The sequence below is a fragment of the Scyliorhinus torazame genome, chromosome 4 (genome assembly GCF_047496885.1).
Source record: "Scyliorhinus torazame isolate Kashiwa2021f chromosome 4, sScyTor2.1, whole genome shotgun sequence".
NCBI classification, from domain to species: domain Eukaryota; kingdom Metazoa; phylum Chordata; class Chondrichthyes; order Carcharhiniformes; family Scyliorhinidae; genus Scyliorhinus; species Scyliorhinus torazame.
The window spans coordinates 66,781,632-66,853,720 of NC_092710.1; the positions used below are offsets into that span (position 1 = coordinate 66,781,632).

Sequence of the window (72,089 nt, forward strand, 5' to 3'; positions counted from 1 at the left end):
AATGCTATCCCCCAGCTCGGCTTGACCCGGGTGTTCACCACTTTGGACATAGTCCTCGTAAAGCCCCTCCAGAATGCCTCCAGCGCCGGGCTCGTCCAGACCATATGGGCGTGATTTGCTGGGCTCCACAAGCGCCTCACACACCTGTCCTCCACCCCAAAAATCCTACTCATCCTCGCCCCTGTCATATGCGCCCTATGGACAACCTTGAACTGTATTAGGCTGAACCTGGCGCAAGAGGAGAAAGAATTAACTCTACTCAGGGCATCAGCCCATAGATCTTCATCCAGCTCCTCCCCCAGCTCCTCCTCCCACTTACCCTTCAACTCCTCCACCGAGGCCTCCTCCACCTCCTGCAGTTCCTGATAGATCGTCGAGACCTTGCCTTCTCCAACCCGTACGCCCGAAATCACTCAGTCCTGAATCCTTCGTGCTGGGAGCAGCAGAAATTCCCTCACCTGCCGTCTCACAAACACCCTCACTTGCATGTACCTAAAAGCATTCCTGTGAGATAACCCAAATTTCTCCTCTAGTGCCCCAAGGCTCGCAAATGTCCCATTGATGAATAGGTCCCCCATTCTTTTAATCCCTGCCCGATGCCAGCTCAGAAATCCCCCATCCACCCTACCCAGAACAAACCTGTGGTTCTCTCGTATCGGGGACCAGACCGAGGCCCCCAGCTCGTCCCTATGTCGCCTCCACTGCTCCAGATCTTCAGAGTCGCCGCCGCCACCGGACTCGTGGTGTACCTTGTCGGCGGAAGCGGCAACGGTGCCGTCACCAGCGTCCCCAGACTCGTACCCACACAAGACGCCATCTCTAGCCTCTATACGCCGCCCCCTCTCCCTCCATTACCCACTTACGGATCATCGCCACATTAGCTGCCCAATAATAGCCACATAGATTCGGCAGTGCCAGCACCCCCCCCCCTCCCCCCCACACTGTCCCTGCTACGCTCCAAAAACACCCTCTTCACCCTCGGGATCTTATTCACCCAAACAAATCCCATAATACTCCTGCTTACCCGTTTAAAAAAAGCCTTGGGGATTAGGATGGGCAGGCACCGGAACACAAACAGGACCCTCGGGAGGACCGTCATCTTCACCGACTGCACCCTACCCGCCAGGGAGAGTGGCTGCATATCCCATCTCTTGAAATCCTCCTCCATCTGTTCCACCAACCATGTCAAATTGTGCTTGTGCAGGGCCCCCCAGCTCGTAGCTCCCTGGATCCCCAGGTATCGGAAGCTTCTCTCCGCCCTCTTCAGCGGTAGCTCGTCTATCCCCCTTCCCTGGTCCCCCGCATGCACCACAAAGAGCTCACTCTTCCCCAATTGAGCTTATAGTGCGGGAAGTCTCCAAACTCCCGAAGGATCCGCATAACTTCCGCCATCCCTCCACTCGGTGTGCAACATATATCAACAGGTCATCAGGATATAACGACACCCGGTGTTCCCCCCTCCCCCCCCCCTTACTAATCCCCTCCAGTTCCTCGACTCCCTCAGTGCCATGGCGAGCGGCTCAATTGCCAGTGCAAACAACAAGGGGGATAAGGGACACCCCTGTCTCGCCCTGCAGTACAACCTAAAGTACTCCGACCTCCGTCGGTTCGTAGCCACACTCGCCACTGGGGGCCTATAAAACAGCCTGGCCCATCTTATGAACACTTCCCGAACCCAAACCGCCCAAGCACTTCCCAGAGATACTCCCACTCCACCCGATCTAAGGCCTTCTCCGCGTCCATAGCTGCCACTACCTCCGCTTCCCCCTCCACCGAGGGCATCATGATCACATTTAAGAGCCTCCGCGCATTCGTGTTCAACTGCCTGCCCCTCACAAACCCCATCTGGTCCTCATGGATCACCCCTGGGACACAGTCCTCAATCCTCGTAGCCAGCACCTTCGCCAACAACTTAGCGTCTACATTGAGGAGTAAAATCGGCCTATACGATCCACATTGCAATGGATCCTTATCCCGCTTTAAAATCAACAATATCAGCGCCCGGGACATTGTCAGGGGCAGGGTCCCCTCCTCCCTCGCCTCATTAAAAGTTCTCACCAGCAACGGGCCCAGCAGGTCCACATACTTTCTGTAAAATTCAACAGGGAACCCGTCCGGCCCCAGTGCCTTCCCCGCCTGCCTGCTCCCCAATCCTTTAACCAGCTCCTCCAGCCCAATCAGCACCCCCAAACCAGCCACCTGCTCCTCCCCCAACTTCAGGAACCTCAATTGGTCCACGAATTGCCGCATCCAGCCCCCCCCCCCCCCACCCGCCGGGGCTCAGACCTATCCAGATCCCCATAGAAGTCCCTAAATGCCTCGTTTATTCTCACCGCAATCCGCGTCTTAGACCATAAGACATAGGAGCGGAAGTAAGGCCATGCGGCCCATCGAGTCCACTCCACCATTCAATCATGGCTGATTTCAACTCCATTTACCCCTCTATCTCTCTCACCAATCTCCCTCGCTGCCTCCCTCTTACGAAGCTCGCCTTCTCCCCATACTCATATTCCACCCCCTGCATTTTCATCCACTGCGCCTCTGCTTTTCCCGTGGTCAATAGATTAAATTCCATTTGGAGGTTTCGTCGCTCCCTAAGCAGCCCCTCCTCGGGGGCCTCTGCATCGCTCCTGTCCACCCTTAATATCTCCCCCATCAATCTCTCCCTCTCCCTCGACTCTCTCTTCTTGCTTTGGGCCCTAATGGAAATTAGCTCTCCCCTAACCACCGCCTTCAGAGCCTCCCAGACTACCCCCAACTGCACCTCCCCATTGTTGTTGGCGTCCATGTATCTTTGAATACACCCCCGGAACCGCCCGCACACCTCCTCATTTGCCAACAGTCCCATATTTAGGTGCCACAACAGGCGCTGGTCCCTCTCTTCCCCCAACTCCAGCTCCACCCAATGTGGGGCGTGATCCAAGATGGCTATAGCTGAATATTCCGTTACCTCCACTTTCGGGATTAGTGCCCGACTCATGAGAAAGAAATCTATCCGGGAATAGGCTTTATGGACGTGGGATAAAAAAGAACATTCTCTGGCCACCGGCCTGGCAACCTCCACGGATCCACTCCCCCCCACCTGGTCCATAAACCCCCGAAGCACCTTGGCCGCAGCCGGCCTCTTACCCGTCCTGGACCTGGAACGGTCCAGTGCTGGGTCCAGCACCGTGTTGAAGTCCCCCCCCCCCCCCCCCCCCCCCATGATCAAGCTCCCTGCCTCCAGATCCAGGATCCGACCCAACATACATTTCATAAATCCGGCATCATTCCAATTCGGGGCATATACGTTCACCAGTACCACCCGCGTCTCCTGCAACCAACCACTCACCATCACGTATCGACCTCCATTATCCACAACAATATTCATCGCCTCAAACGACACCCGCTTCCCCACCAGTATCGCAACCCCTCTGTACTTCGCATCCAGCCCCGAGTGAAAGGCCTGCCCTACCCATCCCTTTCTCAGCCTGACCTGATCTGCCATCTTCAAGGGTGTCTCCTGGAGCATGACCACGTCTGCCTTCAATCCCTTTAAGCGGAACACCCGGGCCCTCTTGACCGGCCCATTCAGGCCCCCTCACATTCCATGTTATCAGCCGGATCAGGGGGCTATTTGCCCCCCCCCTGCCTACTAGCCATCCCCTTTTTTAGGCGAGCCACGTGCCCGCGCCTCCCGTCCCCCAGGTGGCGGACCCCCGCCCCGACTCCCTCTTCTACCTCCAGCTCCCCTCTGGCCAATACAGCAGCAACCCAGTTCACTCCCCACTCCCAGCCAGATCACCATCCAGCCATTTCGCTCCCCCCATTACACTCCCGTAAGTCAGCTGACTCCAGCCACTCCCACCATTCCAACGTCCCCCCAGTGTGGGAATCCCCCCACCTCCCCCTGTCGATCAATGTGCGCTCTCCTCCAGCACCGCCCTTCCCCCCAGGCCCCGCCCCTCCCTTCCTTAGCGTGGGAAAAAGCCCGCGCTTCCCATCCGAGCCGGCCCCGCCACCTATGGCGCAGCTCGTTTTTCTGCGACCTCGCCCCAGCTCCCCAACCCCGGGCTTCCAACCCCCCTTTATCAGCGGGGACCTGCTCCTACAGTACCGGCAGCCACACTCTCACAGCCCCCACAGCATATCCACTCACCCCTTCCTATTTCCTCTCTTCCCAACCTGAAACCAGAAGAACACTCCCAAAATACAGTAAACACCCCCCCCCCCCCCGCAACAAACCCTCTGGTCGAGTCCACCTTTTCAGCCTGAATAAAGGTCCACGCCTCATCTGGCGTCTCAAAATAATGGTGACGGTCCTGAAACATGACCCACAATCGCGTTGGCTGCAGCATTCCAAACTTTATCCCATTCCGATCGAGACCCGCTTTGGCCCAATTAAAACCAGCCCTCTTCTTGTCTAGGCGATGGCAAGGAGGTGAAAGGTGGGCATCAGCAGCCCATACAGGAAACCCCTCCATATAACGTGAAAGATGGCATTTCCTCGAGGCAGCTGGGGTTGTGGAGTTTCGGCTCCCGTACGAGGTTTCGGGGTTTGGGGCTAATTTGGAATTCCATCTGAGTGCGGCTCCAGTTCCTATTGAATCGGAGTTAACTTCCCCAAACTCTAGGGGGCTGGGAGGTATGGAACCCAACCATGCCCTACAAAGAAAGCATGAAGGGGGGGGGGGGGGGGGGGGGTGGAGATAGGAAAAGACAAAAAGGTGGGGGGGGGGGGGTCCAAGGGCAACAGCCAGACCCAAACAAAAAACAATGGGGAATGAAAAAGAGGAAACCACAACCACCACTGTAAATAATGGAAGAGAAAGAGCAAAATGTATAGTTGAATCCAAACGATGTGTAAATATTTCTCTTTCCTCTCTCTTACTGTTCCTTATTTACCCTTTTTTGTAGACCACAAAAAACTCAATAAAAACATTTTTTTCAAACTTCACCAACCCTTAATTCAAATTCCCACAATTTCCTATGTGAAAGAATTAACCCCTTCTTGTCAAATCTTCAAAGAACAAGTCAGACAAAAAAATCATCCAGTCAATGTTTAATTGATTCAGTAACATAATCTTTCTTTGAATAATATTTCTTTGAAAAAGTTGCAGACACGGATACCCAGCAACATTAATAACATAATTAATAGGTAAATAGTACAATGAATAAGAGATTGTCAGCTCATCCTATCACCACCAGGAAACATTCACTCGATCACTGATTATCAAATTATAGTTCAGTTCAATTTAGTATCAAAGATTACTGCAGATTGAGATTTACTTAGTATCACCTATTCAGGAATCTAATTAATCCATTCAGTATTCTGTCTATCCAATGCAGTTGCTTAAAGGATAGGTTTTGTCCTGTTATTTTGCCCGAAACGGGGGATAGTAAATAGGCCGTGCTTTTTGCACTCGGCCCAATTCTCTTTTCCATTGTCTGTTGTTTTCACCGATGAGGTGCTCATCGATGGCGCCCTCTGTCTATTCAAGGGGATACAACAGATCCCAACCGCTTTACTCCAAGAAGATATGGGGAGCTCCCCAGTGTCTGCATGAACATTTATCCCTCAATTTGCTGCTATTCGAAATCGGCAACCTCACAAAAACCTTTCAAGTCCCATGTCAAGTGTTTAAAGCATCAGTTTTACAGCTGATTGACAAGTTTCTTTTCCATACATTTCCCAGCTGTGGGTATCATTGGTAAAGTCACTATAATTGTCGACTCAAATTGCTCTGAGATATTGCTGTTGTGCAGTTCTTGAATCATTGATCGAACTGTTCGATAAAACTAAGCAGAATACTAGGATACTTCAAAGGAATCACATTGGAGGGCGCCTGGAGCCAGATACAGAACAGATCAGATTAATGATCACTGACAATTTATTTTTAAAATCCAGTTTCTATTAAACCGAATTAAAATTCTCAAACTGCCATTTGAACTCCTGTTCTCTGGATTATCAACATAACCTCTGGATTTAGTGCAGCAACATAACCAATACACTTCCCTCCCACAGTCCAAAGATGTTCAGGTTAAGAGGATTGGCCATGCTAAATTGCCCTTCGTGTCCAAAAAGGTTAAGTGGGGGTTACTGGGTTACGGGTATAGGGTAGATACGTGGGCTTGAATGGGGTGCTCTTTGTGGAAGCCGGTGCAGACTCGATGGGCTGAATGGCCTCCTTCTGCACTGTAAATTCTATGACCCTATAACTGAAATCCATTCCATTAAATGGCCATTTATCTCATTGCAATTTGTGCGTTGTGTTAATTGAGTCTCAGTCACAACATCGCAAACATATATGAAAACTGTCATGAAATGTGTTGTTTTCTTCATGTTACTTGATAGTTTCACTATATCTGTATTAATTCCTCATTACAGTATGGTGATTAATTTGACATTGGAGTTGTAATTTTTACATTAAATATAGTCTTATCCCTCTGCCCTTGATCTGTCAGTCTGTGGCCCCAGTCAATATCTAAAAAGAGGCATCTTTCTTGTGTGAACTTGTTCCAATCAGGTCATTGCCGATTACAAATTATTGGTTCTCATTCCTTGATTTTGGAAGTCTGATGAATACAGTGAAACTTCACCATTTATTATATCAGAGTGAGAAGAGAATAACAAATCGCATAAGATAGGGAATGTAAAATAAAGCAGGAAATAATGTAATGTGCAGCAGGTCCACCAGTATCTGGAAAAGAGCATCATTACAACAGAGTTATATCATAAAGTACCTGACCCAGAACATCAAACTATTTTCTCTCTGATTAAATGCTAAAGATCGTGCTTTGTGTTTAGTCCATGCATTAGGCCCACAGAGGTTCAGACTGTGGATCCTGACATGGATGCTGTCCATTTAGTGAAGTATAGTTAACAAAGGGTAACTCAACATCCGGTTGAGTCAGGCTTGGGGTAGGGGGGGCTAATCACACCTCAGAGGGGAGGGGTATGGAGTGTGGAGAAGGGTCGTCCAGGATGTGAGGGGGGAGTGGGGTGTTGAACAGTCCCATGACTGGTTTGGGGAAGTCCTGTTAGCGGGAGGGTGGGTGAGGGGAGTGTAGAGATCAACAGGGCTGAAAGGTGGTCAGTGGAAGGGTGTGGGGGGGAGGAGTCCTGTGGGGTAGGAGGAGAAAGTTGTGAGTATCCCATGTTGGGGAGAGAAGGTCAATTCAAGAGTTACAAAACAGCAAGAAGTAGTTTGAATTCTTCAAAATGTTTCTGGGTAACTATCGATGTAACGCAGTCGGAACCATCAAACATCTGTGATTTAAGTCACATTTTCAGATAGTTCCCAATGTAGGGAAATTGCCCATCAGAAATCTGAACTTTGCAGGCAATTGTCATGCCATCCTTACCTGAAACCTGGGTGGAAGACACTGTTCTGTTTCCTTACTTCAGGAAGACGGAAAACCATTAATACTTACAGTATGATTTCCCAGTTACGCAATCTGTTGGAACCTCCCAAACAGAATACTTTTCCTGCATCACTCCATGCAGTGGGTGTTTGTCCCTATTGGACGATGGAATCTATCCCAGTTGAACAGACCCTGTCCCCATTCTGAACCCCACAGGTTAACTTCCCAGCAGGGTATTAGTCATTGATACTGAGCAGCAACCCTGGGTACTTTACCCTCAAACCCAGGAATACTGTGTAATTGTCAATGCCCCACTGAAGCCTAGACTGATCCCCACCCTGGGTCCTTCCTCTTTGTACATTTCCCCAGTGACCCATTGGGGAACATTCAGCCCCTGATCTCCTGCAGATGCAGCACTGTGGGGCCCGGTGGCGGAGTCTCGTGACCCTGTTGCTGGGTCTCTGATGTCACAATGGGAGATGACACTCACTCAGCTCGAGGTAGAAACTGGGAAACGGCCAATAGGATTTCAACCTGGAGCCCGGCCGGTTAAAGGGGAGGGACAGGAAATCAGACAGAAATCTTCAGATAATGAGAGCATTCAGTCCAGGCCTGGATCCCTGCAGCGACTTCAGCTGATTTTTTCCATGTGAACTGAACTGATTATCCTCCAGCCTGAAACGAATTAAAGATTGAACAGGAAATAAGCAAATTGAACACCAGTGTAAATAACAGGAAAGTGGAGTTTATCAGACAAATCTCTTGGTCGCTGGATTACCGGAAACCAGACAAACGACTGACAATGCGCTTCAGGATGTCGGACACATGGACCTACGTGGAAATTGCCCCAGGGTTCAAACTTCCATTGGGAAATTCCCCTGCTGCCAGTGACCCTATGTTAATGTCTCTGGCTCCGAATTAGATTTGGAAACTTGGAAACGATCCGCAGGGCTCCCCGAGATAATTGCCCAGGAAATGTTAGACAAAGTGAAACCTTCTAATACCTGGGTAACTCCACAACAGAGTCCCCCAATCACCTCCACTGATCACATACCGTCCCTCCATCTGACCCCCCTCCCAATTCATCTCAACTACCCCACAACCACTCCACCAACTTGACTACCTCCTGAACCCCTCCAACATACTCTTTGACCAAATCTGACCAAACCCTGACCTGACAATGTTGCTGACCGAACCCCATAACCCCGACTTAACCCCATTACCCACTAAGTTCGATGACCCAACTACCCTCCCCAACCCGACGAGACGCCTCCCCAATTAACTTTCCAGATCCCGATCAGACCTGAATGGCACCCCAACCTCTTGGCTATCCCCCAAATCCCTTCCTGATCCCTTAATGAACTACATGACCCAGCTATTACTTCCTTGACACTCCCAATTAACCATTTATTCACACACTTCACTCACCTACCTACCCAACCATCTACACATTTACTAATATTAATAAAAATTCCAGACCTTTAACCTCATCAGAGACACCTTGTGCTGTAAATTGGGTGTGTTCCCTATCATCCTCGACTCGACTCTGCTCTGATGGAGCTCCTTAGGGTCACTGTGCTGAAGATTCCGCACAAATATGCAGCACTTTCAGGTTAGGAGAATCTGTGCACACAGCTGCTATTCACTTATAATTGCTGCTGCTTGGAAGATTCAGGCCAATTTATATTTCAAAATCCCCTTCGTATCTTAATTCTTACACCAGAAATTAACACAAACACTCACTTTATCCCCGCCAGACTCCTGCAGGTCATTATGAAGTGGCGGAGAGCAGGGACAGATTGGTCTGTGAAGGCATTTGCCTGTAGGTTCAGATCCGTCAGTGACTGGTTTGTACTGAGAGCATAGTCGATATCCTCAGCACAAGTATCTGTGAGAGCGTTATTATACAGACTGGGGATGAGAGAGATAAAAAACAGCAGAGTAAATCCCAGTATTTTAAAGAATTTCATCAACAGCGATAATAATGTACAGTAAGAGACATTCAGAATGCACAATTCAGGACTGGTGTTGTGATGGGGGTGAAGATATTGGCTGTGATTTTGACATAAGCTATGAAGTCCTGACATCAGGTGTGCATGTGGGTGGTGTGAGCAGCATCGGCAGAGCTCTGAACATAATATTGTCAGAGTCAAACATTTAATCGTCTGGCAGGCTGGGGGAGCCATGCACTAGGATGCCATGTGCAGGGGAAGTCCCAGCTTCCCAGTTAAGACAATGCTGTCACCATCAATTTTAAAGGCAGTCAGCAGCACTTTCAAACACTCTGGAGGGACAAGCAAGGGAGCTCTGCTTACTGAATGTAGAGCTAAAATGGGCAAAAGGCAGACCAAACACTGTTCCTAGTCACTGATGCCTCCCATGCTGCTCAGGCGCAGAGGGATGTTCTGTTTCCTCAGGAGGGGAGGCGATATCCTATCAAACCAAAAAAGTGTGGATGGAAATTGTTGAGGAAGTAAGCATGTGTGGGACTGTGTTTATGATGCTACAAAAGAATCAATGCCCTTATGACAAGCTGAGTGCAGCACACAATATTCAACGTACAGCCTTCCATCTCTGTGGAGGCATGATGGACAGTCAGGCTTGCAGCAGCATAGGGTAGTGCCTGTCTTTGATGTGTGTGTAACCATGAAAATTTGGGTGCTTGTGGAAAAGACCAAACAATGTCAGGGAACGAGTCAATGTGGATTGTGGCATTGGATCTTTCCTTCCTTACACCAATGGAAGATGAAGTGCTGGAGCAGGGTGGACTGAAGGCGGAACGAATGCTTTGTGGAGCTGGGAAAGTGAATGGCCTAATGACTGGCCACAGGAGAACCTCTGGTGACCACAAATCTTTGAACGGGATTATCTGCGCCACCCATGGCGTTTATCGTGGCAGTGGAGGTGGCTTAATGTTGGGTGGTGGCGGGATCTTCTGGTCCCGCTATGGTCAATGGGAGTTTGCATTGAATGCAACCCCATCGTTGGGAAACCTGCAGTGGGGGTTCACCAGCAGTGGGACTGGAAGGTCCAACCACTGGAGCGGCTGGAAAATTCCAGCCATCGTGCTTTTGTATCCATCACTGGTCACACAGAACAGTCTGAAGGATATAGATTGAGTTGGAATAAGAACAGAATAACTAGGAGCAGGAGTAGGCCATTCAGGCCCTCGAGCCTGCTCGATAAAATTTGATAAGATCCTGGTTGACCTGATTGTGCCCTGAACTACACTTACCTGTCGCCTCCCCAGAACCCTTGATTCCTGGTTAATCACAAATCTATCTTAACTCGGCCTTGAATATATTCATTGATTCTGCCTTCACCAGTCTCTCGGGAACAGAATTCCACAGAGTATCGACCCCCTCATCTTAGTCCCCTGATTGTGGACAGACAACACACATGAGCTTACACACCCATTCTTCTGGGCTTCAGATAACAAAAGCTCAGTCTATTTGATCTTTCTCCACAGGACAATCCCTCTATCTCAAAGATTAATAAAGTGAACCTTTCCTTCGTTAACCATGAATGGTTCATTCTTCCCAGAGAATTTTATTTTTCATTGGAATATATCTTTGTTGAGACTTATGAAATGCCTCCTTAAATGTCTGCCACTGTTTCTCTAGTGAACAAACGTTTGTGCTATTTACCAGGTACACTTTAGCCAACTCTGTCCTCATACCCTTTTAATTACCTTTATTTAAGTTTAAGACACGAGACTTCAACCAAGGCATCTCACCCTTAATACTGAAGGAAAACTTCTAACATTTACAATCACTGCTGCCTGGAGGCACCTTTGAAATGATGTCTTTAACTAATCTTGACTCATTGCACATTACAAGGTTTAAAATAACCTGTTCCATGGTTGGCACTTGGACATACGACTCTAAGAAACTGTCTTCTATACATTCTAACCGAACAGGGTCGGACCCAGTCAGCTGAGTGGTCGATGGACCAGTCGGTGAGCTTCTTAAATGAGAAATTTACCCAACAACGGAAGGAGAGTGCAGAGGACCTGGCTCAGGCGGTGGACTTGATCAAGGCAGTGGTTGACCGTGTGGGGACGAAATTGGCGGCTTAGGGGCAGGCGATCCAGAGGTTGGAGGAGCAGGTGGGGGAGCAGGAGGAACAGTTCACCTCAATGGCAGCAGAGATTGGGATGCTGCGTGACCAGCAGAAGAGGCTGCTGGAGAAGGTAGAAGACCTGGAAAATTCCTCTCGGAGACAGAACATTCAGATTGTGGGTATGCCGGACGGACTCGAAGGATCGGATGCTGGTGCGTATGTGGGGAAGATGTTGGAGAAGCTGTTTGGGGAAGGTGTGTTTGATCGACCGTTAGAGGCCGATCGGGCCCACAGGGCACTAATGCGCAAACTCCAAGGGGGGCGAGCTGCCTCGGACGATCGTGGTACGATTACATCGGTTCCTGGTGCAGCCATCTGGGACGGCCACTTCCAACTAGGTACAGAGCAACTCGCAAAGACTGATGGGTAAAATGGACAAGCCACGAATCAGGCAGGTAGAGAGCCTGAAATGCATATTTGTCAGCAAAGTCCAGACGGCATCAAAACTCCGTCCCATTAGCCTGTTAATCAGGCCGATTAGCAGGTGATGACTCACCTCCCCCATAACAAAGGACTGGTACTCCAGCAACTTAGGACAGTCCCAGACATTTCGGCGCCACTCCCTGTCCAAGGGAAATGCAAACAACGGGGGAAATGACCGCTTGGGGCACGTCCAGCCATCCAGATCCCTGCCCATTTATTGGCTAAAGAATTGAACAGAGTGATCAGGGATCACCCAATTAGTAAAGCCCAAATCGAAGGACCGCCCAAAAGAGCGCAAAAGACTCCCAAGTATAAAAAGAAGAGTTCGCGATATGTTCGCTCTCATTTGGCCTTGGTACATCGGTCACGGCTATCGCCAACTGCAGCAACACCAGAAGCAAGTTCGAGTTCAACGCCCACTACCAGACGGATGAGCCCAGCTGAGCAGCAGTTACCACTTTGAACCCAAGAGATCCAGAATTGAACAGCAGCCACTATTTCCTGACCGAAGCTGGGTGCCCGAAGTTAAGTACAGGTTGTAGATTAAGTTGATAGATTAACTAATAGGCGTAGTTGACTAGTAGTGTTTATGTTGCATGTCTAATTGTATGTAAATAAAGTACTCTTGACCTTGAACTAACTAACTAGTGTTTGGCTCTTTGGTCGATAGTCGGTTGAAACTTGTGGTGGTATCATTTGATACCTGGCGACTCTAAGAATTCGGACATAGACAATAAAGAAAGAAGGATTGCCCTAATTGGAACAGAGCCACAGAAAAGACCAAGTAGTAGAGAAAACGCAGAACAGTTATTGGCAACTCTGGCGGGATTTGACCCAGAAGTGACCGTGACACTCCGAGCGAACCCACCAAAGCATTTGAATTAGAATCCAAATTGGCAAAGTAAAAGAAACCACAAGCGAAACCAGTATCGATCAAACCTCCAGAATTCGGAAATGTGTAATTTGCATGCGTACTAACAAAGGGATACAAGGTAAACTCGATAGATTTTGTTGCGTGAAACTTTCGGGAGTTGCGTAAACTGGAAAATAGCTTAAGCCGTACCCGTGTTTGCACCACCGCTTTATTCCCCCTTGTTCCAAATTTCCAGTTAGAGACTGAAGTATTTGTCGGGATGGCCATAAAGGCAATGCCTTATGCATCCACAAGAGCCCGAGGTCGCAGCGACCAATAGATCAAAACAGTGTCCCGTATGAGAAGAAGAGATCAGGAAGTACATAAAGGGGAAAGGATGGTCATTCTGGTCTGAACTTTGCGCGAATGAAGAGACAGGTCCTGGCAGCATAGGACAGACTTGGTGGGACAGCCTGACCGAGATCCATAAAAAGAGTTTGACTAAGGTTCGTAAGCCGATGGCAATCGTGTCCTGTCTGGCACAATTGCGAGGCACAGAAGAGGCAAGCAGCTAGATGAGAAGGAGAAAAGTATAGAGGGAGATTTAAGTGAATGCGAGAGATTAAATGTACAGCTCCGGGAGCAGTTAGCAGCGAAGGACAAGGAAATGGATGATGTTAAGAGGGCACATCAATCCCGTCTCGCCCAATATTAAGGGTGGACAGGAGCTATGCAGAGGCCCCCGAGGAGGGACTATTTAGGGAGCGACGGAACCTCCAGACGGAATTCAACTTGCTGACTACTGGGAAAACAGAGGCGCAGTGGAGGAAAGCGCAGGGGGCAGCATATGAGTATGGGGAGGAGGCGAGTCGGATGCTGGCACATCAGCTTCGGAAGAGGGAGCCAGAGGGAGATTGGTGGAGTTAGGGATAAAGGGGGGGGGGGGGGACGGTGTGGAATGTGGTGGGAATAAACGAGGCATTCGGGACTTCAATGAGGAGCTGTATAGGCCTGAGCCCCTGACAGGGGAGGGGGGGATGTGCCAATTACTAGATCGGCTGAGGTTCCTGAGGTGGAGGAGGAGCAGGTGGTTGGGCTGGGGGCACCGATTGGGCTGGAGGAGCTGGTTATGGGACTAGGGAGCATGCAGGCAGGGAAGGCCCCGGGGCCGGATGGGTTCCTGGTAGAATTTTAGAGGAAGTACGTGGCCCTGTTGAGCACGTTGCTAATGAGGACTTTTAATGAGGCGAGGGAGGGGTGACCTTGCCCCCGATGATGTCCAGAGCGCTGATCTCTTTGATCTTGAAGCAGGGCAAGGACCCTTTACAGTGTGGATCGTACAGGCCGACCTCGCTCCTCAATGTCGACGCGAAGTTGCTAGCGAAGGTTTTGGCCACGAGAATTGAGGACTGTGTCCCTGGGGTGATTCATGAGGACCAGACGGGATTTGTGAAGGGTAAGCTGAACACCAATGTGCGGAGGCTCCTTAATGTAATTATGATGCCTTCGGTGGAGAGGGAAGCGGAGGTAGTGGCGGCTATGGACGTGGAGAAGGCCTTCGATAGGGTGGAGTGGGAGTATCTTTGGGAGGTGTTGCGGAGGTTTGGGTTCTGGGAGGGGTTCATCAGTTGGGTTAGGCTACTATATAAAGCCCCGGTGGCGAGTGTGGCTACGAACTGGCGGAGGTCGGAGTGCTTTCGGCTGTACTGGGGGATGAGGCAGGGGTGTCCGCTGTCCCCCTTGTTGTTTGCACTGGCAATAGAGCCGCTGGCCATGGCATTGAGAGAGTCCAGGAACTGGAAGGTATTGGTTCGGGGGGGGGGGGGGGGGGGAGAAACACCGGGTGTCGTTGTATGTCGATGACCTGTTATTGTATGTTGCGGACCCAGTGGAGGGGATGGCGGAGGTCATGCGGATCCTTAGGGAGTTTGGTGACTTTTCGGGGTGTAAACTTAACGCAAGCTCTTTGTGGTGCACCCAGGAGACCAGGGAAGGGGGGTAGACAAGCTTCCGCTGAAGAGGGCGGAAAGGAGCTTTCGGTACCTGGGGATCCAGGTAGCTAGGAGTTGGGGGCTCTGCACAAGTTCAACTTGACGCGGTTGATGGAGCAGATGGAGGAGGATTTTAAAAGATGGGATATGTTCCCACTCTCACTGGCGGGTAGGGTGCAGTCGGTTAAAACGACGGTCCATCTGAGGTTTCTCTTTGTATTTCAGTGCCTTCCCATTCTGATCCCCAAGGCCTTCTTTAAACGGGTAAGCAGGAGCATCATGGGATTCGTGTGGGCGAATAAGACCCCGAGGGTAAAAAGGGTTTTCCTGAAGCGTAGCAGGGACAGAGGAGGACTGGCGTTGCTGAATCTATGTGGCTACTACTGGGCAGCCAATGTGGCGATGATCCGTAAGTGGGCGATGGAAGGGGAGGGGGTGGCGTGGAAGAGGCTAGAGATGGCGTCCTGTGTGGGCGCGAGTCTGAGGGCGCTGGTGACGGTACCGTTGCCACTCCTGCCGACAAGGTACACCATGAGTCCGGTGGTGGCGGCGACTCTGAAGATTTGGGGGCAGTGGAGGCATCATAGGGGTGAGCTGGGGGCCTCGGTTTGATCCCCGCTTCAAGAGAACCATCCGTTCGTCCCGGGAAGGATGGATGGAGGGTTTCTGAGCTGGCATCGGCGGGGATTAAAATAATTGGGGACCTGTTCATTGATGGGACGTTTGCGGGCCTCGGGGCACTGGTGGAGAAATTTGGGTAACCCCCGGGAAACCCTTTTAGGTATATGCAGGTGAGGGCGTTTGTGAAATGGCAGGTGAGAGAATTCCCGCTGCTTCCAGCACGCAGGATTCAGGACAGGGTGATCTCGGGAATATGGGTTGGAGAAGGCAAGGTATTGGCGATTTACCAGGAGCTGCAAGAAGAGGAGGAGACCTCGGTGGAGGAGCTAAAGGGCAAATGGGAAGAGGAGCTCGGGGAGGAGATAGATGAGGGTCTGTGGGCTGATGCCCTGAGTAGGGTTAATTCTTCCTCCTCTTGCGCAAGGCTCAGCCTGATACAGTTTAACGTTGTTCACAGAACGCATATGACAGGGCCGAGGTTGAGTAGGTTCTTTGGGGTGGAGGACAGATGTGTTAGGTGCTCGGGAGCCCAGCAAATCATGCCCATATGTTCTGGACGTGCCTGGAGCTGGATGGGTTTTGGAGGGGCTTTACGAGGACTATGTCCAAGTGGTGAACGCCCGGGTCAAACCGAGCTGGGGGGTAGCATTTATTTGGGGTATCGGACGAGCGGGAGTGCAGGAGGCGAAAAGGCCGGTATTTTAGACTTTCCGTCCCTGGTAGCCCGGCGGAGGATTTTGCTACTGTGGAAGGATGCGAAGCCCCCTAGCGTGGAAGCCTGGATTAATGACATGGCAGGGTTCATCAAGCTGGAGAGGATAGAGTTTGCCTTGCGAGGGTCTGTGCTAGGGTTCTTCAGGCGGTGGCAACCGTTCCTAGATTTTCTCACGGAGCGTTAGGAGGAGGTCAGCAGCAGCAACAACCCAGGGAGGGGAGGGGGGCGGGGTAGGGGGGGGTTCTTCTGGGGTGGCGTTTCGGTTAGGGTAGGGTGTTCCCTATTTGTGTTTTTATTGTTATATGGGGGTTATTGTAGTTTTTGGAAACTCTATGTATAATTCTTGCGGGTGGTGTTCTTATGCTCTATGGGGTTTGTTGAAAATCTGTTGAAAATTTGAATAACAATATTTTCAAAAAAATAAAAAATCCTGTCTCGCCCACCTGAGGAGCTTCCAAATCCAATATGATAAAGCCTACCAGAACAAACAGCGTGCTGTACTGGTAAGAGAAGAGACAGAGAATCAGGTACAGCAGCTAAAGAAACAATGTGAGGACCTAAAAGCAGCCCTCCGAGCACTCCACAGTTCCACCACGGAACAGAGGCAGTGTTCGATGGACCATGCCAAATGCAGGCAGCAAATTGCAAGGTCGCAATCCCTGCTATGAGTTCAAAATGGGTTTAGAGACACCTTTGGCCCACAGCTAGACCAGGAAGACGGCGTCGATTGGCAGGAACTCAGCAAAACGGCCCAACGGTACGTAAGCGAGACCGAGAATCAAAGTAGAGCTCCCCAGGCCCCGAAGAGAAAAGCACCCACACCACCGACTGCACAGGCAGCACCCAACCCAATGAACCCCATCACCACAGCGCAGGGTGACCACGGGAGACCAACCCGATTTTGTGTACACCACCCCATTATCGATCACGAGACGCCCCTGAGAAGATAGATACTTTCCACCCCACGTCGGACCCACGTCACTTTTTCGAGTGAGCAAAACAACAAACCCTTATGTATGGTTTAGACGAGCTGGAGCTCATAGTTATGTGCTTAGAGCCCTCAGTTAGTTCAGCCCTTCCCGACCCACAAAATGTAGGAGGAGGTAGCCTCCAAGAAATGAAAACGGCCATTTTAGAGCCATAGGGTATAACAGAGGAGATCCGGTTGACGGACTCAACCGGTGCAGGCAGAAAAACGGAGAGCATCCCACAGCGTTTGCTGGACGCCTTTGGATCCATTTCACTGCGGTATTCAGTGAGTTAGCCCGTGCCCATCTATCAGCAGACAATACGGCCAAATGGACCAGTACGTTAGTGTCCCACGCCACAGAGGCAGGACAGAAGGCTTGCGCCAATTATGACTCCTCAGACCCAGCACACAATGAAGTGTGGGTTCTGAAACGATTGTCCAGAGCTTGAGAACAGTCGATGCAGAAAAAGACAGAACATGAGACATTGGATGCCACAATGAACCCAGTAAGGGCACACCAAGACCCCGCATGGGTAAATGAAGGCAGAGGTACAGCGCAGCACCCCAAAACACAGGAATGCTATAATTGCGGACACAAAGGACATTATGCTTGAGAATGCAATGCCCCCCGCGAAGCAGAAAAAGAATCAGCACCCAAACGCCCCCCACCCGCAGAAACAATACCTGACCCAGTCACCGCGTTAGCGCCCAACCAGATAATTCGGCCAGGAGTGGCACTGATTGACGGTGTTCAGACTCCCCAACTTGGGTCTGCGATACCCTTTGGGCTAAGTCCGGAAGACCTTTAGTCACAGGCACAGTCCGGGGACACCCCGTAGAGTTCCTTTGGGACACAGGAGGGTCCCGAACCACGTTAAACTCCTCCATCATGTTCCAGAAAGAGATTTGGCCCACTACGGATATCATTACCCTTAGTAGCTTTACAGGTCACCTCCAGCAGGGACACATCACAGCCCCTGTGGACGTACAGCTCGGTAATATTGGGACAAAACATTCGGTTGTTTCAGTAGACTTGCCCCAGGCAGTAGAACACATTCTAGGTATCGATTGCATGAGTACACACGACCTCTCATTCGACCCAGTTAACTGATGCATTTGGAAAATGACTAGAGCAGCACGAGCCCCCGCCACCCTCAAAGTAGGAGATTATGCCCATAGAATCAGCTCAGTAGGAGAGTACTGGTTTGATCCACAAACCATTACCACAGACAAAGCAGTTAGAGAGGTTTTTAAAATACGTAAGACAGCATTTGCCGAGCACAAGCACGACTGCGGTAAAATCCCAGGTGTTGTAAACATTACAGTTCCCGATCCCAAGCCCCAGAAACAGTACGGCTTTCCCCAGCAAGCCGAGGGAGAGATAGCCAAAGAAATTCAAAGCTTATTGAAACAAGGTGTGATTCGACCCGTTGCATCGACAAATAATGCCCCGATTTGGCCAGTAAGGAAACTCGATGGATCATGGCGACTGACCATCGACTACAGAGAATTGAACAAAGTGATTCCCCTAGCAGCCCCCTCCGTTGCCACAAGTCCCGAAACCATGTTGTGACAGGGACTCCAGTCGAAATTTTTTTCGGTATTAGACATCTGTAATGGCTTTTGGTCCATTCCACTGGACAAAGCATGCCAGTATAAATTTGCGTTCACCTTCCTGGGACAGCAGTACACGTGGACGTGCCTTCCACAAGGCTTCCGCAACTCCCCCTCCGTTTTTCACAGACAAATGGCAAACGGATTATCTAAATTTTCCCACCCTGAATGCCTTGTTCAGTATGTGGACGACTTGCTCCTACAGATTTGCTTCTTTCTGAATTATTGGAACTCCTTACAACGATTGGATGCAAAATTAATCCCAAGAAAGCCCAAATTCTTTAGGGAAAGGTGACTTATTTAGGTACAGTCATCACGCATGGGAAGCGTGAAATAGAACTCAAAACGGATTGATTCCATCGTAATTTTCCCTTGCCCCAAAATGTTACAGCCCTCCGGTCATTTTTAGGACTGTTTGGTTACTATCAGAACCATATCGATGGATTCTCCACAAAGGCATCCCCACTCTCCGATTTACTAAATAAACAGGCAGCATGGAAATGGCTTCCACAGCACACAGATGCCGTGGATGCATTGAAATGCGCCCTGAGCACAGCCCCCGCTTTGCAAGCCGCCGATCCCCACACCCCGGTACGCAATAGAGGTAGCGACCACAGGTCGCACCCTTTCGGTCGTACTCCTGCAGGAAAGGCACGATCATCTGGGACCCGTGGCCTATGCCTCACGAGTCTTAGACCCGGTCAACAAGGATTTTAGGCCTGCGAGAGGCACCTATTAGCAGCTTTCTGGGCGGTACATTACTTCTTGTACATAACCGGACTCAACCCAGTCACTATTTTGACCGAGCACACCCCGACACAGCTTTTATTGGACGGCAGACTAAAAGATGGCACAGTAAGCCAAATTCGAGCAGTGCAATGGACCCTACTCCTACAGGGTCACAACATCACAGTAAAACGGACCAAAACGCACATGTTTCTGGCCGATAACTTGCATTATTCACATGAGTGTGAGATCATAGCCCCAAAACACACCACAGGACCCTTTGTTCCAAAGTCGGGACCAAGAAAGACAGGTATCGGACCCCAGCCCACAGACAAAAGCCCTGAGAATTTATGTAGACGGATCCTCCACAGTCCTTGAGGGGGGGGGGGAGGATAACAGGCTGTGCCTTTTATGTAGAGGATGTGCAGGGACGCGCTTTAGAAGAGATAGCTTTAAAGTTGCCTGGACACTTAGGTTCGCAGGCAGCTGAGTTAGCGGCTGTTGCTTACATCGTCCAGCACCCTGATTCATTCCCGACCCCTGCAGACATATATTCGGACAGTTTGTACGTCTGCAACAGCCTAACGGAATTCCTACCCCTGTGGGAATCAAGAGGATTTATTTCCGTGGACTGAAAACCTCTACCCTCAGCCCCACGACTAAAACATATCCTTCAGACAGCTAAAGGCAGAGAATATGGCATCATCAAAGTAAGAAGTCACCATCGCTCCTCCCCATCCGGTAATGTGAAAGCCGACACCCTAGCAAAGGCAGGCTCACGGCATGGCCACTTTTGGCAACCCCCCCCCCGCCCCCCCCCCCCCCCCCCGCCCCCCCAGAGTGCCCCAGGACATGCAGTTCAGGTCTCACAGACCAACATCCAAGACCTAGCCCAGGCACAAAAAGAAGACGAAGCATTAAAGCAGATTTAAAAGGAAACTCCCCAGCCCCTTATGAAAAATTTAGAAATTCTTTGACGGTCCACGAGGGAATCGTTTTAAAAGTTGGAGCTTATGTAGTCCCCACCCAGGACAGGAACAAAATAATTTGCAAGTTCCATGATGGACATGGACATCAAGGGATTGAATCTACCCTTGACCACCTCCGACCCCTCTGCTGGTGGCCCAAGTTGAAAACCGACGTGTCTACTACGTCGAAAACTGTTTAATTTGTGCTCAAAACAACCCCGATAGGTATGCAAGAAAAGCCCAGCTCCTACACACGCGCCTGTAAATGGCCCGTGGACAAACCTCCAGTTGGATTATATTGGCCCCCTCCCCCCTGCAGAAATGGTTACAAGTATGTGTTAGTCGTGATAGACACATTTACGAAAAGGGTCGAAGCGTTCCCATTGAGAACAAAAACAGCCAAGGCTACCGCAAAGGTCTTAAAAGAACAGGTTATTACAAGATGGGGACTCCCCCGTAGTATTGAATCGGACCAAGAGTCCCACATTACGGGAAGGGTCATGAAAAATGTAATGACCATATTTGGAATTAAACAGAAGTTCCACATTGCCTATCACCCATAGTCCAGCGGCATTGTGGAGCTCATGAATTGAACGCTAAAAGTGACACTTAGGAAAATGGTGCAGCAGCACCAAACAACATGGGACACAGGGCTCCCATTCGCACTGATGTTTATCAGGAACACAGTGTCGAGCTCTACAGGATGGAACCCCCATACCCTCATGACCGGACGACCCATGAAGGGTACCGAATACTTATTCGGACTTCATTTGGCCAACCCCGCAGTCACCGCCCTGACCCATGAGAAAGCAGTCCAGCACATGGTAGAGAATATTAAAGCAGCACAGCTCGCTGCAGCTGTTCGACTAGGCGCTAAACAAAAGCAGAGTAAGGCCTGCTTTGATAAAACAGACGGAATATACAGTCAGACAGCAAGAAATGATCACCTTGTACAACACTAGTTCGTTCCTCTCCCCTAAATTTGCAGGAACCTATTCAAATTCAGACAAGGCAAGCCCCTCGGTTTATAAAATCACGTTTCCAAAAGGAAAATCAGGATGGTTCCATGTAAATCAGCTTAAGGTTTATGGAACGCAGTGCAGCCACTCGCACCACCTCTCATTGGCGATGGCAGACACTGAGGACTGCTCACTGACAACCCGAGTTCCCCTTCCCCAGCAGCAGCACATCCACAAACAAGACCTTGATCACGCCCCCAGAATCAAATTTCACCCTGACGCTTGATTCGGCTGCCTGCGACAACGACAGCTCTACCGAAGCCCCTGAAAGACCCGAAGAATGATTCCTCGAACCAGGCCCCAGTCACGACAGGCCCAAACACCGCGACGAAAATACGCTCAGCCTCTTTGAAACAATTTATCTGCCCAATCCAGAACCTGACCCGCCACCCGAAGATAGCGACACCCCCCTTGCAACCTCCCTATGGACCATGAAGCACTGGCACCGTGACAACTCCTGTCGCTTGACAGGAAATGACGAGATGGACCCCATATCGGCTCAAGCCGCGTTAGCACGCAAACTCCATGAAAGAGTTTGGCACCCGGGAGATGGTGACAGCTACTAGTCTCACTCCCACCGCTTTGCAAATCTTTTCGAAATGGAACCTTGAGGTGTCCAGATGATGAGAGTCAGGAACCGATGGAGATTTACTGTGTCCTGTACCCTGATGGAGCCTGCCCGCTTTCCTTTCTTTAATTTGTTTATTTTAATGTTGAATGTTTGTTCTTTGTGCAACTATTTGTGTCGACCTCACTGAATTTCTTGACAGTTTATTCTTTCGGCCTCACACCAAAGTTCTTGATGCAGCCATAATTACTTGTCTGACGCCACATGGCAGTTAGTGAAACAAGTTTGTCTGGAATCCATGTCGTTACAAATTCATACCGCTCTTGAAGGTCACTCAGGCAGTGGAGTAACAGCACTGATCCCCTCCCTGCCTGGGGACTCCCTATTCATTTGGTCAGCCAAGCTCGGGTAATGGATCAACGGTACTACCCGGGGATCCCACCCATTCTTGCCCTGCCACGGATCATACGCACCACCCCATTCGACTACTTAAAGAATGGTCTTTGCCACTACTTTTACCCTTCCCGGCAACCCTTCTGTTGCTTTTCCCCCAACATACTATTTACATGAAAGAAACACTTGGTTGGAAACACAAGTTTGCAGAGGACGGAGAAATTGTCCACCCACTCAGCTCATCGACCACAGGCTGCGAGAATGTTCGTGCTGTGACACAGAAATTGTTTTTGGAATGTCTTGTCTCCGCAAATGGTTGGGGTTTTTTTTAATGAGGGAGTGACATATGGTGACGATTATAGTGGGAAAATTGATGTTAAGGAGACATAGACGGACATACGAGATGTTAAACAACACGATGATAACAGACACTATGCTTGTTCCCTTAGAGAGATACGAAGACACTCGACGGTGAAGGAAAACCAAAACAAGATGAAGTCGACCCTGATGATCGGCACCATGATCATCGCTGGAACAGTCCAGTTACGCGCGTTACCCACTTCTACCCCCTCACCACACAGGCCCCGAACACGACCACCCAACACGACACCCCGAACCCGGACACTACACCGCACACACACCCAGCCACCGATACCAGCACATGGTGTGAGAACCTGCTCAAGTGGTATTCACTGTCCTACACAGTGGAAGCCTTACTAGTAATAACCATATTGTACAGTGTCATTCAGACAATTAGATAGCAGAAATCAAGACGGAGAGCCTCCCGCCCCCAGTGTATACATTTAGAGTCCCTTTCCTCTGACTCCAGCAAACCCCACACTCTTTCTGAACCTTTTCTTGAAAAATTCCGCGGTTGTTGTTTTTGTTAATAAAGTTTACTTTCTGTGTATGAATGTCAGTGATAGGAAGAAATGCGATGCTGCTATCGGATTTTTTTTTGTATTGTAACAAGAGCAGCATGAGTGTAGTCTAGTTAGAGGCAGTTAGAGGTTCCCCTTTTAAAGAATGTTAAATGGCCCCCTAGAAATTCTTAGACATGTGTTGTTTAGGGAAATTAGGTGAATGTTTTTGGACCCATAGGACAGAGTAGAGTAGAACCTGTCCTTGGTTAAGGGTACCCGGCATCCCAAGAGAACAAAGAAGACCCAGTATTGTGATCCTTCACGCTTCGCGTTGAGGATCAAGAGGACGGAGTGTGGGATGGCCACTTCCAACTAGGTACAGAGCAACTCGCAAAGACTGATGGGTAAAATGGACAAGCCAAGAATCAGGAGGCTCAGAGTTTGAAATGCATATTTGTCAGCAAAATCCAGACGGCATTGAAACTCCTTCCCATTAGCATGTTAATCAGGCCGATTAGCATTTGATGGTCCATCTCCCCCAAAACAAAGGACTGGTACTCCAGCAAACGGGGCAGCCCCAGACATTTCGGCGCCACTCCCTGTCCAAGGGAAACACAAACAATGGGGTCAATGACCGCTTGGGACACGCCCAGCCATGCAGATCCTTGCCCACTTATTGGCTAAGGAATCGAACAGAGAGATCAGGGATCACCCAATTAGTAAGGCCCAAATCAAAGGACCGCCCAAAAGAGAGCGAAAGACCCCCTCCCCCCCCCCCCCCGAGTATAAAAAGAAGAGTTTGCCATATGTTCGCTCTCTTTTGGCCTTGGTACCCTGGTCACGGCCATCGCCTACTGCAGCAACACCAGAAGCAAGTTCGAGTTCAACGCCCACTACCAGACGGATGAGCCCAGATGAGCAGCAGTTATCACTTCGAACCCAAGAGATCCAGAATTGAACAGCGGCCACTGTTTCCTGACCTAAGCCGGGTGCCCGAAGTTAAGTACAGGTTGTATTAGTAATAGGCGTAGTTAACTAGTGTTCATGTTGCATGACTAATTGAATATAAATAAAGTACCCTTGACCTTGAACTAACTAACTGGTGTTTGGCTCTTTGATCGATAGCTGGTTGAAATTTGTGGTGGTATCATTCGATACCTGGCGACTCTAAGCATTCGGACATAGACAATATAGAAAAAAGTATTGCCCTAATTGGAACAGAGCCACAGAAAACACCAAGTAGTAGAGAAAACGCACAACACTGGACAGGGAACGCATTATGAGGTGCGTCAGGCAGACAAGGCGATGTACGTGGGAAGATGTTGAGATCCGGGTGTACCAAGACCTGAGGGCAGAGCTCCCTAAAAGGAGGGCGAGCTTTAACAAGGTCAAGTCGGCCCTCTACAAAAAGGGCATAAAGTTTGGACTACTGTACCCGACTCAGCTATGGGTAACCTATGGGAGCCGGGAGTGGTACTTTGGCTTGGCAGAGGAGGTAGCGGACTTCATGAAGGAGAATAGACTGTCAGGAGAAAGAGGATCTTGAACTTTGACTGAGGAGAACCAAATTATGATTTGTAAAACTTTGGATCCGTGTTGTTTGGACTTATTTCGGGGGTTTTGCTTGTTTCTTTCTGGGGGGGTTTCGGTTCAGTTTGGGGTTAGGCTGGTATGTAGTAACTTGTAAAGGAAAGAGGGGTGGGACTTTGTGCTCGGACCTTGGGAGGGATTGTTTGTTTGTTTTTGCTTCTTGCCTTTGTTTCGACTGTTTGCACTAAGAGTGAGTAAGATGCTAGGCGCCATGAGCTGGAGCTGCCAGGCTTGCTGGGAGGGATGGTTCACGGGAGCAAAGTGGGGGCTGAGTTGAAGACCGATGTGGGAGGGGTGGGTATGGGAACTAGACTGCTGATGGGGAGGGGACTTTCAAAATGGAGGAAGTGGAGGGTTGATGACAGTGGTTGCCCGAGGGAGGGCCAGGCGAGGTGCGGGACATGGGCCGTAGACTGGCCTAGGAGAGGTTATGGTTGATCGGTGGGGAGCATGGGGGAGCCCCCCCCCCCCCCCCCCAGGCTGGTCACGTGGAACGTTTGGAACTGAATGGGCCAGTCAAAAGGGCCATGTGTCCGCGCACGAGGCAACTGAAGGAGGATGTGGCCATGCCGCAGGAGACACATCTGAAGGTGGGGGATCATATTAGGTTGAGGAGGGGATGGGTTGGGCAGGTGTTTCATTCGGGATTAGACGTTAAAACGAGGGTGGTTGCAATCCTGGTCAATAAATGCGTGGCGATCGAGTTGGGGAAGATAGAGGCGTACCCGGGGGTGTAGATATGTTATGGTTAGTGGGAAGTTGGAGGGATGGCCGTGGTATTGGTAAATATATATTCCCCAAACTGGGATGATGTTGAGTATGTCAGGCGGATGCTGGGGAAGACCCGGGACCTGGATTCATATCATCTGATTATGGGGGAAGATTTCAACACGGTCCCGGATCCGAGGCTGGATTGGTCGAGTTCCAGGTCTGGGAAGGTATCAGCTATGGCAAAGGAGCTGCGCGGGTTTGTGGAGCGCTTGGGGGGGGGGATCCGTGGAGATTTGGGAGGCCAAGGAGTAAGGAGTTTTCATTCTACTCCCATGTGCAGAAGGTGTATTCCTGGGTAGACTTCTTTGTGTTGGACAAAACCCTGCTGGCTGAAGTGATGGATGCTGAATATTCAGCAATTGTGGTGACAGACAAAGCCCCACACTTGGTAGACCTGCAAGTTAGCAAAGGAAAGGCCAGCGGCCGCAATGGAGGTTGGATGTGGGGCTGTTAGCGGAGGAGGAGGTGTGCGTGTGGGTGAGGGAGACCATTCGGGGGTATATAAAGATCAATGACACAGGTGGTGAGGTTTCTGCGTTGGTGGTGTGGGAGGCACTGAAAGTAGTTGTTAGGGGGGAACTCTTCTCAATTTGGGCCAATAACGAGAAGACTGAGCGGGCAGAGTTGGACAGGTTGGTCTGTGAAATTTTACAGGTGGGACAGGAGGTGTGCGAAGCCTCCGGATGATGAGCTTCTGAAGGAGTGTCAGAGACTGCAGCTGGAATTTGGGCTCCTGTCCACAGGTAAGGCGGAGGGACAACTTAGGAGGGTAAAGGAGGCGGTCTGTGAATATGGGAAAAGCCAGCAGGATGCTGGCACATCAGGTGAGGAAACAGGAGGCAGCAACAGAGATTGGGAATGTAAGAGATACAGGGTGGGGGGGGGGGGGGGGGGGAGAGGAGTTGATTTTGGATCCGGCAGGGGTGGCTGATATTTTTCGGGAGTTTTACAGTAGATTGTACAAATCGAAATCCCCAGCCGGGGAGGAGGGTACAAAGTGATTTCTGGAGGGGCTGGAATTCCCGACGATAGTTGAGGAGTTGGTGGAGGGTTTTGTAGCCCCAATTGGGCTTGGGGAGGTTATAGAATGGTTGGGGGCGATGCAATCGGGTAAGGCCCTGGGACCTGATGGCCACCCAGTTGAGTTTTATAATAAGTTCTCTGGGTTACTAGGGCCACTCCTGGTAAAGGCATTCAATGAGTCCAAGGAGCTGGAAGTGCTCCCCCCAATGTTTCGTAGGCATCAATCTCCCTTATTTTGAAGCGGGATAAGGATCGAGAGAGTTGTGGGTCATATAGACCGATCTCTCTGTTGAATATGAATGCTAAATTGCTGGCAAAGATCATGGCCATGAGCAGAGAGGACATGTGTCCCGGAGTTAAAAGGAGAGGACCAGATGAGACTTGTGAAGGGACGACACCTGAAATCCAATATCAGACGGCTCCTAAATGTGATATTGATGCCTGCGGAGGGGCGCAAGGTCAAGGTGGTGGTGGCCATGGATGCAGAGAAGGCCTTTGATCGGTTGTAGTGGAGGTACCTGTGGGATGCCCTGGGAAGGTTCGGGTTCAGGCAGGGATTCGTGGATTGGGTCCGGTTGCTCTATCAGGCACCAGTGGCGAATGTAAGGGCCAACCGGGTCCGGCCAGCATATTTTAGTCTGTGCAGGGGGATAAGGGAGGGGTGCCCACTCTCCCCACTACTGTTTGCCTTGGCCATAGAGCCTTTGGCACTGGTACTGAGGGCATCGAACATTTGGCAGGTGATAGTGAGAGGGGGGGGGGGTGAACTGTATGGTCTCGCTCCATGCGGACGATTTGCTCCTGTATGTAACAGACCCGTTGGTGGGGGTGGGGGGGGGGGGTGATTAGAGGAATTATGGGAATACTGGAGGAATTTGGCCGATTCTCAGGTTACAAACTAAACCTGAGCAAGAGCGAGGTCTTCGCGATCCAGGCAAGGGGGCAGGAGATGAGACTGAGCGTCATGCGTTCAAAGTGGTGGGAAGGAGTTTTAGGTATCTGGGGATTCAGGTGGGAAGAGACTGGGGTCAGCTTCATGAACTAAATTTGGGCAGGATGATTGAGCAAATGAAAGGGGACTTCCGTAGGTGGGACATGCTCCCGTTGTTATTGGCGGGGAGGGTGCAGATTGTGAAAATGACAGTCCTCCCGAGATTGCTGTTTGTGTTTCAGTGTCTCCCAATCTTTAGCCCCAAGGCATTTTTTAGGAAAATGAACGTGGCGATGTCGGGTTTTATTGGGGCTGGGAAAGTCCCGAGGGTGAAGACGGTCCTTCTTGAGCAGGGTGCGGGGAGGGAGGCTTGGCCCTTCCGAACTTCATTAATTACTACTGGGTGGCTAACATTTCGATGGTTAGGAAGTGGGTAGTGGGGGAGGGGTCGGTATGGGAGCAGGTAGAGGCGGCATCATGTAAGGGCCCAAGTCCGGAGGCTCTGTTAATGGCACCTCTGCCATTCTCGCCTGCTCAAAGCCCAGTATACTGGCAACCCTGAGGGTGTGGGGACAATAGGGGCTGCCTATGCGCCTGGAGCATTGGTGTGGTCACAGATCTGTGACAATCACCGGTTTGCTCCGGGGGGGGGGGGGGGGCTGGATGGAGGCTTCAGGAGGTGGCAGCGGGCAGGGATTGAGAGATTTGGGGACCTTTTCATTGAAGAAGGTTTCCCGAGCCTGGAGGAGATAGAAGAGAGGTTTGAGTTACCGGGTGGGAACGGGTTTTGGTACCTGCAGGTACGGGACTTTGTCCAGAGGCAGGTTCCAAGATTCCCCCACCTCCCTCTAAGGGGACTACAGGATAAGGTGATGTCAAAAACAAGGGTTGGGGAGAGGAGGGTCTCGGAAATATATAAGGAATTGATGGAGTGGGATGGGGACCCAATCAGGGAGGTGGTGGGGGGGGGGGCGGTTGGGCGATGGGAGAAGGTCCTGACAAGAATCAATGCATACTCGTTGTGTGCCAGGCTTAGCCTGATCCAGTTCAAAGTGGTCCACGGGTCTCATATGACGGTGGCCTGGATGAGTAGGTTTTTTGAGGAGGTGGAGGACAGGTGTGGGAGGTGCAGGGGAAGTCCGGCGAAGAGTCGGAGCCTCCAAAGTCGGGAGTGTGGGTCAGTGACATGGCAGAGTTTCTCAGGCTAGAGAAGATCAAGTTCGCCTTAAGGGGTTCAATACAGGGGTTCGTTCGGAGGTGGCAGCCGTTCTTCGACTTCTTTAAGGAAAACTGACCGTCAGCAGAAGAGGGAGGCATGGAAGTGGAGAATAAGGGCAGGGAATCTAATATATGGGTAGCTAGGAGTTAGGGAGGGGGGAAATTGGGCATGTTACTCTGGGTGTCTTGCGTGTGTCGAACTGTTCTGTTATTTAGAATATTTATATGTTAAAATGTTAAAATTTTAAATGTCTGTGATATTGCAGCATCTTTATTACAAGCCACAATTATTTTTTCCTATTTCCTCTGTCCAAAAGTGTGACTAGTGTTAGGGGCCCTCAGAACAAGTGACCAATTGCCTTTACTATTTCTCATCTCTACCCAAACTGATTCTGTTTCTTGATCATCTGAACTAAGGTCACCTCTCACTACTGTACTGGTGTCATCGGTCATTCACAGAACCTCCTCCCCAATATTTCCTACCCTCTTATCCTTCCATTCACTGTCATTTTATCACTCTTTTGCAAATCAAAGGCTGCTGTGACCAGTGAGAGCTATCCACCTCTGACAAAGAGTAGGGATCTCAGCGGGTGCACCATCAGGCTATTCCCCTGATTCCTTGACACAAAGATCTGTGGAACTGATATCCCATAAGCTGGGAATCAGGAGAGAGAAACAACAGGGTTCAGGGTAAATGCAGTTTTTTAAAAATTGATAATTGACATGAAGAATAATGGACAGTGTTTATTTTTCGACTAACATACTAGTAACGGTGTTCAAAATACGTTGCTAAATATTTACTTATTGTAAAAATTTCAGACTCGTACTGACCTCAGTCTCTGTATTTTACAGTCAGGACTCGTCATGGCTGCAGAAAGTAGTTTTACCCCCAAATCTCCCAGTTTATTATTACCTAGGTCAAGATCTGTCAGGGATTGGTTTGTTCCGAGAGCGGAGGCCAGGTCCCTGGCAGAAGAATCTGTGAAAGCAGTATTAAATAGTCTGGAAAACAGATGGAGAAAAATAACAGGAGTCAGAGCAATTCTCCAGTATTTTAAAGAACAATGTCAATGATAATAATAATGTACAGAGTGACACATTCAAGAAACATAACTTCCAAATAAAGAAGCAAAATACAAATAATGCTTTAAATCTGAAATATAAATACATATTCAGGAAATACTCAGCAGATCTGGTACTATCGGGGAGCACGGTAGCACAGTGGTAGCACAGTTGCCAGGTTCGATTCCCGGCTTGGGTCATTGTCTGTGTGGAGTTTGCACGTTCTTCCCGTGTCTACGTGGGTTTCCTCCGGGTGCTCCGGTTTCCTCCCACAGTTCTAAGATGTGCAGGTTAGGTGGATTGGCTATGCTAAATTGCCCTTCGTGTTCAAAAAGGTTAGCTGGGTTCACTGGGTTCCAGGGATAGGTTGGAGGTGTGGGCTTAAGTGGGTGCTCTTTCCAAGGGCTGGTGCAGACACGATGGGCCGAATGGCCTCCTTCTGTACTGTAAATTCTATAAATAAATATTAACAGTGCTCAAAACATGTTGTTAGATATCCAGTTATTATAAGCACAATCCCACACAGATTGTCTGTTACTGACTTCAGTTTCTGTATTTTACAGTCTGGGTTCCTCAAAGCCGTAAACAGTAGTTTCACTCCTGAATCTCCCAGTTTATTATTACCCAGGTTCAGATCGGTCAGTGACTGGTTTGTACTGAAAACAGAGACGAGATCCTCGACACAAGAATCTGTCAGAGTGTTATCGTATAACCTTTGAATCAGATGGAGAGATGGAGAAAAACAACAGGAATCAGAGTGAATCTCCAGTGATTGAAAGAACAATATTAATAATAATGAGAATGTACACTGTGAAACATTCCAGAACAACTTTCAAATCTAGAAGCAAAATACAAATGATGCTCTGATGTGATATATCAATAAATTATTGCGCAAATACTCAGAAGGTTCGGCAGATTTTCCAGCCCACTTATTGCTGGGTGGAATCTGCGATGGCAGCAGGAAATCCCACAGGACGCTGAAATCGCATTTCATGCTGAAGTAAAGTTTGGCATGCACCTGGCGGAGCCCAGTTGGCTGCATCGCTCGGGGAGGGAGGGTCCTGCCCAGACAGGTCCAGGGGCCAGTGCCGGGGGAGTATTCCCGAGATGGTGATTGTTTGGTGATGTGGGCGAGTGTTCTAAGGGGTGTTCCATGGGGTGCCTTCCATGGGTTTGGAAGTGTATTGTGGAGGGGGGCTGTTCTGTGGGAGGTGGGGGTGTTGGTGGTGGGAGGGGGGGGAGAAGGGGAGGGGGGGGGGGGGGAAGTGTTCTAATTTTTGTACATTGGTGGCCTTTAAAAAGTGCACCTCGATCATTAAGAAATTAAGTTGCTGGTGGGGTGTGCTGAATCTGAATCCACCCCGCCAAGCGTTACATCGTGAGCTCACTCCTACCCTTTGTTGCTCCATCAGGCTAATAATACAATGGAGAAAGCCGGCGGCTCCTCCTCCTCAAAGGTGGATAGCTGTAGCCCAGTCAAAGCAGCTCTTGATGTGGGAGCAGTGCACTTTCCAACACATCCTTCAGACGACTCCTGTGTCCATCCATCAGGACACTAACTCACCTTACCACATTTGCTACCCAATGTGACACTCTGCATATTTTAGGGAAAACTCTGCCTCATGTTTCAGTTTGATTATTTGCTTGTGATAGGAAAAAGCAGCGGCTTGAAAGGATTCAAGGAACAAGGAAAAGGAGGAGGGGCAATAACAAAATGAAAGTGCACATTTGATTAAAGTGAAAAGTGGTGATGGTGTTAAGACAAAGCACAGCACTTCTCACCTTAAGCCCATTTCACTAGCATGTAGGCTTGGAGAGATGATGGTTAAGAACTGGAATGAGGACAAAGATAATGACTGAGAGTGCAAACACAGTATTAAGCTTACAGCCTTATGTGTGAATAACGATGAAAGTGAAATTGGTAAAAAAGGTCATCCCACCCAGCTACTTGCGATATCCAGACAGAAGCATTAATTGCCAGACGGATCAGCCTCTCTGTATAGGGTGCAGGTCAGTCAGAGCTGACTTCTGCGCTGCCATGATGGAGTGGCAACATGCAGGAAGCATCCCTGTGGAGACCTGATGGGCAGTCCAGCTGTCACCAGCATTGGGTAATGCATGTCTTTGAAAATTTCCCCAATGGAAGTTGATGTGTTTGTAAGACAGCACACATCAGGTAACGAGCTAAGAAGAATGGCAGCGTCCAGATCTTGCCATCCTTACGCCAATCATAGATGAAATGCTGAAGGTAGGAGACCTGAAGGCAGGAGAGGAAGTCGTTGATGGTAAGGTGAGTTGTCGAGCTGAGTTAGTGTCCTGATGGATGGACACAGGAGAGCCGCTGCTAATCAAACAACATCGTGGCTCTTTTGTCCATCACTGGTTATGTGGAGTTGTCTGAAGGATATGTTGGAAAATGCACTGCTCCCACACCAAGAGCTGATTTGACTGGGCTACATCTATCCACCTTTGAGGAGGAGGACAGGGTCCTCAGATGGTGCAGCGTCACATTATTCCCCCACACACCCAACACAAACATCTGTGGGATGAACATCCTATAGATAGGGATCAGAGAGACAAATTAAGGAGATGAGTTAAAATATAGTTGTTGGCAAGAACTTCCATTCCTCAGGGCATCTAAAAGTGCACACAGGGATCCCCAAAGTCTCCAAGTAAGGACTGCATGGCAATTGCACTGGTATTCAAACTTCTGATGGGTAATCACCTTGTAATGGGAACTATCTGATACTCCAATTTAAATTGTAAACTTGATGATTTCAACTGTCTTACAGTAATAGTTGTGATATCACCATAGGCTAATGCGCGGTAAATTCCAGCCCCACTTGAACCGGAGTCACAACACACGTAAAATAAGATTTCTTTAAAATACACGAGGTCCTTGGTTGAACCCAATAAACTGCAGTAACCAGGATTGAACCTTTAACACAAGTAACTTTTTATTATGTACAGTATTAGAATAAAACCAACAGAAAATGTAATGCCAAATACCTATTTCCCCCTCCCCCCACCCTTTCTAACTACCCCCACACAATCAACAGAGGGGAAAGGGAAAGAAAATGTGAAACAAAATGAAAGAATAAGGATCTTTGATGCACGAGGATGACTTCTGGTTAGTGTCGTTCTGGAGTTCAACTGTCGTTTTGATGCTTCTTCCTTCACAGATGGTTTCTCTGGCAAGGTTGTCTATCTTCTCCACAGACTCAGCACATTCCAAGATCACAGCAAAGGATGTGCCGGGCACTCAATGCCTTCAGAACAATAAAGCAGTTCTTTCACTTCAGCAAGCAGAGAGAGAGAGAGAGAGAGCGAGCGAGAGAGATCCTATCACTTCCAAAGTCTAAACGTTTCTGCCCAGTTCTTACAGGAAGAATCACACAGGCACAATCACTGACCATTGTCAGGCAAAACACAGTCCTTGGCCAACCCATCGGTTGCCAGCCAACCAATCAATCCGACTCCTTGCAAACCTGGTTCCCAAGATCCATTTGATGTCGAGGAGTCTGGCTACGAACAAAACCTGGGTAACAGTGTCCTGACAAGCAAGCCGCTTCAACCTTGAGTCTTCTGCGGAAAGGTACAATCTGATTGTGGCTCCACAGACCAAAATAATAAAATAACATAAAAGAAATAGGACAAAGCAAATAAGCAGGAAGGACTCTTACATGGTAAGAGAAAAGTTGAGCAAAATTAAAACCAATCCTAACTTCTATAGCACTGACTGTTCCCTGTCCCGACACCCCCCATGAGATTGCACCAGTTCCCGCCCTCCCATGACACTACAACCGCATACACCCACCCATTCAGAACTAACTCTCACCCCTCTCCCCTGACAAATCCCCAAAATACCACCGACTAATCTCACAACCCTCTAAAAACTAAGTATAGCTTCAAAGAATAAAGAGAAGTACAGCACTGACAATTGCCCGTCAAACCAAAACCTTCTACACTTCTGGGGTCTGTACCCCTCGATTCCCATCCTATTCCCGTATTTGTCAAGCTGCCCCTTAAACGTCACTATCTTACCTGCTTCCACCATATCCTCCAGCAGCGAGTTCAGGCACCCACTACCCTGTGTGTAAAAAAAACTCCCGCGCACATCTGCTCTCAACTTTCCCCTCGCACTTTAAACCAATATCCCATAGTAATTGACTCTTCAACCCTGGGAAAAAGCTTCTGACTATCTACTTTGTCCATGCCCCTCATAATTTTTAGACTTCTATCATGTTGTTCCTCAACCTCTGTTGTTCCAATGAGAACAAACTGAGTTTATCCAACCTCTCGTCATACATGATGGCCTCCATATCAGGCAATATCCTCATGAACCTCTTCTGTAACCTCTCCAAAGCCTCCACATGCTTCTGGTAGTGTGGCGACCAGAATTGAACGCTTATATTCCAAGTGTGGCCTAACTAAGTTTCTCTGCAGCTGTGCATGACTTGCCAATTTTCATATTCAATGCCCCGCCCGATGAAGGAAAGCATGCCGTATGTCTTCTTAACTACCTTCTAAGGGCAGCACGGCAGCATAGTGGTTAGCACAATTGCTTTTCAGCTCCAGGGTCCCAGTTTCGATTCCCGGCTGGGTCACTGTCTGTGCAGAGTCTGCACGTTCTCCCCGTGTCTGCGTGGGTTTCCTCCGGGTGCTCCGGTTTGCTCCCAGAAGTCACGAAAGACATGCTGTTAGGTCATTTGGATGGTCCAAAGATGTGCGGGTTAGGTGCATTGGCCATGCTAAATTGCCCTGAGTGCCTTTAGAAGTGGGGGATTACTGGGTTACGGGGATAGGGTAGATACGCAAGCTTCAGTAGGGAGCTCTTTGTTAGGGCCGGTGCAGACTCAGTGGACCGAATAGCCTCCTTCTGCACTGCAAATTCTATGATTCTTCACCTGCCTTGCCACTTTCAGTGACCCGTAGACATGTACATGCAGATCCCTCTGCCTGTCAATACACTTTAGGTTTCTACCATTTACTATATATTCCCCACCTGTATTAGACCCTCCAAAATGCATTAACTAACATTTGTCCGGATTAAACTCCATCTGCTTTCTCTCCGCCCAAGTCTCTAACTGATCTATATCCTGCTGTACCCTCTGACAGTCCCCATCACGATCTGCATTTCCACCAACCTTTGTGTCATCCGCAAAATACCTAATCAGATCAGTTACATTTTCATTCAAAAAATTTATACACACAACAGCAAAGGTCCCAGCACTGATCCCTGCTGAACACCACTAGTCACAGCCCTCCATTCAGGAAATCACCCTTCCACTGCTACCCTCTTTGTCTTCGAAGACCGAGCCAATTCTATATCCATCTTGCCAGCTCATCTCTAATCCCATGTGACTTCACCTTCTGTACCAGTCTGCCATGAGGAACCTTGTCAAAGGCCTTACTAAAATCCATGTTGGCAACATCCACTGCCGTACCTTCATCAATCATCTTTGTCACTTCCTCAAAAAACTCGATCAAGTTAGTGACACACAACCTCTCCCCTTCACAAAACCATGTTCCCTCTCGTTATTACTTCCACTTGCTTCCAAATGGGGGTAAATCCTATCTCGAGAACCCTCTCCAATAATGTTCCTACCACTGATGTAAAACTCACCGGCCTATAAATCCCTGGATTATCCTTGCTAACCTTCTTAAACAAAGGAACAACATTAGCTATTCTCCAGTCCTCTGGGACCTCACCTGTAGCCAGTGAGGATAAAAAGATTTCTGTCAAGATATTCCTTACTTTTGACTCTCCTCCACTCAACTAAAGGATTCTGGAACCTGCTGCATTCCACCTTTCTCAGCCAGCCCAAGTAGGAAGGTGGGGTGAGGAAGGTGTGGTTAGATTTCAACGTAAATAGAGGGCAGCACGGTGGCGCAATGGTTAGCATTGCTACTTCACAGCGCCGAGGTCCCAGGCTCGATCACGGCTCTGGGTCACTGTCTGTGTGGAGTTTGCACATTCTCCCTGTTACGTGGGTTTTACCCCCCCCCCCCCAACCCAAAGATGTGCAAGTAGATTGGTTACGCTAAATTGCCCCTTAAATTGGAAAAAAATGTATTGGATACTCTAAATTTAAAAAAAAGAGGAAAAAAAGATTTCAGAGTAAATAATAAGCGGATTGACAATCTGACTCTGATTGTCACTCCATGGAAGTTATGGCCCTTTAATACTGACACTGGTAATAATTGACAGTGTTTATGTATTACTCGAATAATAGTGCTCAAAGTATATTGTTAGGTATCAAGTTATTATAAATACAATCTCACAGTCTGGTACTTATTCTAGTATCTGTATTTTATAATCTGGATTCCTCAGAGTCACAGACAGTAGTTTCACTCCTGAATCTCCCAGGTTATTATCACTCAGGTTCAGGTCTGTCAGTGACTGGTTTGTATTGAGCACGGAGGCGAGATACTCAGCACAAGAATATGTGAGAGTATTATCATTCAGCCTGGAATCAGATGGATAACATAACAGGAATCAGGGCACATCCCTGTGTTTTAAAGAACACTATAACAACTGTAATAATGTAGATTGTGAAATATTCCAGAAACACAAGTTTAAAAATACAAAAGCAAAATACAAATGGCGCCACATTTGCGAAAGATAAATAATCTTCGGGAAATATTCAATGGGTCTGACAGTATCTGAGAAGGGAGAAACAGTATATGTTTCAGATTGATGAGCATACATTAGAACTGGGAAATGACAGTTATTAAGCAACAGGGAAGTGGGGGCGAAGCAGGAAAGAACAATATGAAAGTGCAGGTTTGACTGACGTGACAAAAGTGGTGATGGTGCAGGACAAAGCACAGCATACCGTACCCTAAACCTGTGTCAATACTGTGTAGGGTTGGAGGCTTGATAGTTAAGAAACGGAGTGCATGCTGAGGGCAAAGGTAACGGCTATGAATGTTGTGCACAATGTTAAGTTTAGAGCCTGGCATGTGAATTAAGGATGAAATTGAAGTTGGTAGAAAAGGAATGCCACCCCGTCACTGGCAATGCCCAGTCAGGCGTACTGGCTGTCAAAAGCATGTCAGCCTCTCTGTGAAGGGTCCTCTCAGTCAGTGTTGCCTCCTGAACTGTCACAACTGAGTGGTCACATGCAGGAGGGATCGCTGTGGTGCCAAAACGCACAATCATGCTCTCACCAAAATAGGATGGTGTGTGTCTTTGATGGGTGAGTAACAATGGAAATCTATGTATTTGTAGACGAGAACACACAGCCTATGGGAAGACAGGTGGCAGCATCCAGATCTTCCTATTGTTACGCCCAAAGAAGACAACGTCTGGAAGTCCTGGAGACAAGGTGGGAAATCGATGATGGTGAATTGAGTTGTAGAGCTGTGAGAGTGAGGGGTCATATGAATGGGCATGGGAGACCTTCAGATGAGCTCAAAACATGGTGTTTACGTGTCCATTACTGGTCAAATAGAGATGTCTGAAGGATGTGTTGGAACCCTCTAATCACTCATCTCTCTCTCACAATTCAAAGGCTATGGTGACTGGAGAACAGCAGTCCACCACTGAGGAGGAGGGGAGGCAGTTTTTGTAAAGGTCCACAAGTTCCATTCACCCAGTTATAAGGATTATATTTCAAATGCCCTCGAAGTTCAAGTGTCTTTTGGGCCTTCAATGGGAACCATCTCATACTCCAAATTAAATTGCAAACTTCAGATGGTTCTGACTGTCTTGTAGTAATAGGTATCCATAAAAATGGAGCAGAATTCGAACTGCTTCTACCTTGTTAGTAATGACCACGACCTCTCCCCGCACCCCCTCAACTTGTGCTGGAATACTGCTACCCCCTGCCTTCCGAAAGCACGCGCCAACTAACCCCCACTACTCCCGACTGCCCCCTTAATTTCCCCCCAAAAAGGGACCAATGGCTTCCTTTTTATTTTAAAATATATTTATTCACGGTTTTAACATTTTAACTTGGAAAAACATTATCACACAAAAACAACCCCCCTCCCCCATCCTAAAAGTTGTAGCCATCTAGGATGGCCACTTCCAGAATACAAAATGGATGTTTGCAAAGATTGCAGGGAACTATGGACAATGCTAAGAAAGCAGGCAGGCACAGAGCCTGTACGTGGATTGGAATCGCAGCTCCCAGACGAGAATGAAACTGTAGGACAATTAGCATATTGATGGCCCATCTCCGGGAACAAAGGGAGATATTCAAATAACCGTCTGGCTCCACCAAACGGCGCCAGTTCTCCAAACCGAAAGCACAAACAAAGAGAGGCCAACGGCCACCTAGGACACGCCCAGCTATCAGGGCATCCACCCCTTTATTGGTCAAGATCAATACAAGTGATCAAGATACGGCCGAATTGACTGGGGCCAAGTTCAGGGCCCGCCCAAAAGCTTGCGAAGCCCCTTCGGGTATAAGAAGGTCCCAAGAGAGAATCGCTCTCCTGGAATTGGCTCTCAAAGCGGAGAGACCCTTCCAACAGCTTCACCAGAAGCAAGTCCAAGGTCAATGCTCGCTACCAGATGGACGACCTTAGCTGTTCCCCTTCACCACTTCGACCCCAGCAGCCTCAGATCCGAACAACGGCCATTGTTCCTCTGACTGAGTGGGCACCCAAAGCTAAGTATAGGCTTTAGCAGTAGTGATAGTTTAGCCTGTCGTATTTCGTGCATGAGTAGATAGTGCTGTGTGTGTAAATAAATAGTATTGAATTTGAACTAACTAACTGGTGTACCGGCTCTTTGGTCAGTATTCCGGTTTGAACCTTGTGGCGGTATCAAAAGATCCCTGGCGACTCTAAAGCGAACGTAATTTGGATTAAGGAAGGTGACCATATTGACCGCCATATTTAGAACCAAATAAAGAGAGCAACACAGTTATCAGTAACTAGTTCTCCAAAATGCAGAATAAACAAACTCCATCTCTTGTGGAGCCCCTTATTTGCCCATCTTGGGGAAAATTTCAACTTCTCCAAATGCAGGAAATCCAGTAAATCCCCGAGCCATACCGAGGTACAGTGTGGTGAAGCTGACCTCTATCCCAACAAACCGCACCTTCGAGTGATCAGCGAGCTGAAGGTTAAAACATCTGCAACCCCCTCCCGCCTGCAACTCTAGCAGGTCCAACACCCTGAATATGGCCATCAAGGGGACTAGGTTCCAAGGCCACATGCAAGATCGCCGACATCGTGCTGAAAAACAGCCTTCTAAATTTCTCCAACTTCGGGCAGGACCAGAACATTTGTACATGACTAGCTGGGGCCCTCCCACCCCATTCACAAATATACTCTATCCCCTCAAACAACTGGCTCATCCTCGACTTTGTCAGGTGCACCTTTAGCTGTATCAACCCCAGCCTTGTACACGAGGTTGAGGCATTCACCCTCCAAAGCATCTCACACCACATTCCCGGCAGTTCCAGCCCCTGCTCCCACTTGACCTCAACCGCCTCCACAGACACCTTATCTTTACTCAAAATCCTCTCAATAAATCGCCAAGACAACGTCCATGGCTTCCTTACCATCGACTGTCCTGCCTTGACACAGGGCGTCGAAATCCCATTGCACTGCTCCTTTCTCACCCGACCTGAATTGGGGCAGGACGAGAAAGGTGTGGCTGCATTCCGGGGTAAATAGTTAGAATGGACTGGCATTCTGAGTCTGATTGCCACTCCATAGAAGGTACAGCCCATATTAGTGACACCAATAATGAGGGACAGTGTTTATTTATTATAGCAATAACAGCGCTCAGAATATATTGTTTGATATCTAGTTATAAACACAATCTCACACAAACTGGCATTTACCTCAGTTTTTGTACTTTACACTCCGGACTCCTGACAGCCACAGACAGTAGTTTCACTCCTGAATCCCCCAGTTTATTATCGCTGAGGTCCAGATCAGTCAGTGACCGGTTTGTACTGAGAGCGGAGGCGAGCTCCTTGGCACAAGAATCTGTGAGAGAATTATCATGCAGCCTGGGGATCAGAGGAAGATAAATAACAGGAATCAAGGTAAATCACCAATGTTTTAAAAAAATGACATTAATAATACACACTGTAAGACATTCAAGAAACAAAGCTTTAATTAGAAGGGAAAATAGGCAAGATGCTGCAAATGTGTAATTGAAATAGAATTTGCCGAAATACTCAGCAGGTCAGGCAGTATCTGTGATGAGCAAAATGTTTCAGTTCAATGAACTGTCTTTGGAACTGGGAAATAACAGCAACATAAATTGTTTAAAGCAACAGGAAAATGGGGATGTGCAGGCGGCAAGGAAATAACAAAATGGAAATGTAGCAGTGATTAAAAGACACAAAGTATAATGGCGCAGCATCCTTACCCTGATTTGCTATGGAGATTGCCGAGGACTTTTGTGGGGTGGGGCAAGTGGTTCCCATGTGGCAAAAGGATATATGTCCTGATGTGTTCTGACAAGGAGAGTTCAGCACACAATGTTAAACTTACAGACATCTATGTGAATAAGGATGAATGTGAAATTGGTAGAAAGTTGATCATTAACCAGCCACTGTCAATGCCCAGACAGCAGCATTGACTGCAGGTAGCATTCTTGTAGAGAGATGAACAGTCAGGCTGCCACCAGCAGAAGATAGTGAGTGTCCTTGATGGGTGAGCAACAATGGAAATTTACGTGCTGACTGAAGAGAGCACACAACATATGGGTGTGAGCCAATAAGAGTGACGCTGTTAGATCTTGCCGTCTTTATGCCAATGACATATGAAGCACTGGAGCTGGAAGAACTGGAGTGAGGACGGGCAATCACTGATTGTCAGATGGGATGTAGAGCCGAGAGAGTGAGTGGCTGAATGAATGTGCACAGAAGAGCTTCCGGTGACCCTAAAACCTGGTGTTGATGTGTCCATCACTGATCACATTGAACTCCAGATTAGTAATAGGATAATGGATGTATTGGAATGTAGGTTTCCCTCTAACATTCTCCTATCTCTTTCAGATCAAAGGCTGATGTGACCGGGAACAGCAATTGAGCTCTGAGGAGGAGACTGGTCCTCAGAGGGTTAACCGTTACATTATTCCCACCACCCACCACCAGTGCCAATACTGTCAAGATAAGGACAATCACAGCAATCAGTAAAGTGACCAATATCGGGTGAGCACAGCAAAGACAAGCCTGAGCATCTAATGGAGGCACTGATAGCTGAGGTCACACACTTGGAGGATGGTGAGGGGACAAGGCAATGTCAAGCTTCAGGCTGAAGACATATCACTGGAGACTTCAAAAAAGTAGCAGATGCTGGAGCTGAAGCATGAGCTTCGAGAGGACATGTGTACCCATAAACAAAGAATGGAGAAGCCAATCCGGGCCATGTGATCCACCGTGTCACTGGCATGAACACATATTCATCCTCCATCGAGAGATCAGTGAATTTCACGGAGAGTCAAATGCAGAATAGAATTGTAGAATTTACAGTGCAGAAGGAGGCCATTCAGCCCATCAAGTCTGCCCTTGAGAAGAGCACCCGACTTAAGCCCACGCCTCGACCCTATCCCCGTAACCCCACCTAAACTTTTGGATACTAAGGGGCAATTTAGCATGGCCAATCTACCTAACCTGCACATCTTTGGACTGTGGGAGGAAACCGGAACACCCGGAGGAAACACACGCAGACACGGGGAGGAAGTGCGAACTCCACACAGACACCTGAGGCCGGAATTGAACCCAAGATCCTGGAGCAGTGAGGCAGCAGTGCTAACCACTGGTGATACATCCCGATCTACATGTCATCACCACCTACATGAGCTCTGTGAAGCAATGGCTAGGCGAGAGGGGGTGCTGTAGTCATTGGCAGGTCCTCACAGTTCTCAGGACAGGGTAGATCCAGTATGCCCTGAAAGGGTACAGAAGTGGCTGTCTGTAGCAAGCATGTGTGGTCTCCTCAGGGTGCTCTTGCTGTGGTTCCTCCTGTGCTCTGACCGCAACTGCAGCATCGCACAAAGCTGAAAGGGACGTACCAGTTACCGAAGAGGAATGGGTTCAGGTATCTGCACGTTAGGGACTTTATGAGGAAGGAGGTGCCATCATTTCCGATGCTGTGCCCCGGTGCTGCAGGATAAGCGAGGATGAAATAGGGGAGGATAGGGTTGCGGCGGACATGTATGGGGAGTTGACGAAGAGGGAGAGTACTCCCGTGGAGAAGTCTAGAGGAAAGTGGGAAGAAGAGTTTGGTGGGACATTGGAGGCTGGAGTCTGAAGTGAAGCGCATCAGAAGGTAAAAGCGTCCTCGCCGTGTGCTAGACTAGGCCTTATCCAATTTAAAGGGGTGCACAGGCCCACATGACGGTGTCCAAGATGAAGCAGTTCTTTCCAGGGGTGGAGGATAAGTGTGGGCAGTGTGCGGGGAGGCTGCGTATAATGCGCATATGTTTTCGGCGTGTCCGAGGTTGAGGGGGTTTTGGATGGGATTTTCGGAGTAATATCAACGATTTTGGGGGTAGAGGTATCCTCAAGTCGGTGGGTGGCGTTATTTGGAATGTTGAAGGATCCAGGAGTTCAAGTGGGGAGAGATAGCCCAGAGACGGATTTTGTTTCGGAACCGCTGAAGACCGGGCGATAGGTGAGCAATCTGGAAGGGTTCCTGCAGTTGGAAAAAATCAAGTTCGAATTTGAGGTGTGGAGGAGGGGTTCACCTCGAGGTGCAGGCTGCTCAGCGACTTCTTTAAGGAGTATAACGTCATCAGCGGGGGTGGGGGGGGGGGTGCTCATTTTATTTTCTGTTTGGGTGGGAGTTGTGGTGAAAAACTGAAAAAGGGGGAACGGGTGCATGCAGGGGGAAGGGGATTGTTTCTTGGTGCCTTTGTTGGCTTTTGTACTTTTTGGTTATGTATATATTGAAAATTACTTCAATAAAATGTTTTTGAAAAAAATAACTGCTCACCTCCCCCACAGCTGCACTCCTCCCTCCCAGATGTTGACAGTGGGGAATCCAGCAATTGTAATGTCATTGAATGTCAAGGGACGATGGTTAAATTCTCTGTATTGGAGATGGTCATTGCTGGCACTTGTGTAGAGCAAATGTTACTTGCCATTTATCAGGCCAAGCCTGAACATTGTTCAGGTCTTGCCTTCTATGGGCATAGTCTGATTCAGTATCTGAGGAATTGTGAATGGTGCTGAACATTGTGCATTCATTGGCGAACATCTGTCTCCTGACCTTATGATGGAAGGCAGGTCACTGATAAAGCAGCTAAAGCTGGTTGTGCCCAGGACACCACCCTGAGGAACTCCTGTAGAATGACACCTCCCATCACTTTGATGATGATCAAAGGAGACTGCTGGGTAGTAATTGGCCAGATTAGATTTGTCCTTTTTGTGTACAGGGCATATTTGGACAATTTTTCAAATTGTCGGGTGGATCCAGTATTTTAGCTGTACTGGGACAGTTTGGTTAGCGGTGCAGCTAGTTCTGGAGCAATGTACAAATATATCCACATTTTACAGCCCTTTGCTGTTTCTTTTTCTTTGAATGCCTATACCATTTCCCTGGAGCCCCACTGCCGGGATACTTTTACAGTCAACAGCTTTTTGCAGTACCTAGCACCTTCTATCGTTTCATTATATTATCTGACGTGAAATTGATTAGATGAAGATTGGCATCCCTATTGCTGGGGTCTCGGGATGAAGACATGATGAATCATCCATAGAAAATAAGAGCAAGAGAAGGCTATTCGGCCATTAGATCCAGCTCCATCGATCATCACGATCCTGGCTGATCATCCAAATCAATAGCTTGATCCTGCCTTCCACCAAATCCTTTGATCTTCTTTGCCTCAAGTGCTTTATCTAACTGCTTCTTGAGAACATACAAATGTTTTTGCCTCAACTAGCGAATTCCATAGGCTGACCTCACTCTGGGTGAAGAAATTTACCCTCATCTCTATCCTAAATAGTCTACCCCATATCCTCAGACTGTGGCCCCACTCGGCAATTTTGACTGAAGGTGGCTGCCAATACTTCAACTTTGGTTTTTGCATGTGCCGAGTTCCTCCATCAGTCTCGATGGGAATATTTGTGGAGACTCCTCCTCCTGTTAGATGTCAATATCAGTCATGACTGGATGCTACAAGACTGCAGATCTTTGATTCGATCAGTTGGTTTTGAGATCTTGATTTCTGACTAACACGGACAGATTCCACTCTCTAATATAACTGGCCCTGTTGTATCTTCACAGGACTAACACCTCGTTTTTGGATATCCCCAAGCCTAAGGCGACGATTTTCCTCTCACATTTTCTTTGGGCTGCTTCTGTAAACGGAGAAGAAAATATTGTGAGACGGTTAAGTTGTGTTTACATCAGCGGGAAAGCTTGCTTCAATCATCCCCTTCCCCCTTCATTGGTGGAATGTGTTTTCCGCCATGTTGGGGACCTAATTTCAATAGATTATTAGGACCCGACACCGGGGTAAAAAGTCCACCCGCAACAGAGGCATGCCACAAGGGCGCGAATTGCGACTGGTTTCAAAAGAAACACAGCTAGCGAGCAAACCACCAAGGGGTGTTCGGAGGCAAGTGCTGCACTCATGGAGCAGCTCCACATATTCAAGGGGAAGAGTGGGTACCGGGAAAGGAATCAGGGCAAAGGGCCAGGGGGCGAGGGGCCAGGACCTGGGGATGAGGGGACCAAGAACTGGTGGCAAGGGGTTCAGGAACTGGTGACAAGGGGGGGGGGGTCAAGGAACTGGTGGCAGGGGTTGAGGAACTAGTCGCAAGGGGGCCAGGAACTGGTGGCAAGGGGGCCAAGAACTCGTCGCAAGAGGACCAGGATCTGGTGGCAAGGGGGCCAGGAACTGTTGCCAATGGGGGGGGGGGGGAGGAACAGGTGACAAAGGGGCCAGGAACAGGAGGCAAGGGGGCCAGGAACTGGTGTCAAGGAACCAGGAACTCATGGCAAGGGGGCCAGGATCTGGGGTGAGGGAGCCAGGGCCTAGGAGCGAGAGCGCCAAGGCCTTTGAGTGAGGAGTCCAGGACCGGGCGAGGTCCCAGAGGCAAGGGGCCCAGGTCCCGGTCTCCAGGGAGAGGGGCCAGGTTTCGCGTGTGAAGGGCCAGAACCCAGGGTCAACGAGCCAGGTCCCACGCTACCGGCATATATGTTCAGGGATAAGAGAGCCTTGAAGTCAAGGGAGGTAAGTGTCTACTCCCGGGAGGGGGTTAGATCTACAAGGCTACCTGGCGGTGGGGGGAAATGTGGGAGGATACCGAGGGGGAAACTTTGAAGACTACTGGAGGGGGAGGGGGGAGACTGAAAGCTGCCAGAAGGGGGGAATAGACTGAAGGCTACTGCTGGAGTTGGCGAGGGAAGAGTGGGGGCAGGGTGGAAAGCGGAGGGGGGGGGGGGGTGCTGGTGTTGAATATGAGCAGCAGTGAGGGGAACACTGAAGGCTGTTGGGTGTTGGGTGAGGAGACTGACAGCGGCTGGGGGAAGGGGGAAAAGTCTGAAGGCTGTTGGGATGGGGACAATACTAAAGGCTGCCAGAGGTGGCAGGGAAGGCACTGAAAGCTGAAGGCAACACCGGCAGAATCGACAGTACATGACGTCCAGGCCGGAAGCCAAAGCCACTTCAGGCCCAGGATGAACAGGACAAAATGATACAATTGAACTGTATCACCGCCCCCAAGGTTGGCCCAGTTGATATCAAACTTCAACGGTCACTCCCTTGAAATGTACATTGAAACCACCGTCTCATCTACGTGCTTCATTTTCCAACGTATAAATGGATGTGTTAATCAAAGTAGCCACCTAAGAACAACATCTGGCAAACCTGGAGGAAGTTCTACGATGATTATCCATTGCGGATGTCAGCCTTAAGTGGGAAAAGTGTGTGTTTCAGTTGGCAGAGGTATGATACTTCAGGAACTGCATCGATAAAGGCAGGTTGCACCCTGTCGAGGACAAATAAAGGTCATAAGAGGGACACTGATCCACAAAATATGACAGAGCTGAAATCATTCTGAGGCCTCATTAATTATTACAGAAATTCATCCCCAACTTGGCTACTTTACTGGTATCCTTGCACGCACAGTTGAAGAAGCAGCAGAGGTAGTCGTGGCAGGTGTCACAAGATGAAGCATTCACAAAAGTGAAACCCAGCTGCTATCATCCAACATCTTGGCCAACTACAATCCACAAGACAGATGCCTCACCGTACAGAGTAGGGGCAGTCCTCTCCCATCGATTGGACAATGGTACATAGGCACCAATTGCATATGCATCACAACCCCTGGCAGATGCAGAACGATGCTATAAACAAGTCGAAAAAGGAGGGACGGGCCATGATAATCGAAGTGAAGAAATTCCACCCATATGTCAACGGCCGACACGTTACAATAATCACGCACCCCCTATTGGGCTTTTAAAGGAGGACAAAGCGATCCCTCCATCTCCTCGGCTCAGATCCAACATTGGGCACTATTATTGGTGGCGTATGAGTACTCCTGGCACGCACATCGCCAACATCCTGAGTCGCCTGTCGATGCCCACAAGCTTTGCCCCTCCGCCAGTAATGGAAGAAGTTATAATGACACAACATTTCCTGGATATCCTGCCTGTATCTGCAAAACAAGCCCAGGCGTGTACCCAAAAGGACCCATGCACGCAAAACATGATCCTACGTGGCAGAATTGGAGAACACGCCAGAGAGAATATGAAGCCCTCCCCATCCAAACTCCAAGAATTGAGCGTGGTAGATGGCATCATCCCAGGGGGAACCTGAGTGGTCGTCCTCTGTGCAGGTCAGTGCCCAATCTTGACCGAGCGACACAACAATCACCCAGGGGTCTCCAAGATGAAGATGTTTGTAGGGAGCTACGTCTGGTGGCCCGGGCTTGATACTGAAATTGAGTATCTGGTGAAACAGTGCTCTTTGTGTAAGTACAACCAGAAGCTCTCACCTTCATCCTTGCTGCACCCATGGGCATGGCTAGGAAGACTTTGGGTACAGGTACATACAGAGTTCGTTGGGCCATTCATGGGATCGATGTTCTTAATCTTGGTCGGCACTCATCATAAATGGATGGGCACACAAGATGTCCACCACAACTCCAACATTACCGTAGAGAAACTCTAGCAAACTTTTTGCATTCATGGGATACTGGAAGTCATGTCAGACAACGGGTCCCCCTTCACCAGTGGAGAATTCCAGGCATTTGTGAAGTTCAAAGAGATTAAACATTTCCAAATGGTGCCATACTATCTATCTTCCAATGGCATAGCCGAACAGGCAGTCCAAACATTTAAAAATAGCATGAAGAAACAGCTGGTTCTCTGGACACCAAATTGGCCCTGTTCTTCTTCAATTACAGGACCATGCCACACACCAGAACAGGTGAGCTTGGACAGCTGTTTTTGGGCCATCAACCCTGGACCAGACTCAGGCAATTGTTTCCAATCTAGAAAATAAATTCTGATACGCCAAGACGCAACAGGACCTTCAAGGCAGGCGACACAATCTTTGCACGTAACTTTAGAGATAGATCTTCTTGGATCCCAGGAGTTATGGGAAAGACTGGTCCCATTTCAGGATCAAGACTAAGGAGAAGACCATAAAGTCCTCCCCTATTGAAACTACTCAGGATGGGACAACGCCCTCAATATCTAATGTGCTCAACCCTCAGTCCGTGGAAAACGTGAGTCATTCCCCCAGATGGAGACTGAGACACTGACCATCAGCCGAGATCAGCATCGAAGAGGAGCCCCCATCAGTAGCCTTTCAATGCTCTGCCAGGAAGCGACAAACCCCCTTCTGCTTCACGCCCCCCGCTCCAGGTCCACTGATGGTTAATCCAAGGCCATACGCCAAGATGCGAAAGAGGCCTCATTGCCATGGGAGCTATGATCTGGACTTAGGGGGGGGGGGGGGAGAGGGATGCGATAACCCTCAAGAGTACCACGGGGGACCACTTATTTATCGCCCTGTGGGGCACGTAGAATACAGGGTCCTATGGTAGCGGGCGGAGGCCCACCCAGCTGGGACGCGTTTTAATGCTACTGCCAGAATCGGACCGAGAGTTCTGATAATTCCGGGCAGGGATATTTGTGTTGTTTGCCATGACAGCGGCTTTATCTTTTGAGTTAAAATAAACCTATTTAGCCTTCTTCTTTGTGTCTCCTGGATTATTACACCTATGTTGTAGCTTCATCAGGTTGTCCCCTCATTTTTAGGCATGGTGCTACTCCTGGCATGGCCTCCTGCACTCGTCAGTTATCCAGGGTTGATTGCTTGGTGGTCATAGTAGAGTGGGGGATATGTAAAGTCATGAGATTACAGATTGTGATTCAGTGGCTAAGTACAATTCTGCTGCTGCTAATGGCCTACAGCTCACAGATGCCCAGTCTTGAGTTGCTGGATCTGTTTGAAATCTATCTCATGCAGCACGGTGGTAGAGCCACACAACATGATGGAGGGTATCTTCAATATGAAGTTAGGACTTCGTCTTCACAAGAACGATGTGGTGCTTACTCCGATTGATACTAACATGGCAGATGCATCTGCGGCAGGTAAATTGGTGAGGGTGAGGTCAAATATGATTATCCCTCTTAGAGGTTGCCTCATCACCTGCCACAGACATGAATAGAAGTTATATCTTTTTGGACTCGGCCAATGTGGCTCATGCTGGTGCTACAGAACCACTCTTTGTGATAGACATTGAAATCCCTCTCCCACTGTACACACTGCAGCTTTGCCACCCTCAGTGCTTCCTCCAAGTAGTGTTCAACATGAATAAGTACTGATTCATCAGCTGATGTAATCTGCTGGAGATTTCCGACTCCATGCTTGGCCTGATACCATGAGCTGACTCATGAGCTCTGGGGTCGATGTTGTAGGCTCCCAGGGTAACTCCGTCCTGACTGCACACCATTGTGCTGCCACTTCTGCTGGGTCTTTCCTGTCTGTGAAACAGGACATACACGGGGATGGAGATGGTGTTGTTGGGAGCATAATCTGCAAGGTGTGATTCCATGAGGATAGCTTTGTCAGTCTGTTGCTTGCGTTATATGTGGGAAAGCTCTCTCTGAATTTTGGCACAAGCCCTCAGATGTTGCAGGGTCAACAGGGTTTCATATCTGGTGCCTGGGTGGATATCGAGTGGTCTGCCTGGTTTGATTTTTTTAGTGTCACAAGTAGGCTTACATTAACACTGCAATGATGTTACTGTGAACATCCCCTATTCAACACATTCCGGCGCCTGTTCGGTACACTGAGGGAGAATTCAGAAAGTCCAATTCACCTAACAAGCACGTCTTTTGGGAGGAAACTGGAGCACTCAAAGGAAACTCACGCAGACAGGGGGAGAACGTGCAGAGTCCGCACAGACCCAAGCCGAGAATCGAACTTGGGACCCTGGCGCTGTGAAGCAACAGTGCTAACCACTGTTCTACCTTGTCACCCATCTGTCTGGTTTGATTTTGACGGATTCGAGATCTGGGTTTCGTCCAATTGGGTTGGTCAGAACAGATTCTATTTTGGACACCACATCAAGACTAGACACAGTTTCGTGAACTTTGCTTCTTAGCTGCCCTAAGACATAACTCAGGGCCATTTGACAATGCTTCTTGTTTTGTGAACATTTGTCCCATTCGCGTTCAGAGATAACTCGTGGTCTTTTTGACAGAAACTTCACTAACTCCTGCGTCATTAACATCTATCCTGTGGGAAAGTAAACATAGCCCATCACATACATGACTTCCGTCTGAAATAACAGAACTGAGAACTCACTGAGTCTGCACCAACAGTTCCCCTCCTTTTAGGATTTGAAGCTAGAAAGGCTTCCTTTAAAACCAAATGCTGGCTGTGATCATCATTATTTAAGGCCTGAGACCAGGCTAACATGACACGAAGGACAAAACAATCATCACCGGAGTTTTACTTCTTCAAGGGACCGGGACTACTCACATGCATTATCAGCGGATGGAATAATCAATAGAGGACTGCAGATGCCCGGGAAGGGGGAACCACAGAATCGCAGATGCGCATTATATGCTTTCTTAGTAGTGCTACAAAGAAGCAATTATTCTAGCCTTGCATTATTGACGAATGTGATGTAAAATAGTTAGTTCAAATATTAGTTACAGTAATGTAGATGTGGGCCAGTTTAATTCGAGTGAGTTCACAAAGGACAAAGGACAATGGAATTCAGAAAGCATGGCAACGAAGATGGGGAAAAGGATGCTGGGTAACAAGAGGCCCAGGGTGAAGGAATACGAAGTGAGCCAATTAGGATGTATGGCCAGGTCAGCAGGGGTATAGGATGACCTATGGGAATCGTGTATGTGAAACGGGATGCCATTTGAATGTATTCGCAGAGATATTCTCTTGTTTTTTGATGTTTTTGCTGCCTCCAGCCACTATTCTTCTCATCCAGTGGCGCACGCCTCTTGCCCATAGATTGGAACTTGAGTTGTTTTTATTTTCTTCGCCTATTGATCAAATTCATAATTGATGTACCCGGATATTTCACCGCGCTCTTCGACTGCTCTCTGAATCTAGACTGAGTAACCACATAAATAAATGCGTTTGTGCAACAACTTAAGTTCCGCAGCACATATGCAATGTTTTCAAAGTCATGAAAATAATAAGAATTTAAGCGACTTGCAACATCAAAAACATATAAAATATACACAAACCACAGAAGTATGAAGCTGGCGGATATGCTGACTAGAAAAACCATAGACTTCCTTTTGCTCTTCATCTCTGGGTCACTTTGATTCTCTTGCTTGATGTGACTCATCAGTCCCTCTCGGACTCGACTGGTCATCAATATGTGTCTGATTGTCAGAGCGTTGAGAAATAAAATTAATCCAAATTGTATCAATGGTGTTAAAATCTTTTCAAACCTTCGAAATCCAATCCATCTAGGATCAGTGAAATAGCTTTCCTTATTAGAACAGTCCCACAGTACATTTTCGATGATTGTCTTAGGTTCAAACCGAAAGTAGATGGGAATGTTTTTGAAACAGAAAAAAATGCTGATTGTCGCGAGTACCACCGCCGCAGTTTTATTCGTGCAATATTTCGATTTCAACTTCGGCAAACAAATGATGACAAATCGATCAAAGGCGAAAGCGACGGTGAACCAGACAGGACAGTCTGTGGCTATACGGAGCTGAACGTAGCGAACTTTACACACAGGGGTGATCCACAGGAAATTTAATGGAAAATAATATTAATTGATTCGCATGAGAATCACCTCATCAATGACGACCAGGGGATCCGCCGCTGCCATTGCCACCAGATAGCGAGTGGTACAGTTGGAGAGACCACAATTTCCACGGGATAAAATCACAATTGGAACGACATGAACTGTAAGACAAAGAAGCCAAAATAGACTTGAAATTAATAACTTATGTTCTACCCTTCTGAGCATAGGCAGTATGGAATTTAACATCAAACATCTGTGGGTTAGCATCGGGTCAGAGATTAGTGAATCTCCACCCTGTTCTCAGCTGCACTCCAACCTGCATTTTTGGCTGACCCCGCCCCACCGACCCAACGATCGATGAATCGCATTATTTTAGGGATATTACCTGTGAGGCGGTACCGGAATGAGAGATGGGTGGGTTATTTAAATTTAGGAAAAATTTCACTGAGATTTTGTTTTCAAAGCGCGGGCGTTTATTTCCTTTTCTTTATTATTTAGAGCACCCATTATTTTTTCAATTTTAGAGGCAATTTAACATGGCTAATCCACCTACCCTGTATATATCCTTTTGGGTTATAACGGTGAGATCCACGCATACACGTGAGAAAGTGTAAACTCCTCACGGAGAATGACCCGGGGCCGGCATCGAACCCGCGTCCTCAGCAGTGCTAACCATTGGCTGGCGTTCATTTCCAATGGAAGATAACTAAAAGTATACTAATTTGCATGGAATCGCAATCAAATACACAGAGCTTTCATTGTAGGTTTCTGGCATTCAAATCACAAGTAATATGTCGAGTCTGTGGGGCTGTACTCATATGCGGCATGAAAATAATGATTTAAAACTGAGAGGTGTGAATTCACGTGCATCATGTGTCTTGTTCGGTGCAATAATGGAGACCTTTACAATTATGAATGGATTTGAGAGTGGAAAGGTCGATCGGACACCTGAGACGCGTGTGTAGGTGTCCACTTCTAAACTGAATCAATATGAGACAATAATCCACACGAATCCACAAAAATGTTCAAGTGTGTATGTTTTACTCCGAAGTTATGATAATGCGAAATTACCATCAATTGGAGTAGTTGAGATCAATAACATTTTAGAAGAAGCAAAGTTTTTACTTGGGTGAGAAAGGAATGGGTGTTCGACAAGTTAGAATGAAGAGAGTTTCGAGAGGAGCATAATGACATAAAAAAAACATTTGTGTCGAATTTCTGTATTTTAAGATTTGGAACTTGATTTCTAATGAATCAGAGAACCAGAATTTTTTGGTAGTATTAAAATGGATTATTAATTAAAGCATACAGCTCATAACCTAATTATTCTCAGGTCCATACTTCGGGAAGAAGATGAAACAGCAGCACAAAGTGATGTCGTTAGCTCTACTGACAGGAAGAGTAACATGGTTTTCCACTGAATATAACTATACGATGGCAGATAGACGAGGAAAAACATGCCACTATTTTCAGGTGTTGGCTCCACACCTAACTTCAATTTTAAATTCACAAATATTAATACAGGCTAACACATGGTATCTGCGAACAGGTGTTCCGCTCCCGTTTGTCACCATGTTCTGTATCATTCCAAACTGACAGATAACCCCGGTAATAATTTCTTGTCATGAGTTTCCTGCTTGGATATTCAATTCAACTGGACACAATATTATGCCAATCGCAGGAACTTGGCGATTCAGAGAGTGTGAGAGCTAGAAAAATTGGATGGCGCAGATCACAAAGGCGAAGATAATTCTAGAAATTTAATCGACATATATTATTGAAATGGTGAGTGTATAACTGTGCTAATTCGATCCAACTAAACGTTATTATTCACAGAGTAATAGCAGAAACAAGCTCATGCACTGATTGACACCTCCCAATTGATTTTACACACTTACCAGGAACACCAACTATGGCAAGGATCATATAGAATATTTTCCTGACCCATTGAATTGTTCGATGCATTTTCTGTGTGAAGTGAATCTGTCCCTTTGTGGAGAAGGCAATATCTCGGAATTAATGTCTTCGGTGATGTATTCCCTGTGCCTGAATTTTATACATTCCAGGATCCCTACGGAGAAACTGACGTTACAAAATTGTTCAAATTGCTTTATTTTTCTTAAACTTTGAACGACAGATTATGACACTTGCGGTAATTCCCTGGTGCGGCAATATACGAAGCACTGGCTTTTAATGGAACTACTCGCTACCTCAGAGACTGGACAAATCTGATCATATTTTCATATTTGGAGCTGTGTTAAACAGCGATAGAAATGTTGCTGCAAACAATTACTCCCAATGCTTGATCTCATACTGTTTCAGAGATGGTATTAACCCTCCCCATTCTGCCATTAAATCCCTAACGTCAGAGTGACCTTTCAAATCCTCTGTACTCGGGAATGTGGCTGCTCAGGACATATTTTTTCAATAAGTAATTGAATGGGGGAAACAAATCAAGGGATGTTTTTAAATCCGCAGTTGGCTATTTGATCTGTTTTGTCAATGCCGAGTCCCTGCAAGAGCAGCTCAGCTAATACTCGTTGTTGGTGTCACAAGTAGGCTTACATTAACACTGCAACGAAGTTACTTTCAAAATCGCCTCGTGGCCACACTCCGGCGCCATTGTGCTGCAAGCGATCTCACCAGTTTCTGATTCAATTTGATTCTGTTTGAATCTGGCTTCACCACATTCTTAAGCTGTTCATGTCAGATCGCAGCCAGGTGGCGGTAAAATTATGTTTCTCTTATTCCGCCGAGGATTCTGTCGCCAATACCTTACCCTGTCTCCTTTGGGTTTCCACATGTCTGCCTTTGGGAATATTCATATATACCGTTAAAAATACGATATTACATTGAATACCTTTGTCATTTTTTTCTCAGACATTTCTGATGAGAGCAAGACCGGTTTCTACGATACTCCAAGTGACAGAAAGTCAGCTTCCAGGAAAAAAATATCTAAAGCAATTTAATATAATATAATAATAATGATGGTTTTTTGTCACAAGTAGGCTTCAATGAAGTTACTGTGAAAAGCCCCTAGTCGCCACATTCCGGCGCCTGTTCGATTTCGGCAGTTTCTCAAACATTCATATCTTTCCTCAAGCGCCGTATCGAGGGTAGGGGAAGATTTTCAATCTCCCTCTATTTCTCACAGGCTCGAAGCAAAACAGGTTCCATATTTCATATTTTTGTTTGATTCATTATTATTGTATCTGTGTCAATTTCTTCTTTGACACTGAACGCTGTAACCTAAATTGTATTCAATGTGTTTGCCTTTCGCACCGGCATACTGCCGATCTGTGACTCTTCCCTGCACTTGTGCTAATGGTTTGCCTCAAATTTAACGGCTGGACACTGAATGAATATTTACGATAAGTAAACGCTCCAACGACTACCAACGAGTTTGCCGATGGTCTTTGCAGGGTCTATGGGCCGAAATAATTGTTTCTGTTATGGTGCTATTGACTGCGTCGCCAAGAAATAAAACCATGACTGTTCTCAAATGATAATCCTCTTCTCTGCTTTCCCGCCTTAATAGTATAACCCTTGATTCCCTACCTGATTAATCATCTGGCTATCTCACCTCGAGTACACTTAACGACTCAACTCTATAGCTCTCTTCGGTAAAGAATTCCACCTGTGCATTACGCTCTGAAATAAGAGAGTCCTTCTCATACATGTCTAAAATGAGGGAGACCGTACTCTGAGTTCATGCCCTCTGGCTCTAGATACTTCCCAAGGGGAGTACGTAGAGCATTGTCTCAGCATTGATTTATAACGTCACCTCGCATTCGTCTAAACTCCAATGAGTAGAAGCCCAACAAATTCGTACTCTCTTCATTAGGAAAGCACACCATATCCGGGACAAATCTTGTCTGGATTGCCTTCAATGCGAGTTTATCTTTCCTGAGATAAGTGGACCAAATGTGTTCACAGTATCCTTTCACCTGACCGAACCTCTTTCTGTAATTCAGTATCACTGTTGTTGCAATTACAAAGATCTTATTAACTGCTTTGGAACTTTATGCCGCATCGTTATTGCGCAACCTCCAATGGTGGTCTCGTGGGGAATATTGCTACCTTCTAAGTAGTTAACCAGGGTACCATTCCCCGACATCGCAATTTGATGGATTTTAAACGGTTCAAATCAGAAACAACAAGCTCCAAGCAGAAATTTAGCCGCGTCGGTGAGATGTTTCTCCGAAAAACACGCGGGTGTCATTCAAATGTCACCTTTCCAGTCTCCGTTTTCTTCCTTTTAAAATATAACTCAGGGTTGTTACTTATTGCTGATAATGATGGTTTTCCCTAAACTGTCGAGCGGAACCGGGATAGAATTACTGGGATTCAGCGAAATGTACTGTTTCTCTGAACCTTTCCCCTCTGCTGCTTGCCATTTGCACAATAGCACAATGGTTAGCACTGTTGCTTTACAGCACCAGGGGCCCAGGGTCACTGCCTGCCCGGGGCCTGCACGGGTTCCCCGTGTCTGCCTGGGTATCCTCCGGATGCTCCGGTTTTCTCCCTCAAGTCCCGAAAGACATGCTTGCTCGGTGAATTTGGACATTCTGAATTCCCCCTTTCTGTATCGAACAGGCGCCGCAGCGTGACGACGAGGCAATTTTCACAGTAACTTCATTGGAGTGTTAACGTAAGCCTACTTATGACACGAATAAAGCTTATTTATTATTTTAATATCGATTCCCGCACATGGATTATTTTATTCTTCAACAATCAGATACTGCTTACGCTGGGAATCGGCTGGAAACACTCAGCAGGTTCGGCAGCGTCTGCGGAGAAATGAAGAGTGGATTAACATTGCAGATCTATATAAATTCTGAGGAATACACGGAAGGCAACAATCGGAAAATTGCTGATTAATGACTACATAACTCAGTCGATAATGGCCATGAGGAGGCGCTGCTTTTGGCTGAAATTGTTCAATTTCCGTGAAACAATAAAAAAGCTGCAATTTCCTCCGAATTCTCGCGCTCCCTTCAGTGAAGTGAAGGATTTGTTTCTTCAGTTTGCGCGCATCTCCGTCTTATCCAAATTACAGTAGAGTGATCAGAATCATGTTAATAATTCATTCTAGATTTCGAACTAGTCTTGTGTGTAATATATGTTCGGACGTTCCTATGTGGATCAGGCGCAAGAACTCATTAAAATCCAAACTCATTCTTCCCACCGGGGGCAAGAGTTGTTGCCGACGTAACAAAGCATCTGTCATTTTAATGAAATGTTGTCAAATTTACTTCCCTGACCGAGAATAGAACCGGGGCAGCGGAACCCTAACCACCAGACCGCCAGGAAATGGTTCCGCCGTACTTAAATATGATTGAACTATCAAGAAGTAATTTTGAAATACTTTTGATTGTCTGATGGATGTAAATTAATTTCAATTATGTTCTTCATCATCAATGAATCGGTCATTTGATCCACTTTTTGAATTCTTAAGGAACACAGATTGTCATAGGAGCAGAGGATAGGTGTAGGTCCTTGAGCACTTCGAGCCGGCCCCGAAATTCGAGAAGATCTTGGCTGAGCTGTGTGTCGTTTCTACTCCACTGTCCACTGTCTCGACAAAATATCTATGCAGCTCATCCTTGAGTAACTTTGGTAATACGGCCTCCAACGCTTTCGGAGGAGGGAAGAGGAATCCACCGACTAAGGATACTCTGAAAGAGAGTGAAAAACAATCAACATCTTTGAAGGGAAATATTTATATTTACACCGTGTTCCCAAATTCCCGTCTCCCCCCACGAGGAGAGACATTCTTCCAGCCAGGGCACGATTAAATACACCCAGGATCTTTATGTTTCAATATTATTCGTTTAAACTCCAATGGGCGTAAACCCAAATTGGTCAATATTTCTATCTAAGATAAGCACTTGATCCCGGGAATGACTCCCGCGGCCTCACACCGTGTGTGTGACCGCGGGATTCATTCTGCATCAGTATCCAGTAGTTTGGGCGAGTTGCGGTCAATTCCGTGTCTGCCAGTGTCGGATACTGTGTGAGTGTGGATCAATTCTGCATCTGTCAGTGTCCGGTAGTGTGTGAGTGTGGGATTTATTCTGTTTGTCAGCGTCCGATAGTGTGTGAGTGTCGGGTTTATTCTGTTTGTCAGCGTCCGATAGTGTGTGAGTGTCGGGTTTATTCTGTTTGTCAGTGTCCGGCATTCTCTGTGAGTGCCGCAGTCGGTCCTTCTCCCTCAGGTGTGTCTCCTGCAGCAAGGCTATGCCAGCTTTCAAACTTCTCAAGTGGGCCAAGACTCCGGATATTTTCACTGCACCGTTAAATTCCCTGACATTCCAAGTAATAATCCTGGTGGGGGATTTCTGTCCCCCCGTTCTTGCAGGATCAACCATACTTGCATCATAGATGTGCCCCTGCACTCTGGGGTTTTCATTTGTTAGGGCGCCGTCCAAAATTGCTGTGGTTACTGTTCTCACCATGAGGCCAGACCCCTGCACTCCGGGGTTTCCCTTTGTCTAGAGGCCATCCAAGATGGCCGCCAACTTTGGGTGCGCACCTGCATTCGGGTTTTTTTTTTGTTTAAGGACACTCCAAAGTGGTTGTTTGCGGCGCCATCTTGTTTCTTGCCTGCCGAAGCCAATCTGAAAACCATCCCTTTCTTCCCATCCTGTTCCTTTTGTGTTCATTCCCCCTCCCTTGCGCGCCACGCCTGCCCTCACGCCCTCCCCTCACCTTGCTGTCCCTATGCACCACTCCCGACACGGCCAGGCACCCCCTCCCTGTCGCGAGGTGGGCCACGGCCCTCTTGCTGTCTGTCTTCCCATGCGAGCTACCCATGCCAATGTCGTGGCCCCCCTCGTGGGGTTGCCTATTCCTCGCCCTCATCTGCATTCCCCTGTCCTCGCCCTTCCCTGTGACCCGGTCTTTTTGATCAGGGAGAGTCAGCAGAGATCCGCGCAAACATATCGAATGTCCAATAAGTCTCTATCTCTTCAGCATTTCTCATCTGATCCGCCTTTGTCATTGCATCGACTGTCCCTTGTCCAGGCTATTTGTTCGTACGAATTTGTTTGCCGCGTGTTAAAATGGTGCTCCTTGTTCTGGAAAGTGATGCAAAACCTGCCGAGGAACATCATAGCGTATCGCACCCCATTCTTGTACTGGGCCGATTTTGTACAATTAAACTGGGCCCTGTTTTGCCAGGTCTTCCCCAATGTCTTGATCAATTCGGATCTTGTGCCATTCCCAGTTTCTCGCCTCAGTCTGACTCACAGACCTCAGGACACTCGCACGATCGTTGTACCCGTGCAGCTTTCCGATGCCCGCCCTCGGCTGCTCCACAGATTTAGATTTCTGCCTCAGCGGCCTGTGTGTTCTATTGAGCTGCGGGTTTAGGGGAAGCTGTCTCCCCGACTAGTCTACCCAGAACTTCGACCCTGGTAACCCCTTTCATGGCGCTCAGCTCCTTCATGAGAAATGTCTTCCATCCGTCTCCAGCTGGTGTAGGGGGGGGGGGGGGGGCGGGGGGGGTGATGCTCGAGGCGTCGGACTCCCTATCTCTTAGGTTTCATAGATTTCATAGCATTTACAGTGCAGAAGGAGGCCATTCAGCCCATCGAGTCTGCACCGGCTCCTGGAAAGAGCACCCTACCCAAGGTGGGTGGGGACCCCTCGCCTTCTGGATCCGCCAGCTCATCCGTCTGCTGCTCATGGCCCTTTCCGCCACTTCTGCCGTCGCTTTGATCACTCCAGCTCCCGTTTGCTGGCATTTTGGTGTTTATATTTTCTTCTCACCGTTGAGGTTAGGTTGCCTTCGAGTTTTCGAGCAAGATTTGCCTGAAGATGCCTATTTGGTTCTGGTCTGTAGGAGAGCCATTTAATGTGCGTCCAGTCAGTGCATCACCGGAAGTCAGATAGGCTGTTCTGTGGCCACAAGGAAGACTCCTGGGGGCATTCTGGCTAAGTTTGCCGATTATACAAAGATAGGTGGAGGGGCAGGTAGTATGGAGGAGGTGGGGAGGCTGCAGAAATATTTAGACAGTTTAGGAGAGTGGTCCAAGAAATAGCTGATGAAATTCAACGTGGGCAAGTGCGAGGTCTTGCACTTTGGAAAAAAGAATAGAGGCATGGACTATTTTCTAAACGGTGACAAAATTCATAATGCTGAAGTGCAAAGGGACTTGGGAGTCCTAGTCCAGGATTCTCAAAAGGTAAACTTGCAGGTTGAGTCCGTAATTAAGAAAGCAAATGCAATGTTGTCATTTATCTTAAGAGGCTTGGAATATAAAAGCAGGGATATACTTCTGAAGCTCTATAAAGTATTAGTTAGGCCATATTTAGAATACTGTGAGCAATTTTGGGCCCCACACCTCAGGAAGGACATACTGGCACTGGAGCGGATCCAGCGGAGATTCACACGGATGGTCCCAGGAATGGTAGGCCTAACATACGATGAACGTCTGAGGATCCTGGGATTATATTCATTGGAGTTTAGGAGGTTGAGGGGAGATCTAATAGAAACTTACAAGATAATGAATGGCTTAGATAGGGTGGGTGTAGGGAAGTTGTTTCCATTAGCAGGGGAGACTAGCACCCGGAGGCACAGCCTTAGAATAAAAGGAATTAAGGGCTATGGAGAGAGAGCGGGTAAATGGAGTTGAAATCAGCCATGATTGAATGGTGGAGTGGACTCGATGGGCCGAATGGCCTTACTTCCGCTCCTATGTCTTATGGTCTTATGGTCTTATGGATAATATGTTACCTCCCTGCTGCTCGGATCAAGGATGTCTTGCAGCGGTTGCAGCAAATTCCAGAGGGGGGCGGGAACAGCCTTTGGTTGTGGTACACATTGGTGCAACTGACACAGGTGAAAAAAAGGAATGACGCCCAACAGACAGAATACAGCGAGTTCAGAAGAATTTCGAAACTCAAAGGTCGAGTTCTTAGGGTTACTACCGTAGCCAGGTGCTAGTCAGAGTCGAAATAGCAGGATATATCGGATCAATACTTGCCCTAACAGATGGTGTGAGGGGGAAGGTTTGAGATTCCTGCAGCACTGGGATCAGTTCAGGGGCAGGTGGGAACGGTAGAAACTGGGCGGATTACACTGGGCAGGACCAGTACTGATGTTCTCGGAATGGTGTGGGGGTGGGGGGGGGGTTACTTGCGAGAATGTTGGGGATGATTTAACTAATTTGGCTGTGCGATGGGAACCTATGTAAGGATTCAGAGCATGGGCAATCAAGAACAAGAGAAAAAGAGGCAGGATAATAAGAAAAGCTATCGGCAGATAAAATTAGTGCCTGTATCAGATAATTCCACTGTAAAAAAAATAGCAGGCACAGGACAAGGAACGTTCAAAGGACTATCTTTAAGGTTTTGTACCTGAATGCTCGGAGCATTTGAAATACAATGGAAAAATGAGTTGCGCAGTTAGATGTAAAGGGGTATGATACCAAAGGTATTATCGAGATATGACCTTCAGGTACCAAGGATGGGAACTAAACATTGAGGGCTATTCCGTTTTTAGGAAGCACATACAGAAAGGAAACTATGGTGGAGTTGCATTGTTGATTAAAGAAGATATTGATACAATAGTGAGGAAAGATCTTTGCACAGACGATGTGAATATGCATGGGTTCAGTTAAGAAACAGCAAGGGGGAAAGAACATCAGTGCTGGGTGTACAGACCCCCAAACTGCAGTGGTCATATTGGGAACAGCATTACAGGAAATCAGAGATGGATATGAAAAAGAAACATCTGTGTGGCTGTGTGACTGTAATCTGCATAGAGGTTGGATGAGTCAAATTAGTTACAGTACAACAGGGGATGGATTTCTGGAGTACATACGGGATGATTCTCTGAACCAATAGGTTGAGCAACTAACAAGGGAACAGGCTACTTTGGGCTGGGTCTTATGCAATGAGAAAGGATTAGTTGTCAATATAGTTGTGAGAGAACACTTGGGGACGGTTGGCCATAATATGATAAAAATTCTTTCTCAAGCAGGATGGTGAGGACGTTGATTCTGCGACCAGGGTTCGGAACCTCGGTAAAGGCAACTATGATGGGCTGAGGCACGCATTGACTGTGATGGACTGGGAAATATTCATGAAAGATCCGACAATGGACAGCCATTCAAGGAACGAATATGTGAACTCCAAAAGTTGACGCAAAAGTAGAAAGGGAACTTTGGCCAAACTATGGCTTACAAGGGAAATTAGAGGTGGTATTAGGTTCAAAGAAGAGGCATATATATTAGCAAGAAAAAGCAATAGAACTGAGGACGTGGAACAGTTTCAGATTCAGCAAATGTGGACGAAGGGATTAATTAAGAAGCATGAAATGAAATTTGAAAGTAAGCTAGAGGATAACGAAAAAGCTGACTGCAGCGCTTTATACAGGTTTCGAAAGAAAAAGATTGCTTAAAAACTAGGCCCTTGCAGTCAGAAACGGGGGAATTCATAATGGGTAACAAAGAAATGGCTGAGGAAGAATCGTTCTTTGCTTCTGTCTTCACAAAGGAAGACATGATTAATCTACTGGAAGTTTTGAGAAACACAAGTTATAGTGAGAGAAATTAGTATTAGTCGAGAAATAGTTTTGGGAAAATTAATGGGATTGAAGGCGGAAAATCCTCAAGGGCCTGATAATCTTCATCCCAGATTGTTTGATGAAGTGGCCCTGGAAATATTAGATCCATTTGTAGTCATTCTCGAAAATTCTTTGGTCTCTGGAATGCTTCTTAGACATTGGAGGGTAACTAATATAACCCCGCTATTCAAAACGGTAGGTAGAGAGAACATAGATCATTGAACAGTACAGTGCAGCACAGTTTAGGCCCTTCAGCCCACAATGTTGTGCCGACCATTTATCCTAATCTAAAATCAACCGAGCCTACACCCCTTCAATTTTCAGCTGTCCATGTGTCTGTCCAAGAGTCGTTTAAATGTCCCAAATGAATCTGACTCCATCTATCCGCTGGCAGTGCATTCCACGCACCCGCCACTCTCTGTGGCAAGACCCTAAAACTCACATATCGCCTATACCTTCCTCCCGTAACCTGAAAATTATGTCCCTCTCGAGGTAGCCATTTCCGCCTGGGGAAAAGTCACTGGCTATCCACTCTATCCGTGCCTCTCATCACCTTGTGCACCACCATCAAGTCACTTCCCTTCCTTCTTCGCCCCAGTCAGAAAATCCCTAGCTCCCTCATTCATTCGTCATAAGACATGCTCTCCAGTCCAGGCAGCATCCTGGTAAATCTCCTCTACACCCTCTCCAAAGCATCCACATCCTTCCTATATAGAGGCGACCGGAACTGGATACAATATTCCATGTCGTCTAACCAGGGTTTTATAAAGCTGCAGCAAAACCTCACAGTCCTTAAACTCAACCCCCCTGTTTATAAAAGCCAACACACCATAGACCTTCTTAACCTCCCTCTCAACCTGGATGGCAACTTTGATGGATCTATGTAGGTGGACACCAAGAACCCACTGCACCTCAGGACTTCCAAGAATCCTGCCTTTAACCCTGTATTCAGCATTCAAATTCGACCTTCAAAAATGAATTACTTCACATTCATTTAGTTTGAACTCCATCTGTCAATTCGCAGCCCAGCTCTGCACCCTGCCAATGTTCTGTTGTTGCCTCCAACAGTACTCGACACTATCTACAACTCCACCAACCTTCGTGTCATCGGCACACGAACTAACCCCCGCCCTTCCACTTCCTCATATAAGTCATTTATAAAAACCACAAAGAGCAGAGGTTCCAGAACAGATCCCTGTGGGACATCACTGGTCACTGACCTCCAGGCAGAATACTTTCCATCCACTAACACTGGCTGTCTTCCTTCGACCAACCTATTGTATTTCCAGACAGCCAAATTTCCGTGTATCCCATGCCCCTAACCTTCTGAATGAGCCTCCCATAGGGACCCTTATCAAATGCCTTACTGAAATCCATATACAGCACATCCACTTTCCGACCTTCATTAATGTGTCTCTTCACACCCTCAAAGAATTCAATAAGGATTGTGAGGCATGAACTGCTACTCACAAAGCGATGCTGACTATCTTGAATCAAACTAAGTTTTTCAAAATAATCATACATCCTATCTCTCAGAATCCTTTCCAGTATTTTGCTCACAACAGATGTAAGACAGACTGGTCCATAATTCACATGGGTTTCCCTATTGCCTTTCTTGAACAGCAGAACAAAATTCGCCTCCCCCCAATCACCTGGGACTATTCCAGTGGAGTGTGAGGACACAAAGATCATCGCAGATGCAGAAATCTCCTCCCTCGCTTCCCGTAGTAATCTTGGGTATATCCCGTCTGGCCCAGGGGATATATCTATCCTGATGCTTTCCAAAATTTCTTCATGTCAACCTGTTCGAGCCTCTTAACCTGGGTCACTCTGTTCTCAAGAGCAACAAGGTCCCTCTCTCTAGTGAATATGCAAGCAAAATATTCATTCAGTGCCTCCCCTATCTCCTCAGACTCTAGGCACAAGTTCTCACCACTATCCCTGATCGGCCCTACTCTCACTCTGATCATGCTCTTATTTCTCACATAAGTGTAGAACGCCTTTAGGTTTTCCCTAATCCTTCACGCCAGGGCTTTTTCTTGCCCACTTCCAGTTCTCCTAAGTTCATTTTTGAGTTCCTTCCTGACTACATTATAACCCACTAGAGCCTTGCCAGATCCTTGCTTCCTCAACCTTACGTAAGCTTCCTTCTTCCTCTCGACTAGAAGCTCCACTTCACTTGTCATCCAAGGCTCCTTCACTTTACCATTCCTTCCTTGTGTCAGTGGGACAAAACTATCCAGCACTCGCAGCAAGTGCTTCTTAAACAACCCCTGCATTACTGTTGTGAATTTTCCTCAGAACAACAGTTCCCAATTTATGCTCCTCAGCTCCTGTCTAATAGCAGTATAATTTCCCCTCCCCAATTAAATATCTTCCCATACTGTCTGTTCCTATCCCTCTCCATGATTATGGTAAAGGCCAAGGAATTGTGGTCATTGTCATCGAAATGCTCTCCCACCGAGATGTCTGGCACCTGGCCTGGTACGCTGCCAAGCACCAAATCCAATATGCTGCCCCCCCCCCCCCCCCCACTCCCCGCTCCCAGCTCCCAGTAGGCCTTTCGACATATTGAGTCAGGAATCCTTTCTGGGCACACCTGACAAAATCTGCTCCATCCAAATCATTTGCACTCAGGAGATTCCAGTCATTATTATGGAAGTTGAAGTCACCCATGACAACAGCTCTGTTACTTCTGCACCTTTCCAAGATCTGCCGCCCAATCTGTTCCTCTATCTCTCTGCTGCTATTGGGGGGTCTATAGAAAGCCCCCAGTAAAGTGAGTGCTCCTTTCTTGTTTCTGACTTCCACCCATACTGACTCAGTAGACAACCCCTCCTCGACCACCTCCTTTTCTGCAGCTCTGAGGCAGTCTCTAATTAACAGTGCCACTCCCACTCCTCTTTTACCTCCCTCCCTATTCTTCTTAAAACATCTAAACCCCGTAACATCTGACAACCATGCCTGCCCATGTCAAATCCATGTCTCTGTAATGGCCACAACATCGTATTTCCCAATGCTCTATGTTCATCTCCCTTATTCCTGACGCTGCTTGCATTGAAACAGACACACTTTAACCCATCCCACTGAGTGAAACGTTGCCCTATCAACTGTCTATCCTTCCTCGCTGCATACTATTTCTGCCTGTTCAACAGAAACCCTTTCCACTGATCCGTAGCTCTGGTTCCCAGCCTCCTGGCAAACTTGTTTAAACTCTCCCATAGAGCTTTAGCAAACATCCCACCCAGGATATTGGTGCCCCTCCAGTTAAGGTGCAGCCCATCCTTCATGTACAGGTCCCACCTTCCCGAGAAGGTATCCCAATGATCTACATATCTGAAGACTTCCCTCATGTATCAGCCCTGTAGCCACGTGTTCAGCTGCTCTTGCTCTCTGTTCCTTGCCTCAGTAGCACGTGGCACCGGTAGCAACCTTTTTTTTAAATTTAGAGTACCCAATTCATTTTTTCCAATTAAGGGACGATTTAGCGTGTTCAATCCACCTACCTTGCACATCTTTGGATTGTGGGGGCGAATCCCACGCAAACACGGGGAGAATATGTAAACTCCACACGGACAGAGACCCAGAGCCGGGATCGAACCTGGGACTTCGGCGCCATGGGTCTGCAGTGCTACAACTGCGCCACCGTGCTGCCGCACCGGGAGCAATTCTGAGATTACTACGCTGCTTGTCCTGCTCTTGAGCTTCCAACCTAACTCCCGAAAATCACTGTTTCGATCCCCATCCGTTTTCTTACCTATGTCATTGGTGCCAATGTGCACTACGACTCATGGTTGCTCCCCCGCCCCCTTAAGAATCCTGTAGACTCGGTCCGAGGCATCCCTGGCCTTCGGGGAGTCTCGTTCGCGCCCACAGAATCTCCTATCCGTTCCCATAACCATTGAGTCTCCTATCACTATCGCTTTTCTGTCCCATCCCCCTTCCCTTCTGAGCCACAGAGCCAGGCTCAGTGCCAGAGACCTGGCCGCTATGGCCTTTCCCTGGTAGGTACCCCCCACCCAACAGCATTCAAAATGGTACACTTGCTTTGAAGGGGAACGGCCACGGAGATCCCTTCACTGTCTGCCCGTTCCCTTTCCTGCCCCTGACTGTAAGCCAGCTTTTCTTGTCCTGAAACTTGAGTGTGGCAAATCCCGGTAACTCCTGTCCATCATCCGCTATGCCTCCGGATGATCAGAAGTTCATCCAGCTCCCTGGAGGCGAGGGAACCCCAAGCCAATGAGCCTCACGCCGGTAGTAGGGGAATCGCTACAGTGCATTATCAAGGATTTCATAGCACAGCATTGGGAAAGCAATGCTAAAATCAGACGAATTTCTCACGGCTTTATGAAAGGGAAATCATGCTTGACAAATCTACTGGAATTCTTTTAACATGAAACTAGTTGAGTTGAACAGAGAGAACCAGTAGATGTGGTTTATTTATACTTTCAGAATGCTATCGACACGATTTGGATTTGGATTTGTATATTGTCAGGTACAGAGAAAAATAATTTCCTGCGAGCAGCTCAAACTTAAGCACATGATTATTAAGTACATGAAAAGGAAAGAAAAGAAAATACATAATAGCGGAACACAAGTACACAATGTAAAAGCATAGACACCTGCATCGGGTGAAGCATACAGGAGTGTAGTATTAATCCGGTCAGTCCATTAGAGGGTGCTTTAGTAGTCTGGTAACAGTGGGGAAGAAGCTGTTTTTGAATCTGTTTGTGCGTGTTCTCAGTCTTTTGTATCTCATGCCCGATGGAAGAAGTTGGAAGAATTGGAAGAGATCTCATATGGCCGACTACTATGTAAAGGTAAAGTGCATGGCCTTGGGGGCAATGCCTTCAGAATGATAGAAAGCTGGTTTGCAGACAGCAAGAAAAACGTTAGAATAAATGGGTCATTTTCCGATTGGTAGGCAGTGACTATTGGGATGATGCAAGAATTTATGCTGGAACCCCAACTGTTCACGATATATTCATGATTTGGACGAAGGAACGAAAACTTTTGTCTCCAAATTTGAAGATGATACAATGTTCGGTGGGAGGATGAGCTGTAAGGGGGATGCAGCAATGCTTCAGCGGGTTTTGTACTGGCTTGGTGAGTGGGCACATGCATGACAGATGCAGCCTACTGTGGATAAATGTGAGGTTATCCGCCTCGGTAGCAAAAATAGGAAGGCAGATCATTACTTGAATGGGCGTGAATGGAAAGAGGTGGATACTCCGTGAGATCTTAGTGTTCTTGTGCTACAATCACTGAAAGAAAGTGGGCACGTACAGCAGAAAAATCAATGTTGGCTTCTTAGCGCGCGGATTTGAGTATAAGAATTGGGATATTTTACAACAATTGCATGTGGCATTGCTGAGGCCACATCAGGAGTATTGTGTGCGGTTTTCTTGCCTTATCTTGCTATCGACCGAATGCAGTGACGTTTTACCAGGCTGTCTCCTGGGATGACAGGACTGTTTTCTGAGAAGAGACTAAAACGTTTAGGATTACATTCAGTGGAGTTGAGAAGGGATCTCCTAGAAATGTGTAAAATTCGAACAGGATTAGACAGGGTAGATTCAGAAAGAATGTTTGCGATAGATTCAGATCTAGGGGCATAGTTTGAAGATAATGGGTAAACCTCTTACTTACGTTGAGGTGCTTCACCCAGAGAGTGGTGAAACTGTGGAATTGAGTACCACAAAAAGTAGCTGAGGCCAAAACGTTAATTTTCAAGAAAGAATTGGATATATCTCTGGGACTACAGGGATAATGTAATTCGGGAGAAGACGGGATCCTGGTATTAAACTTGGTGATCAGCCATGATCATAGGGAATGCCGGAGCAGGGTCGAAGGGCCGAATGGCCTCCTCCTGCTTCTATGTTATATGAACGATTCCATGTATGTTAATGATGACGACTCTGGTTGCGGGCTTCTCGCCTCGTGGCTGCCGGTTTGGTCCTTTAAGCTTTTCGCAACGTTACAGGCCGCGCGCGGCACCGGAAAATGTCGGTCTCTGAGTGGTGGCACCCATCCTTTATATTACCCGAACACTAGGGATGCAATTTTACTCTGACATCGCTGCTGTATGTCCTGTTATAAGATTATAGTGACTCTATGTTACATTATTCATTATGTCTCTCCGCTAGTATTGTTGTCGTGACTCTACTTTGACAATATTCGAGGTGACCCTGTTCTTACCACATTGCTGATGACCTTTACCCAATCTGTCTGCCTGTGGAAAAACTATCAGGATTCTTGTGGTAATCAATAGATGATCTTAACCGGCGATGCAATTTTGCCGTCCATACTGTCGCAATACTGGTAGTGAGCCTATTCCAACTTAATGGATAGTTACCACACTTGAGTTTTACTGGTAATCAACATAGCTGTTTGCCTAACGATTATATCATTCCTGGTGATGACACATTTCTATCATTCCTTGTGACGAACAATACAGTCAGTGTATTGGAACTCGGTGATAAAAAGGAAGCAGTGCTCTTTCGCTCTCCATTGGACCGGGTGTGGGCCAGGATGTAATCTGGAAATTGAATTTAGCAGTAAATTGGAAATAACCTGTCTGAAACATTGGTGGTGGGTTCGGAAGTATTGAGTACAGATGTCTCATCGTGTGGTCTGAATAATTTGCAATCTAATCAACAGCAGTGAGGTAGCAATCAATATGGTGGGTCATCAGTAATATTACGAGAAAACCCAATAAAGTACAATAATGACACAGTGTCATTACAGGATGTAGTGAGAGCGTAATGTCACAATCTAGGAGCTTTTCACAGTAACTTCTTACTTGTGACAAAAATAGGTTATGATTATTATTATTATGGTAAAGTAAGATCACCACCAATGTTATTACCATAACGGTACCAGCAATAATTCTAGGTTATAGATTGCTATTAGAAATATAAGTAAAGGAATCAACACCGGTGGGGTTAGAGTAATGAGATCAGAAAGGCAGCAACGACAGTAGTAAATTAGAGTTCGCCTCAGTAATGTTGGTGTAAAACCATCAGCGGCAATGTCTATGGAGAGTTAGAAAGAGTGATGTTACATTACGGTTACTGACGTAAATTAAATCAGGAATCCGGATTGCACAATTTTAGAATATGTAAGGTTCGAGCGGGATCAACAAAAAGAATGTAAAATTAGCGCCATCATCAATAAGGTTAGACGAGTGTCGCCAGTAGTAATTTTAGAATTAGATTAATTTAATAATTTTAAATAATAGTAACAGCATTACTGCTAGGGAAAGGTCAATTCCAGTAACGTGAGATTAGATTAATCACCAGGAATGTCAGAGTAAGATGGTCTCAGGAACATTAATGAATGAGAGCCGCCACAAATACTGTTAAATCAGCACCAAACGTGTTAAATCAGAAATGTCAGATTCGTTGCACTCCAGCAATGTTAGAGCGTAGCGTCAGCAACCATGCTGCAAACCAATGTGATTAACGAAAAAAAACACCATTTTAATTAGAGGCTGCAACACCATAAATCAGATTCCGAGAGCCGTGTTCCCTTCAGAACGAATTCTCCCTGGGGTTACGTCATTGATTTTAATAGACGGAGATTCATGGTTGAGCTGTAAACATTTACATTCGTGCTGCAGTGAAGTGAAAAATCCCGTTTTATTTGTTAATTGACTGTAACTAACGGCAATTATTGTATAACGGGAGTATCTCATGGGGTATGATTATTATTTAAAGGCGACCATGAACGAAGATCAAATAAATTACAATCTGAGTCGTTAAATCAGACAGGATTACTTTTTCCAAAAATGGTAGCTATTCTACTGATAAAGGAGATCTACTACCCTCTGATGGCAGCTTTTGCTTTCCCCGGTTAGTCGGTGTTTTTCTCTTCTTGATTGCATCAGTGTTAATGATTATGTGGCATATTCCGATGATGTGCTCATTGAAGTAACTCCTTTATCGGAATAAGTTGGTGAATATCAACAGGGCTTTTATTAGATGTCAGCGGTAACAGAAAGTGTTGGCATTGGTAATACAGTAGATTTAATTTCCCTGAATTTTGAAAGTTTTTTGACAAGGTGTCCAAGAGAGCCTGATGAATAAGCTGAGAAAATATGGTGTCAGAGCGCAGATGGCAGAATCGGTGCGAGCTCTTTTCACGTCAGAAATCAGAAATGTGGAGTAGACGTTGTTTGGAGTTGCAGTAGATTGGAAATGATGTTTCCAAAGAAACACTACTGAGAATACTTTTGGTTCTCATTTACGTTAACAATTTGGACTTTGCAATCAAAAATAGATTCCCAACTTTGCAGATAGCACCAATTTGGCGGGGTTTGGCAATACGATAGGTGATTGATATGGATTAGGCGACAGCATGAATACAATTGCATAATGTGCAAATTATTGGCAAATAGATTTCATCACAGAAAAATATCGGGTAGTACATTTTGCGCAGAAGAATAATCAGATCACCAATTTCTTCACAGGTCCCACACTTTATCAGGTACAGAATCAAACGGGATCTTGGAGTACGCCAATCCTGTAATGTTTTGCCATGAGCCAGCAAGGAAAGCAAACCAAGAACCAGGTTTTCTTTTTAGCGAGATACAATTGAACACGAGGAAAGTGATATCCGTCTGTACCGACCACACTTAAAAGTATAGCGTGCAATTCTGGCGTTGTAAAAAGTATATAGATATTCTAAAGAAAGTACTGAAAACAAAATAAATGAATTATACTAGAAATGCGTGGATATGCATTTCAGGAAAGGAAGAGTAAATTGTTTCTGCCTTCTGCGGACCAAAACGAAGGCTGACGGGTGCCTTAATTGCGAATTATAAAAGGTTTTCATAACAGAGATACCGGGTATATTTTCCTCTGCTGAAAATGTATATAACGGAGTTCCCCAATATAAGAAAGCGATCTCCAAATCCAATAGAGAATTCAGAAGAAATGTTTCCCGAAAATAGCGGTCAGAATGAGGAACTAGGAAGCAGACTGAGTGCTGCTGTAAATATTTTAGTTACATTTAATGGGAAGCTCGATAAGGATGTGGGTGATTGGGTGAAATCGACGCTAAATGTCGGTACGAAAAGGTGAGGGGAAGCTGGAATGGAGAAGAAATCCCAGCTTTGACTGGCTGGACCGAATGGTCTATTTCTCTACCATTATTCCATGTGAACTTTTATTCGATATCACGAGCATTTAATGGCGCCCTCTAACCTCCAGAAGCAAATGCTTTATTCCATGTACGGCTCCACGGAGTCAGTGGGAACATAACATTGTGCCGGTTCTATGTTTTTCATGTTGGTGTGCTTCAGCACTGAACACTGCATTGAAATAGATTTTGGAGTGTGATTGTGAGAATACTTAATGGACCCATAATATTTCGGGGAATTCTTGTTGGCTGTCGAATATGGACACGTTATATAACGAACCACAGTCACCAATGCTCATTATTGTCTCTGCAAACTAAGCCACAGAGTTAGAGTTTAAACAGAGCCCATATTCAGTGCCGCCTTTGGTCTGTGCGTGTATGTGCGTGGATACGGTGGAATAGCCATGGAATTTAAAGCGGGAGAGATGTATAGCGGATAATGATTCGATACCGCGTATTTCACACCATTTATCGAATTCAGGATACAGCCTTGAAATATCAGTGTCTAGGATTCAGTCGTGCGTGTGTGTGGGGGGGGGGGTGCTCTCCGTTATTATGTACATGTATGTATCATATATGTACTATACATAATAAACATCTTCCACAATATGATGTGATTTTTGTTGAGTCTTTGCTTACAACCTCTTCCGTTTTTCTCCACACAGCGAACTTGTTGGCAATTGTGATTCTCGCCAGAGGAAATTGTGGTCTTTCGAAATGTGTCTCTGCCTATATGATCGCCATGGTTGTAGCTGATCTACTGGTGATAACTTTCAATGTAATAATGTATCATATATTAACATATCACTTCCCAAATTCGTTCTTGTCCTATACTACCGTTTGTAAGTTCACCATTTATATCAATTCCACCAGTCTGCATATGTCCATGTGGTTCACAGTCTTGTTCACATTTGATCGATTTGTAGCTATCTGTTGCCAGAAATTTAAAACAAAATATTGTAGATTGAAAACTGCGATTACGGTTATAATAACGGTCGCCGTCCTCCTTTATTTACAGAGTCTTCCATATATATTTGCTTTTAAGTCGGAACGATCAATGAATAATATTGAATGGGGTTGTTTACCCAGACAGGATTTTTTTTCATCGTCTGCAGGTATCGGGTTCAACTGGTTTCAAAGTATTTTATCGACGTGGATTCCGTTCTCTTTGATTTTACTGTTTAATTGTTTGACAGTCAGACTCATCATTGTTGCAAATAGAGCACGCAAGGGATTGCGAGGCCAGAACAATGCGAATATGAATGATCCAGAGATAGTAAGCCGAAGGAAATCCATTATTTTACTGTTCAGTATATCGGGTAGTTATCTCACACTGTGGCTGACATTTATCATTAGTTTTCTGATAACCAAATTATCAAACACTGTGTATTACCGAGGCGAATACACAGTCCCTGCA

At 47.2% G+C, this 72,089-nt stretch overlaps 1 protein-coding gene across 1 annotated transcript; it reads right to left on the minus strand.

Moving 5' to 3' along the window:
* Nucleotides 1-7,928: 7,928 nt before the first annotated feature.
* On the minus strand, nt 7,929-49,455 carry LOC140411383 (NACHT, LRR and PYD domains-containing protein 3-like). The gene is made up of 7 exons (XM_072500498.1): nt 49,199-49,455; nt 39,592-39,762; nt 36,130-36,255; nt 30,328-30,498; nt 29,555-29,725; nt 9,088-9,255; nt 7,929-8,019 (listed from the first exon to the last, which is right to left on the minus strand). Exons 1-7 carry the CDS (start codon nt 49,453-49,455, stop codon nt 7,929-7,931), a joined length of 1,155 nt encoding a protein of 384 aa, XP_072356599.1.
* Between the last annotated feature and the right edge of the window lie 22,634 nt (nt 49,456-72,089).

What these genes read in the sequence shown, in the direction of transcription:
- LOC140411383 (XM_072500498.1), bottom strand. Translation starts at nt 49,455, where the DNA reads ATGACGCAGGAGTTAGTGAAGTTTCTGTCAAAAAGACCACGAGTTATC. An exon ending in TGTAAAGTACAAAAACTGAG is followed by an intron (nt 36,256 to 39,591) that starts GTAAATGCCAGT and finishes ATCTGATTCCAG; the next exon opens with GCTGAATGATAATACTCTCA. An exon ending in TGTAAAATACAGAAACTGAA is followed by an intron (nt 29,726 to 30,327) that starts GTCAGTAACAGA and finishes TCTGTTTTCCAG; the next exon opens with ACTATTTAATACTGCTTTCA.